Here is a 71,494-nt window from a genome sequence, read left to right on the forward strand (position 1 = left end):
ACATATAAGATGACTGGCTAAGCAGGATGGCATTGCAAAATTCACATATATGATGCCTGGCTAAACAAGATGGCGTTGCATAATTCACATAAACGATGAATAAACTAAACAGATGGCATTCGCACAAAGGATGTCTAAACTAAGCAGATGACATATTTGATGTATAAAGTAAGCAATGCAAGACACCATATGCATGATATAACCAACATCAGCATGCCAAGTTAGAGCGAAGACCTCAGGGGGTAAATAGGAGTTGTCTTCTCCTTCTGAATCCCCCTCAGAACAGATATCTTCCTCTCGATTACAATCCGAAATGCGTGGAGGGGGGCTGCCTTTGCGCCTACCATGGAGCGACGTCTGCATGAAATTTTATTGCCACGCAAGGCTCGTCTCTTTTGCTCTACATGTTCAGTTCCATTGTTTACAATAACTGTCATGCATAGGAATAAAACATAGTGAGATTATGTAAGGAGTGCATGCAGAAATCCAGAGTGATGGTAGCAACCTGTGGATAGACCCAAAACCAATAATAGCAGGCAGATAATGGCTTCAGTTAAAAAATACAGATAATGGCTTCTTTACTGTTTGTTTCCCACCCAACATGAAACTCATAGTAGACACCGGAGATTAACCAGATAGTAGATAGATACTATTGATAGCGGCCCCGATATGTACCCCACAACCATTTAAAAACTCAAGTTTGACCATTAGTTTGGAGCTGACTCAGAGTCTAATCGGTGAACAGGACGATAAAGTAGCATGTAATATTAAGCGATGCATAACGTAAGCAGACACGAAAGAGTGCGACCTCTCTTGCGGACCCGTGTAGTCCTCGAGGTCATCTGCTCGGTTGATGATGGTAATGCAGTTTTCATGGCTGCCAGCGGCGGGGAAGAAGATCTGAGGCGGCGAAAGACAGTCTGGAGGCCGGATCCCTGCTGTGCTGGACCCTTCTGTCGTTGGAGCAGCTGAGCTGGGGTGGACGACGGCGCAGCAGGAGCGGGACAAACCACGCAAGGTTTTCTTTGACAACTATCTGTAAGAGAAGTAATTCTGTAAGGGCTCGTTTGAATTGGAGGATTCCAACAATGCAGGGATAGGAAATAGACAGGAATAGGATAGGAATGCACGTGCAAAACAGAGAATTTAAAAACACAGGATTTCTGCCAATCTGGGTGTTTGATTCACAACAATTGGAAGATCACAGGATGCAAAGAAGCATGGTGAGATTAAGTCAAACCACAAGAAAATGTACGGTTATAATGCTATTATGCTACTATCTCTTAGTCTTGTGCTTCATGAATAGGAATTTGAAAAGGAGGACAAGTGAAAATTAAAATTCCTACGTTTTTTCTTTCAAGGAGACACTAAAGGAACAAATCCGTGTGCTCAGTGGACAATATATATAACATGTAGAGTAAAAAAGAGATGCAACAAGTGTACAACCTCTTTGGCGAAGCCATGTCGATCTCAGCGTGATTGGGTTGGCCGGTGAGGATGCTCCGGCTGACTTTGCTGTCGGAGGAGGGGAAGAAGATCTTAGGCGTCTGGAGATGGAGCCCGAGGTACTGCTCCGCTGTGATGGAGGGTTTCGTCGTTGGAGCAGCTCCGGTGAGTTGTACGACGCCGAGGCTGAAGCAGGACAAGAGAGACAACGAACAACGTTAACCTGAGTGGAATTCTAATAGCATCTCCAATACATGACGTAAAATACATAACCACAAAGTGCTAGATGTAAAATACATCAGCCGCTCATCTCTGAACTTAACTGTCGAAACTGAACTTAACTGTCGAAACTGAACTTAACTGTCGAAACTGAATTTTGCTGTCGAAACTGAACGCACTAGCAAGGTGAGGCTACACGTCGGTCGACTGACTTTTTCATCTCTGTTCAGTCGATTTTGCAGCCGTTGGATACGAAATCAAGGGCCTGCGGTTCATCTTCAACCTCCACCCCCTGAGCCGCCAGCCACCACCGGCCAAACAGTAGCCCCCCGCCGCCCGTGGTCGGCGGTGCGCCGCCCCGCCCGCCCCAAAACACTCCCCACCGCCAGTCCGCCGCCGCCCCGGCCATCCCTCTAGGCCCCCCAGTGCCAAGCTTTTTCTCCGGCGATCCCCACGCCACCGCCCCGCCAACGCCCCGCCACCGCCGGCGACCACCGCCCCCATCCTGAACCCTAAGATAGATAGTGGGGTACCTCTCCGGCGAGCCCCCCTCCCCGCTGCGGCTGGTTCTTCCTTCACCCCGGCGAGCCCCCCCCCCACCCCCTGAAAATCGACTGACCCAAAAGTCGATTCAGTCGACTGAAGTGTAGCTAAATCGGAGCAGCATCGCAAGCAAGAGCAAGAGCGAGAGCAGCAGCGCGAGCAAGAGCAATAGCAAGAGCAGACCAGGCAGGGGACCGAGAGCAAGAGCAGAGCAGCAGCGCGAGCGAGAGCTAAAGCAGCAGCAGCTCCTACTGATGTGGACGTCGCCGCCGAGGGAGCGACGCCGTGGAGGAAGTGGCCGGCGACGCCGCCGTGGATGGAGCCGCGCCGTGTCGGCTCGGGACCGAGCGCCGGCAGCACCGTGAGATCGAATCAAGAAGAAAATGCGGCGATTAGTGTACAACCTCTTTGGTGGCGCCGATTAGGCCGCAGCTTCATCCGAGGAAACGGTGATGATGATGCTCTTCCGGTGGTGCAGGTGAAGACGGCGGTGTGGGAATGGAGGTGGCGCGAAAGACGAGGGGAACGTCGGGGCAGCTCCTTGGAGGTGGAGGACGGGGTGGCTGAACCGGCGGGACGATGAGATCGACGACGGATCCTCATCCGGTACGGTGGATGAGGGACGTCGAGGTGTTGCTGTGGACGACGTCGTCGGGGAAGAGGCTCCGGCTGGGTGGCGGACGGAGCAGGGTGTGGGGTTTCGTCGCGGGTTTTCGCGGCCTCGGTGTACGAATGGGTGGGCGGATGGGATGGCAGTGGGGAACCATGGCTTAGAGACGCGCTTGTCCGAAATGTGGGGTAAGTTACGAAAGTACCCCCACCGATTTGAGGCGGTTCTTTCGGTTCAGGGGTACCACGGGCATTTCGCGTGTCGGGATTTCACAGGAGGTGGGAGTTTTCGCGCGCGTTGTAATTTCGGAATAGCAAGGCGCGGGTTGAGATGGAGGGAGTTGTCGGAGCACAACGAGACAAAGATATATCTTAAATATTTCGGGCTAACAAGGCGCGGGTTGAAATTTCCGGACAAGCCTAACGTGTACTGTACCAAATCAATGCGCACTACAAATGTCATTCAAAACTTTGAATTCATGTTATGTTCAATTAAAATATTTCGCTACGTGTATAATGCATGCAACCTACTACTCAAATGAACGTTTTAGTGCATTCCAAACGTATATACTACCGCTTCAATATGAACTAAATTTGAATTCGTTTCTCTATTTGAATAAGATCTACAGTAATGATTGTTGTGAAGTCAAAGCATTTGAATTCGTTTCTCTGTTTTAATAAGATCTACAATCATCATTATTGTCAAGTTAAACCATCGTTTGTGTATTATCTTCACAGCACACCACATGATTAGTCTCGAGTTACATATGAACTATGTGTACTATATGAACTCGAACTAGATTTTTTGAATCCACTTTATTTTGATTTCAAATCACATTACATTTCTAGCTCTAGCTAGATCTTCATAATCTAAACCATGTCTCATATGTATAATGTGTTTATCACATTATGTATGGTGCCCCGCCCCCTACGCCTACAAGTATTTAGATGTGAGTTGCAAACACCACACATTACCACAAATTCAAATAAAATGTGAGAATGTTCGATATATAGTATTGTTTAGATTGTTCGATATTTAGTTGTAAGCTGCAAACGCCACACATTATCACAAATTCAAATAAAATGTGAGATTGTTTGATGTATAGTATGGTTTAGATTGTTCGGCATTTAGCTGTGAGTTGCAAACGCCATGCATTATCACATTATGGTATAACATGTGCACAGCACGTGTATCACCGCTATATTCATGCATGCAATGTTTAAAACACTATGATCTCCTATTCAAATATATGAATCCGCTTTCATATCAAATTATGATCTTTGTTAGTCTCTTACACCCACACAATCCTCTAACCTTTGTAGCTACCACTAACTTTCTCTCGTGCATGCACACGCCCTCCTCGCCCTCCCCCTCCCTCGGCATTCTATCCACCGGGCACATTCATTTTTTTCTTTAGGTCGTTCTCCCAGAGTCTCCACAACTCCTTTCCGACACACACCGATCGATAAACCTCTCCAGCGATGCCTGCCTACAACATACACACACACCTTCAATCTCCTCCTTTATGTGTCCTTGCCTCGTGTCTCTCATACGGTCAGACACACGTGTAAACTCTCGCCCCTCTTTTCATCGATCTCACAACCGCACACTCCTCCCCCTATCTAGCTAGTAGTTGGGCCTCTCGCACCACCTCCTAGCTCCATTCTCTCTGTCTATCCGTCTCGCTGGGCCTTATTTGCCTCTAACAAATGGACGTACACCGACCGATCTCTCGCTATACATATAGCTAGCTAGGTCCTTATAACTCGTTTTTACCCACACGTCAATCGATCTACCTCATTAGTTGTGTCTCTCCCTTCCTCCGACAAACAACAATTGATCTACCGATCTAGTTAGGTTTGCTTACCAAACACATGGTTCCCCTTCATCATCCATGGATGCGTCCCGACAGATCTATCACGCACAGGCACACACAGAAACACATCCCCACTCTTATTGATAACATTGCAGTTCCACCCTCAGTTTGTCTAGTAGGCCTCTCCCACCATCTTCGAGAAGCAACTCCATCACCCATCCAGCACTCTACCCCTCTCCCTCCCTCTCCCTCCCTCTCTCTCTCTCTCTCTCTCTGTCCCATCATATTTCCCGTCCTTCAGTTATGTATGGATGTCGACCGATCTCCCTCAAGACATAGCTGGGTCTCTCCTTCTCAACACATATACGAGTCGTTCTACCTCTATAGTTAGGCCTCTGCCTACCCCTCCCCCACCCCCTCCCCCCACACACACCGATACATCGAGCGCTCTAGTCATGTCTCCCTGCCACACACAAACTTGACATGTGCCCTCTAACGTTCCGGTAGGCCAGTCGCCCTATATCTTTGACTTGCACACACACACAATTTCGATGGCTCTCTTCATCGATCTCGCACCCACCCACTTGATCCTCTCTTCGACTCTATCGATAGCTATGACCCCTCCCTCTCTTCTCGTGGATTGCCCGACCCTCTATGTATGATATGGATAGGCCTCCATTTCACACACATTGCATGCAAAATTTTGTTTGAGATGTCATCGACACATATTCCCACAAATAATTCACGAAATCAACCCCCACCCCACCCCCACCCCAAAACAAAAAACACTCACGAACGCGGTTTGTATCTCTCACACACACCCACGTAGGTGGGGGACGTGCACGAAGAGAAGAGGTGCATGCACGGCGCACGTACTCCCGTCTCTTTCCCAACCACACCCGCGCGGGTACACGGTGGAGCTCATTTCTGTACGAAAAAGGCAGCCCACGTGGTAATTTGGCACGTGTACTGGTTGTCCACTTGGTGGAGGGAGGATCGTCTACCACGGGTGAACAAACAAATTGCGACTTGACGTGTTATGTTAAAAAAAGAGGCAAACCATGTGGGGCCTACCTTAGAGGCAAGGCTCTATACACTGGAGTACTTTTGATGTGTCCCGTCAACTCGCAGAACGAGGAGAAGCTTGCTTAGTACGCCGTCTCCCCCGCCCACGGGCGCGGTGGCTCGCAGGATGAGGTGAAGCTTGCTCCGCCTTACGCCCGCTCCCTCGCCCATGCGCGCGGTGGCTCGCAGGACGAGGAGAAAAATTTACTACTCCCTCCGTTTACTCCTCGTCCCTACTACCTTGGTTATAGAGATTATATCATATTGTTTGGAATATATATGTCCTTTAGTAGATTTCAATATGAACTACTAGTACATACTCCAAACACTGATGTATATAGACGTATTTTAGAGTGTAGATTCACTCATTTTGCTCCGTATGTAGCACTCTCCCTCGCCCCTCGACCCTCGCCCACGTGGTGGACGTGCAGCAATTCATTCGGTCTCATATAGCCAGAACGATATATACTGCACTACCATTATTGCTCGACTTCCCGAAGAGGCGAAGAGCCAATCGCAAGGTTAATATTTTGGAGATGCCAAGCGCAAGGTTATAGGAGAACGAGTAGTAGGTGCCGCGTCATTTATAAATAAAGTTTTTTTTCTTCAGTGGCACGTACGCAATATGATAGGTTCATATGGAGAGAAAAGGAAACCGCTCCACTATATACATAGTCAGGACGGGCCAGCCTACACGGTTGCTTGCTGGGGTTGCTCTCTTCACACTCTCTCGCACAAAACGACTGTGGCCACATCTCTAACATCCCGGCGGATCACGTCCGCTTGGGGAAGGGGTGGATGCTTAGTGTAGATGCGGTGGCCGTCGCCGACGGCGAAAACCCACTGTCGGCACGTCCCGATCAGGGGTCCCCGCCGTTCTCTCTCACAAAGCCGGTGAGGTTGCCTTCGTCCCTTGCTCACTGCCGCGACGTGGGCAGTTGCCGCCTCCCGCCGCCCTCCTCAAGGTTGAGCTACGTCCCTCAGGTACAACTCCCTTTACAGCCGGCTTGCACCACTGCTCCAGCTGCCCACATCACTCCCTGTGGATATTTCTCTACTTCTTTGCCCCGCACATACCTCTACTGGCTTCTACGTACTGTATTTGTGATGAGTTTATGTCTCATCAACTAGTCCCAGTAATCTTATTCTAATCACGCTTCTTCAATTTCTTTGCCACAGGGATGCTCATCTCGATTTTGGTGAAACTGCACAAAATGATCCGATGGTCAAAAGGTTGCAAACTTCATTTATTAGGAAGCTCGAACGTTGCCAGCAAATTGAAGCCTGGTCAGGGTTCACGGTTCAAGGGCTAGGGACTGCATGGATCGTTTTTTTCTTTAGCTGCCTCTGTTCCAAAATAAGTGTCAACTTTAGTAGTAGTACAACTTTGTACTAAAGTTTGCACAAAGTTGAGACACTTATTTTGGAACGGAGGGAGTACATATTTGCTATGATCTGTCAATCATTGAGATGCAATAGCATGCATGTTAGTCTCCTTTGTATTTGATGAAATGTTGCAACGGGCAACCTTGGACGCAAGATACATGTAACAGAAGCTGGAAGCTTCATAGCATTGTACAAATTTATCTCGCTGATAAATTACAGTACGTACTATACTAGTACTTCCTCCGTTCCTAAATATAAGTCTTTGTAGAGATTTCACCATGAACCACATGCGGATGTATATAGATGCATTTTAAGTGTAGATTCATTCATTTTGTTCCGTATGTAGTGGAATCTCTACAAAGACTTATCTACTAGTAATAGCTAGCCCCCACTACTAGGAATTCTCTATCCTCTCCTTGAGCCACATCATCAAAATTGATGTAGCCGTTAGATGAAGTAAATCAGTCCATAATAGCCGTCTGATCTAGACGTTGAGAGGCTCCGCACTAAGCCACATGCAAGCATGCAGAAATACCGTGGCACATGCATGTGAGTGGGTTTTAAATCACATCAACATGTCTGCATGCAAGCATGCACCGGTAGCATGCATGTAAGTGAGCTTTTAAGTCCCATTAACATGTCAAAAAGAAAAATATAATCCCATTATGCAGTAGGAGTTGGCTGATCTTTTTTCCTTACGTGGGATGATCTAAATGATGATGGGAGTTTATTTAGTTTGGCTACCACATTTGTCATGCGGTTATAGAGTTTTTTTAGTTCTATGAAATCGATAATTTTGCGCAGAGAGATATACCGCTGTTCCGCGGCAACGCGCGGGGACTCATCTAGTAATATTTAGGAACGGAGGGAGTACTATGTAAAGAGTTAGGTGTCGCACGGTGATAGTGTGAGGTGGGCCATGTAATCACTGAGCCTGCGTGTTTTCACTGCTCTTGCACGCCTCCGCTGTAAGAATGGAGAAAATTGTAATCTAGTAGTAGTACCTCCTTTCGCCGAAAGCGTGGGACATCCAGCAGTCCTACCACCTCAGTAATAAAGACCAATGAGCCGTCAAATCACATAGACCCAGCAGTAAGTTGGACGGACGAAGCAACCATCACTCTTGCGCCAGTGAGAGGTCGCGTCCGCTCTGCCCGGGCATGAATGCGGCACCGATTCTTTGGAGCGGCGCTGACCGTTTCGGGCGGGAAGCGCGCGCGGGCGATGGAGGGGCTTTGGGTGGGCCAGGCTGGTCAGGAGCGGGCGTGGCAGCTGTCCGCATGTCCCTACCGGACACGCCCGGAAACGAGAGGATGCACCGACTCTCGCGGCTAAAATCGTACACTACACAACATCTCTCTGTAGGAGTAGGTCGATCTGTCGCTCTCTCTAACACACACATGCTGTTAAACACACACACACACACACACGCACACGCACGCACCTTGGTCCCGTTGCACCTTCTAACGTGACTTATTACACCTAGACGGAGGGAGTAGTAAGTATACGAGATACGGTGGCACACTGACTTAAGTCGAATACAAGTGCCCAAAATTTGTGTGCATGTTATAATAAGGATTCACTTAAAATAGTACGTGAGCGAACAGAGGGATCAATTGGACAGTGTTCCCGAGCAGTAGCGAGATGTGTGAGGTAAGATACACCGCTGGCGCTTTTAATTTTTCTTATTAATTTGTTTGTTTCACCCTCTGACTGGTGGGACCCAACGTACTACGTGGAGAGAGGTAAGGTGACTAAGGCTGCATTATTTCTGCACCACTGTGGATAGTCTTACCACCAAAGCCACATGACACGATTATGATTGAAATCCCAATGACTCCCACACACACAAAAAAACACGGCATGCTTGTCACACGAATGCAGGAATGTATAAAAGGTTATTTCCCTCTCGTTGAACATAACGGGAGGGTTGTGTAGCTGGTTAGCCTGTTCGCTCATCAAACTTGAGGTCTCGGGTTCGATAACTACACTTGAGCATAATTTGTGCCAGGAGGATTCTTTGACTGGTCAAAATGTTTTCTAGGGTTTGCACGCTTCACACTCTCTCTCCAGTATATATATACACGCTGGAGCCTCAGCGCTTGTAGTTGCTCTCTTCACACTCTCTCGCCCTCTCCCGCTGGAGCCTCAGCGCTTGTAGTTGCTCTCTTCACACTCTCTCGCCCTCTCCAGATCTAAACAAGACTTCGTTGGCCTCTCTCTCCCCTCACTGCTGCTCAAAGAGCCGGCAGGATCCGTCCGCCGGGAAGGGAAGGAGGCTTAACGCTGTCGCCGTCGGCGAGGGACTACCGGCGCAGCTGTTCACTTTCCACCCAGCGGCGGCGCGGGAGGGCCTCCGACCCCTTCTTCTTCGCCGCCGTCCCGTCGCCCACCGAACCACGCCCCAAGAACCTTAAGGTATAATTTACTTACTCCACATGCATTGCTCTAGCTGCATGTATACCATGAATCTAGGACGTGGTTCAAAGAGGAAAGGAGTGGGGGAAAGTAGTGGGAAAAGTTGTATATAGCATGAATCTAGGACGTGGTTCAAAGAGGAAATGAAGGGGGAAAGTTGTATAGCATGAATCTAGGACGTGGTTCAAAGAGGAAAGGAATGGGGGAAAGTAGTGGGGAAAGTTGTATCGCATAAATCTAGGACGTGGTTCAAAGAGGAAAGGAAGGGGCGAAAGTACTAGTTCAAAAAGGAAAGGAAGGGACAAGGCTGTAGAGTTTGAGCAGGACTAGATTTGCTGCGCTCACATAGGGAAAGGTGTCTAAAGATAACAAAACTGGGACCAACACAAATATGCTCCTTGGTTGTTTGTTCTTTGTTGCAACAGACTGTGCATGACCACAGTACATCGGTAGATGCACATGGTGCTGGTGCGTCCACTGTCCCGTGCAACTCATTAGCTGTTGTTAATCTAAGGCCCTGTTTGGTTAAAAACTCCCTAGTCCCTACCTGCTTGGTTCCAGGGACTAAACATGGACTAGAGGTTATTAAATGACATGCTAAAAGACCATGTTACCCCTAGTAATGAACTAATAGAGACAAGGTGCGATGCGTGGCAGGGGCAACTGTTGGAAAAAGTCCCAAAAAGACTCCCTCGGGGTCTTCTTTCTTTAGTCCCAAATGCCCACTTTTAGTCCCTAAAAGTCCCTCCTGTTTGGTTTAGATGGGACTGACACGGAGTTTTTTTAGTCCCTACACCAAAATGTCCCTGTAAACAAACACCCTCTAATAATGCCGCTGGAAAATTGATGCAATGCCACAGTTAAAAGCAAATTACATGTTTAACGAATTTTATTGTTAATATAATCTCTATGTTAATATTAATCAATGCCACCGTTTGAGAAATGCTACTGTCTTGCTTTCTTTCCCATTTAGATAAGGTAGATGCTTCTTTTTGTTGGCTTCTGTGTCATCCACCGTTATTGACCACTAATTGTTTCCTTTGCACCTCTGTGTAAACAGGGTTATCTACTTCACCTCGTTGCCATTGTGACCTTTTGTTGCACTGCACAAAACACTTTTGTTTTAAGAGTGTTTTGTGCAGTTCAACCAAAATGTCACACCGACAACGTTGCTTGATTGCTTGATCTTAGTGGAACTGCACAAGAGGAGATCTTACTTCCTATCCGTTAAGGCGAATTTGGTTCAGATCTTCTTCTTGTGAGTTGTTTGAATTCCGCATCATGAGAGGTCAGTACTAGCCTTCTTTCACATGATTCTGCAGTGTGCTTTCATATGTTGTGCTACTTGTACGATAATGTTGCTTGATTTTAGTGAACTGCACAAATGGAGACAAGACTTCCAATCTGTATGTGCACCGTAATATCCCATTGAGGTAAGATAAGGATATTTCACAAGGAGCAGTTGAAGGATGGTTACATTACTCCCCACAAGACCAAACTAACTTCAGCTCAGAAGGACTGACAAATCTCCATTTTTTTGCTGTGATGCGCGAGTACAATGTTGTTCTAGGATTCTTTCTGGTGAGTTCCATTTTTCTAAAAGTGTGCTCTACATGGACCATGTATGTGCCTGTTGAAACTGTCAATTCATAGTACAGTTTGCTTTATACTAATCACTTTTTTGTATTTGTGCAAACAGGGGTGCTCAGCTTGATTTCAATGGGAACTGCACAAAATGTTCATGAATACATCGAATCATTCATTTCCACCACAAGAAAGGAGGTGCCGATAAGTTCAAGGCGTTGCAACATATAAGGGCGAAATCATACAAGCTACGCGCGAATTTGGTTGATTTTGGTGGAACTGCACAAAAAGAACAGCTGGTTTATTTAGCACGAGGTGCCATGTCAATGTCCGAACTGATGGCAAACCCTGCCCATTCCACAATCGTAGGCATTTGATATTTTGGAATGGGACAACCTTGTCAAATTTTGCTCATTGATTTTAGCAAGACATGCGTTTGATATTTTCGAATGGGACGCCCTTTGCTGTCAGCAGCGTCGATCAATTTTTTCTTTATTCTTTAGTTGTGAAGTAAATATTGCCTCTGACATGTGAGTAGCTGAGATGCATAATCATCGATTGTTTTGAATGTTCTCTATGAATTGCCAGGCCTGTGTGTTTGATTGCAATGTACAGAAACGCTAAAAAGCTGCTCAAACTCTTTGTACTCCTTCTGTTCCTTTTTACTTCGCACATTGTGAAAGTGCATACTTTTTTGTATAAGATTGGTCAAAGTAGAGATACTTTGACTGCAGACAAAACTTGTATGCAGACTAGAAAGGACCGGAGGGAGTACATGTGAAACTGCTGCAAACGAGGTGATCACCCTGGGAATAATGCTAGTACGTATTGTTTTGCATGTTCATCCAATGCCAGTGATACAGGAATTCGAACTAATCGAAATAAATTCATTCATACACGGTCGGATTTCATATAAACATGCCGGATTTCATTACATTTCATACATTCTTCAACTAAAAAGGGGTGCGCTGGAGGTATAATTAATTAACCGAAGCTACCCACCTGTGTCCCGCTGAGCCGAACAGAAGCTTCAGTGACTTAACTGCAGGTGCAGTTGCGTAACTGACATGTGGCCTGTTGGGCCCACGTGTCAGTCAGCCAACTGCACCAGCAGTTAAGTAGAAGCAGCGTTCTTCTCCAGCGCAGCTCTCCGACTCCACGTCGCCGCCAAGAAGCTAACCGGCCGTCAATGGTCAACCCGCCTAGCTTGGCTTCAACCGGAGGGTAGCAGCGGTGGCCTTACTTGGACCCGAGCGGCGGCGACCTACCGTGTTCTACTCTTCCTCGTTTTCTGTGTGGCGCGGCCTCGTTGGCAGCGGGGCGGGGCCTCGGCGGAGCCGGCGATGTCCTCTGTCTCGTTGCCGGCGGGCGGCGCCTCAGCGGAGCGGTGGAAATCCTCCCCCACGTTGCCGGCAGGGTGGGGCCTCGGCTGAGCCGGCGATGTCCTCTGCCTCGTTGTTGGCGGGGCGGGGCCTCGGCGGAGCCGGCGGTGTCCTCTGCCTCGTTGTTGGCGCCGCGGGGCCTCGGCGGAGCAGGGCCTCGTCGACGCCAGCGGAGCGGGGACTCGTCGGAGCCGGCATTGTCCTCTGCCTCGTCCTCGGTCTCGCCAAACAGCGCCTCGCCCGCTTCATCGCCCTCTTTGCTAGCCTCTTTGTAGGCGGCCGCAGCCTCCGCCACCCGCATGCGGTACCGCCAGCGCTCGAGGCGGCCCTTGCGGGCGGAGCGGTACGAGTCGAGCAGCGCCTCCTGCTCCGCCCGCTCCGCGGCGATCTGCTCCTCCGCCTGCAGGTGCTCCTGGAGGAGATGGTGGTTGTAGGCGGCGTCGGCCTGCGCCTCCCGGAACTGCTCCTCACGCATCTGCCTCACCCTGTCCATATATTGGGCACGGGCCTCGCCGATGGTCATGGTGCAATGCACCGGCGAGGATGGCGCGGAGGAGGGGGTTGGCGCCGGATCGTCGACTACCATGTTCTCCATTGGGACGTCGTCGTCCTCCGGCTGCCTGCCGGCCAGCCGGTCGGCAGCAATGGCTGCCATCTCCTTGTGGTCCGTCGTCCGCCCGTCCCGAAGAGCGCTGGAGCGCGAGGAAGCCATGGTGGGCAGTAGTGGTGTGGACAGGAGAAAGGGAACGGATGCGGATGACTGCGGCTATGGCCGGCGCAGCAGTTTATATAGCAATGGTGGGCGGGCGGAGGGACGGACGTGTGGCGCCGGAGTAGCCGCCTCGGCAACCGCGTATCATTAATGTGGGCGGCAGATGGACGGACGGACGGCACTTGTGTCGTTTGAAGGCGGAGCAATCGCCTGCACCGGGAAGCGGGGCGGGCGGCGCTGACTGTTTCGGGCGGAAAGCGCGCGCGGGCGAGGAGATGACTTTACTTGGAGAGGATGACAATGGGGACCCACCAGGTCCATAGCCTCACGTACGCAAGTGCCTCCTTATTATATATATATATAACTATAATTTATTTTGCTTCCTCCTGGTTTCCTGACATCACGGTCCCACACCATTGTCAACCTATGTAGTAGTCAATAAACGAGAGAATTGCACAAGAAGCGGCCGACAGCTGGGACCAAGCAGCTCGAGCAGTATTTGTGTTTTTGAGGTGTGAGCACTGCAGAGTTTTTCGATGTTTAGCCCAGATATTAATTTTTCTCCTCTGAACAACAACGAAAACATCGCTGCAGGTATTAACTGGGCGGGCTGTGGCCCGTCTAGCCCAGGCCAGATATCCAGCCCAGATATTAATTTTTTTCAAGCTGAAAATGGCTAGCCCAGCTATACTTTTTTTAGGAATACCCAGGCAAGGTCAAGTTGTTATTCTCCGCCCCGCTGGGCTGCAAATCTTTCCTAGGAGGGATGCATTAGGCTTAACAAGAAAATGGGCTTTAAGAAATAATAAATGGGATGTAATTATAAAAACTGGGCAGTAACTATAAAAAATGCACCAAACACGTGATTACTTTATAAAATATTATTTTTGGATATTGAAAATTTTAATTTCATTAATTGTTGCGAGCGCAATGTTTCGTTGGATTTTTACGTAATATAAATTTATATTGAAATTGTATTTAATCTGACTAGAAATTTCGGGATAAAAATATTTCGGATCCCATCAAAATGTGGGAAATTTTATTGAATTCTGTTTTGAACGGTTGGTTGAAATGGGCTGTACTTTTAACAAACTGTAAATGGGCTGTAGTAAATTCCATTAGAATTCAAAAATGGGCTACACATTCTTACAAATCTCAAATGGGCTATAAGTTCTCTGCCACACACTTCTGGCCTTACTAAGTTGACGCGTCCCCTAAAAAACAGAGTTGACGCGTATGCAAGGCTTTGTCAACTTATAGTCAACACACGGTTCTAGCAGCAGTGGCCGTTGGATGTCCATCCAACGGATGCCGTGCTTCTTCTTCAATCTCGGATATTCTAGCTTCACCCGCCCAAAAAATGATTCCTCCCCCTGACATCTGGGGCGCACCGTTTCGGAAGCTGACCTGTGGGCCTACTAAGCTGATCTGCATGCATTCAAAAAAAAGTTGACGTACCAAGGGCTTTGTCAACTTAGTCAATATAAACGATTCTAGCTGCAGTGACCGTACGATGTCCATCCAACGGCCGTCGTGCTTCTTCAACCTCTGGTCTTCTTGCTCCAGCCGCCCAAAGCAGCGCCGGTCGTGCCGCCTGCTCCTGCCTCCCGTGGCCGGCTGTGCTGCCGCGGAGGCCTCACCGCCCCCTACTACTCCCACCGCTGGCCAGGCCATCCCTCCACTCACCCACACCCCCTGTTATTCTGCGGCGACGGCAGCCTCACACCGCAGCCGAACCAGTGAACGCTCGTACTCCTCTCCGCGTGGGCATCCACTGCCGCGTCTTGCCCGGCTCCGCGTCGTCCCCTTCCTAGGCCTCGCCGTCGTCCACCGCCGTGGTGCTCTCGGCGCGGCGTGGTCAATGTGGTCAACGACCGACTTCCATCGGAAGAGTACTGTACGTGGAGAGGCTGACAGCTGGGTCCACGGCAGCCGCAAGGAAGTGCCTCCTTATTACGCGGAAAATAATTATTCCTCCACCTGACAGCGGGGACCCACCGGACGGGCCACCAGTATTTTGCGAAAAAAATCGTTTCCCCCTGACTGCTGGGACCCACCGGACGGGCCACCGTATTTCGCGAAAAAAACGTTCCCCCCGCTGTCAGCTCGGACCCACCGGAAGTGCCTCCTTATTACGCACAAAAAAATGAATACTCCCCCGGCTAGCTGGGACCCACCTTGGTGGGAGGCTGACTTGTGGGCCTACTAAGTTGACGGGGACGAAGGGCTTTGTCAACTTAGTCAATATGAACGATTCTAGCTCCAGTGACCGTACGATGTCCATCCAACGGCCGTAGTGCTTCTTCAACCTCTGGTCTTCTTGCTCCAGCCGCCCAAAGCAGCGCCGGTCGTGCCGCATGCTCCTGCCTCCCGTGGCCGGCTGTGCTGCCGCAGAGGCCTCACCGCCCCCTACTATTCCCACCGCTGGCCAGGCCCTGCGGCGACGGCAGCCTCACACCGCAGCCGAACCAGTGAACCCTCGTACTCCTCTCCGCGCGGGCTTCCACTGCCGCGTCTTCCCCGGCTCCGCGTCGTCCCCTTCCTAGGCCTCGCCGTCGTCCACCGCCGTGGTGCTCTCCGCGCGGCGTGGTCAACGTGGTCAAGGAACGACTTCCATCGGAAGAGTACTGTACGTGGAGAGGCTGACAGCTGGGTCCACGGCCACAGCCCAGTTTTTTTGTGATTTGCCAAGTAAGTCGCTTTGTCAGGCCTGTTGGGCTGCAAATCTTTCAAGACGAGGAGAGCTTTCATTCGGCTGGCCGAGAAAATGGCCCATCAGTAATGAGAAATGGGCTGTACATTTTTAAAACACATCAAACCGGCAATTAGTTTCAAATATCTTTTTTTTCATTTCAAGATTTTAAATTACATTAATTTTTATGCGTGGAGAATTTGTTGGATTTTATATTGATATACATTTATTTTTAAAATCAGTTTGAATGTGAGTCGAAATTTCGGGATTAAAAACAGTTCGGACCGCACCGAAATATGCAAAATTTCGTATAATTTTTTAACCGTGGCCACAATATGGGCTGTAATGCTAACAAAAAGAATATGGGCTCCAAAAAAACCTTAAGAATTAGCAAATGGGCTGTAAATTATTAGAAATAATGGCAGATGGGCTGTATGCTGTTTTCCACAGATTTGAGGCTTTCCTAAAAAAAGGTTGACGCACAAGCACTGACTGTTGGATGTCCATCCAACGGCCGTCGTGCTTCTTCAATCTCTGCTCTTCCTGCTCCAGCCGCTCAAACAAGCGCCGGCGGGACTGCCTGCTCCCTCCTCCCCGCGGCCGGCTGTGCTGCCGCGCAGGCCTCACCGCCCCACCGTACTCCCATCGCTGGCCTAGCCATCCCTCTACTCACCCACACCTGCTGTTATTCTCCGGCGACGGCAGACGAACCAGTAAACCCTCGTACAGTCGTACTCCCCTCCGCGTGGGAAACAACTGCCGAGTCTTCCCTGCCTCCGTGTCGTCCCCTTCCTAGGCCTCGCCGTCGTCCACCGCCGTGGTGCTCTCGGCGCGGCGTGGTCAATGTGGTCAACGACCGACTTCCATCGGAAGAGTACTGTGCGTGGAGACGCTGACAGCTGGGTCCACGGCCGCAGCAAGGAAGTGCCTCCTTATTACGCGCAAAATAATTATTCCTCCACCTGACAGCGGGGACCCACCGGACGGGCCACCGTATTTCGCGAAAAAACGTTTCCCCCTGACTGCTGGGACCCACCAGCTACACCTTCGCACGCAAGGAAGTGCGTCCGGGCAAAAAAACAAAACGATTCGCCCCCCTGACTGCTGGGACCCACCAGCTACATCTTCGCACGCAAGGAAGTGCCTGACAGTCGGGACCCACCTGGTCGAAGCGTACGTAGCGTTGTCATTCTGGTCGCGAACGTGTACGTACATATATACTGGTGGATGTAGAGGCGCGCACGTGTCGTAGTAGAGGCGCGCACGTAGCATGTACACGTACGTACAGCGGCCAGGGTGCAAGAAAGAAAATACGGCCACGTATGTGTACATACGGGCGGGGTCTCGAACGCCTACTCGCGCATACGTACGGCGAGGGCTCGTTGACATGGCTGGGTCGGAACGGAGAAACAGCGTCGTCGTCGTGTTCATGGGGAGGCAACGGAATGCGTCGTGTTCATGGGGAGGCAACGGAATGCGTCGTGTTCATCGGGAGGCAACGGAACGCGTGGGAGCCAACCGGCTGGGTCGGAACGGAATGCGTGGTCGTGTTCATCGGGAGGGCTTGGACGGAACAGGCGATGGAAACGAGGCCTGGCGTACCGCACAACGGAGGAAACGGACCTCCTACGTTCGGAACGGGGTCCTGTTGATCGGGAGGGGTGTGGCGTACCGCAAAACGGAGGAAACGGACCTCCTACGGTCGAAACGGGGGTCCTGTTGATCGGGAGGGGTGTGGCGTACCGCAAAACGGACGAAACGGACCTCCTACGGTCGAAACGGGGGTCCTGTTGATCGGGAGGGGTGTGGCGTACCGCAAAACGGACGAAACGGACCTCCTACGGTCGAAACGGGGGTCCTGTTCATCGGGAGGGGTGTGGCGTACCGCAAAACGGGACTCCACGGGATACTGTTCATCTCCACCGTCGACCTCCTCCAGCCTCCACGGGCTACCGTCGACCTCCTCCAGCCTCCACGGGCTCCTGTTCATCCAGCCTCCACCGCGCGCTACTCCACCGGCTACTGTTCAACCACCCCTCCACGGGCACCCCTCCACCGTCTACTGTTCATCCAGCCCTCCACACCACGGGGTCCTGTTCAACCACCCCTCCACGGGCACCCCTCCACCGTCTACTGTTCATCCAGCCCTCCACCACACCACGGGGTCCTGTTCATCCAGAGGCAACGCCACCGCTCACTGTTCATCCAACCCCCCCCCCCCGCAACGCTCACTGTTCATCCCAGAGGCAGCATCGATCGGCTTCAGTTAGCAGCAGTAGCGAAGGAATCGCTCGATCGGGTTCAGTTAACAGCCATCGATCGATCGCTCGGGTTCAGTAACGCGTAGCCTGCAGTGCAATCGCTCGGGTTCAGTTAGAGCCCAAAGCCTCACTCGGGTTCAGTTAGAGCCAACGCCTCGCACACACGCGCGTACGTGTACGAGAGAAACGCGCATCGCTCGGCCCCCGACCTCCCACCGTAACCGGGAACTCCCCGAAATTTTCCTCGCCCTCGCTTCTACCACGGTTTTTCTCATGGAAGGCCCAAAGAATATCATGCAGCTGCGTGTCCGGCCCGCCCAGGACGAAAAGCCCATTTTCTGTCATGATTTTTTGTCATAGAAGTAGGAGCCCACCACATCTATGATGATACCGGGTTTTGTCACAATTATCGTCATAGAAGTGTCATATGTATGACAGAAATAATTTTCGTTCGGCCCAAAATGTCACGGATGTGTCTTTTTTTTGTAGTGCGACTTATTACTTCATGTTCTATTTGTTTTGCAAGTTGCAGATTATGTATTTTTTTAAAGTCATTTTTCCGCCTAATTCTGCTAATGGGCTGGAGTTTTTATTCTGGTATTGATGTTATCAAGATATTTGGCTTATTTTTGTTTGGGGCGAAATAAGCTAACGAACCATGTTCATTCCTTATTTGGACAGTGTACTATTGACCCACAGCCGTATAGGCAAAAATGATCTATGGCAAGTGATTTGATGTATGGATTTGGTTCATATCTCTTTCAATTTGATGTTTGGTTTTGCACAGCAAAAAAACTCTTTCAGTTTGTTCATTATAGATGCAAACTATGATTTAAGCTCAGTAAACAACTGAACATATTGATAGTTCATGAGTATTTGTCTGATTGCGCAAGCTAGCTAGCAACCTGCTCAATTGTGCCACAATAATATCATTCATACTATGTAAAACGTCCCGCAACAACGCGCGGGGTATCTCCTAGTTAACACTTATTGCTTGGTTACTTCACCCTTGCACTTGGGGGTTACACAACCACCCTTACGAGAGAGTAAGCACATAACGAATGTTCCAAACACGAAGATCAAACATGCAACATATGGTTCACCTAAATGATCGGTGCCTTCCTCCTCCCTAGTGGCGCGGTTGCGGACGAGCCGCTTGCCCACCGGATTGCTTAGGCCTACGGTGGCGACGGCCAAGGGTTGAGGAGACCGGGGAGGCCAGCGGCATCAGGGGCGCGACACGGTGACGGCTTGGCGGGACCGTTGGCAACAGCCGAGGGTGGAGGAGGCATGGGAGGTCATCGGCATAGGAGGCGCGGTGTGACTACGACTTGACGGCACCGGCAGCGATGACCAAGGTTGGAAGAGGCCTGGGAGGTCAGCGACATAGGGGGCGTGGCGTGGCGTGAGGTGGCGTAGGAGATCGGTGGAGAAGTGCATCGGCGGCAGGCGAAGGGGCGCGTGATACTTCACACGAGAGATGGAGGTTAATTCCCGTCAGGTATGGGAGAAGGTTTACGGGAGGGCTTTCTTCCCTGGATAGAAGGGAGGTTTGGCATATATTATACAAGGTTCCTAAAAAAATCATGTTTATGGGGTCTATTGGAGTAGTCTTTTTTCCCCTCAACTCCCTCTAAACCAGTTTTCATACGGAAAAGGGGATTTATTGGAGATGCTCTTAGTGGTGGTTAATGTTTCACTAAGTACATAATGTGTTCAAGGAAAAAATAGCGCTGTCGAAAAAAGTTTTTTTATTTAGAAAAACGTCTAGACGGAAGGGGCTATCTAGTTTTACTTACCAACCCAAATACTAAATAAGAAAAAAAAGGGGTACATTTTTTTAGAAACAGACTCGTAAGTCCGTTGTTTGCGTAATGGTACCTGGCTCGTTACCGCGCTCCTGGACTTCCCAAGGGCCATCAGGGCGCTGCCGATCGCTTCCATTCTTTTTCGATAATATTAACGCCCACACGTGTGGGCTGAGACCACTTCGCCCGAACACCTTCTTTGCCGTTAGATGCGCTGCATCAATCTTAAAGCAGGGCGCACAGCCACGTCAGCAGTAGCGGTTGTGCGGGCTGTTTGGGTCCTCGCCCGAACGCTGTCCTCTCCTTGCTCGCTCACTCCCACCCTTCTCCCCCCTCCCCCATGGAGCCAGTGAGCAGAAAGAGAGAGGGGATCCCGACGATCGAGAGAGAAGATTCCGGCTCCGTGAGGTGGCCGGCGACCGCGATGGCACAATTCCCCTTCACCCCCACCCCAGCGCCCCACTCCCCCAACACTCCTCACTGTCTTCTCCCCCTTCTCGTCGCCGGATCTGAAGAAGGGCCGCCGGCGTCGACCTGCCGTTGTCGCCGAGGTTGGCGCGGGTGAGGTCGGGTCTCGTTGTCCCCACATCGAGTGCGCAGAGCTCCGCCTCGATTCGGCACCGCGTCGCGGACTAGGAGCCGATGAGAAGGGGATGCTTCTGGCAGAGCAGGCCACGGGCGCCGGCGGCGCCAACCCTTGCGACCAGGCGACGGCAAGGGCGCCAATCCCCTCCAACCAGCCCCCGCATCCAGCACGGGGTCGGCAGTGGTGGGGGTGGCGCAGCGTGCATCGACGACGATGTGGAGATGCGCGCGGTGGATTGCTCGAGGGCGTAGAAGCGCACGGCGTGCCTGACATCTTAACTTCCCCCGCGCACCCGTTCCCATGGCTGGTGGCAGCGGAGCCGAGGAGGGCCACTGCAGAGAGGAGTTCCACCGACAAAAGGATGGCGTCGCGTGTGTGAGGCGGGCCGGCGCAGTGGAGGCGGGCTCTCCACTGATGCTCTCCTCTAGTTCCTGCCATCGTCCTGCTTCCCTGGGCTCCCCCGTGCTCACCAGCACGTCCCCAAGGTGAGCTGCGTCTTACCCCTGCTTCCTTCCCTCAATATCGATATACAGAGGCATTGTGCCTGTTGAATTCGTGGCCGGCGACTGCGGCCGGAGTTGCCAGATTTGGACTGTCAGAGCACTTGTGTTGTTTTTCAGCATCATGTAATTTGTGTTGTGAGCCACATTGTAATTCACTTAGCTAAACCTTCATTATACCTTGCCCTGTTTTAGCAATCAGAAGATTTGTTTGTTTCATAAATGAACAACCTGTGCCAAGGTGCCCAATTATTTAGTGCGATGATCACTGTCAATTGATGATCAGTTTTTTGTTTTCATTTTTCAATATGATGTTTGTGAAAGTTTTTGATATAAATCCTCCCATGTTCAATCCATAGTTGCCATGGTAATTTTCAATATGTATTTTTTCATGTTTTTAGTATTAGATGGGACATAGTAGTTGCCATGGCAATTCAAATCTTCATGGAGAGGATCATACAGTCGTCCGTGCCATTTTGTCATATAAGTGTTATTTTGTTGCCATGTGTTTATGTGTTTTTATTATGCATTTTTGATCTCATGAAGTCCATCACATTCATGTTTTCCGAACATGGCAAATTTCAGCTTTCCTTTGTATTGCTCTCATGGCAGGTTCTTCAAATTTTGTTGTTTTTATATTTGTAATGGCAATTCTATCTTTGTTGACATGGCAAATGTAACTACGCATCCATGGCAGATTCTACACTTTTCATTGCCATGGCAATATATAGTTTTCACTTGCCATGGCAAATTTAGTACCTACATTGCCATGCCAAATTTACTTGTTAAATTCTGGAAAATTCTAAAACACGACAAACTTCTTAAGATCCCGTGCGGGAAGGGGGCTGCGGCGGCTAGGTCATCGAGGCACCGATGCAAGGGGAGGCGATAGCCATGCCACGGACGGCAGAGCATGCGACGACGTCTCCGTCGTGGGGTGGCCCGGCGGGCGGAGGTCACCACCACTATCTCCGGGCTGGCTCTCTCCAGGCGCGGGGGCCTCGAGACGGCAGGGCGCTTCCATATGCGGCGGGTGCTAATGGGACCGGCTGTGGGCGTGCAGGTGTCTGCCGCGAGTTTTGCATCCTCCTCAGCGGCGGCCGCTTCCAGATGCGGCGGGTACTGATGCGCCGCCGTCTAGCGTAGCACGCGCCCAAGCTGGAGCGATTCTTATGCGTCTCTTTTCTACAGCGAGCTCCACCATTGCACATATGGTACGTTTGCCATCTCTCCTATGGCTTTTCTAGTATGCCTCTACCATTTTTGCTTGATGGTTTGTGCAGCTTGTTGAGGAATATGATGATTTTTGCTCTTCATTTTTGAAGAGGCAAGTTAGTTTAGGTGGCACATTTACCCTCATCCCGATGGTATAGTTGCCATGGCAAATTTACCTTTGAGCTAACTAGAGTGTTTGTCATGTGAAAAAAAGTTACAGATTTGCCATGGCTAACTAGAGTGTTGGTCACGGAAAAAAAATAACCGATTTGCCATGACAAAATTTAGAACAATTTTGCCATGGAAAAATGTTTAACAAATTTGCCACGGATAAAAATAGCACAAAGAAATGATGGAAAATAATTCCATGGCAAAAACACATTCAACTTTGCCGTGTTATTTTTATCAAAATGCCAAACCTTTTAGTTTTTAGTTGCCATGGCAACTCAACTTTTTAGTTTTGCCATGATGTGTTGCCACGGAACTAACAAAAGGTTTGTGTTGCCATGCAAATATACGATGTGTTGCCATGTTTTTTCTTTGCGACATGGCAATTTGATTTCTATGAGAGCATTGCAAATGTAGTTTAATATGTTGCCATGTTCACGGCGATTTTTGTGTTGTTTCACATACACGGCAACTTAATACCAAAGAAGATGTCAAGTCTTGGCTAAACGCCATGGCAAGTTTGAACATGCTTTTCGCCATCGCAATTTTTGATCATTTTTTGTATAATTTCACATTCGTGGCAACTTTTTTTACATAAGCATGGCAAATTTGATATAAAAAAACCACAAAAAAATTGAATATGCATTTTGCCATGGCATTCGAATATACATTTTTTCCATGGCAAATTTGACAATTTCTTGTGTTATTTCCATTACACGGCAAATTAATGACACCAAATATGGCAAAATTTGGTAAAATACCATGGCAAATTTGAACATTGCCATGGCAATTTTGATCTTCTTTTCGTGTTGTTTCACATACACGGCAATTTAATTACACAAAGATGGCAAGTTTTGGTAAAATACCATGGCCAGTTTTGAACATGCTTGTGCCATGATTTTTTTATTTTTTATTATTATTTCACAATCATGGCAATTTTAGTAAAATACCATGGCAATTTTGAGCATGCTTTTGCCATGGCAACTATTGATCATTTTTTGTATTTTTTTTCACATTCATGGTAATTTTTTTTTATTAGCATGGCAAATTTGATTACATATTTCACGGCAAATTAGAATACACTTTTTGCCATTGCATTTTTGATCTTTCTTTTCGTGTTGTTTTATATGCACGGCAATTTAATTACACAAAGATGGCAAGTTTTGATAAAATACCACGGAACATGTTTTTGCCTTGGCAATTTTTGATATCTTTTTTTATTATTTCACAATCATGGCAAAGAAATCATATATAAGCATGGCAATTTTGACAAAAATCCCACGGTAAATTTGTATATGCATTTGCCATGGCAATTTTAATCTTTTTTTTGTTGTTTGATTGGCACGGAAAAACATACACAAATTTTTTAATCCATTTTTTTCCGCCCATGATACATATGCAAATTGCCATGAACTTTTCCTTTTCAGTTCATTCTTCTAATATAAAAAAGATCTTTTGACCATGGCAAATTTTGCTTGTAGGTACGACGACATTTTTTCGGTTTGAACCATTGGGATTTTTAGTACTAGTTTGTTTGTCACTCTTATCTGTTACGGCAAATTCATCTTTCCGTTTTATAGGATGGTAAATCTGGGCTTTACTATCACAGCAAAACTGTGTTCTTATTTGTTTATCACGCCATGAAAGTCTATGCATCTTTTAGTCTATGTACTCCCTCCGTCCCGAAATACTTGTCGGGAAAATGCATAAAAATGGATGTATCTAAAACTAAAATACGTCTAGATACATCCATTCCTCCGACAAGTATTTTCGGACGGAGGGAGTATCATGATATATAGAACATTTTTCAACAAAGTTGCCATGGCCCATGGCAAATATAGCCTATGCATCATGGAACTTATACTGTAGGGATGATGATCTATTGAACATTTTAGTTCATGTCATTTTTCGAAACATATTTTCTTTCTGCCATGACAATTTAATATGTTTTGGTAAACCCTGCCATTTTTGTAAAAAATAACATGATGGCAAGTCGTAAATGTAGTGGCAACTTTTCTGAAAATTCAAATGGTTTTTTCTACTTTTAAAGTTGTTGGATGGCATCGTAGGCTTTTTTTGTCACCGAAAAAAATCTGGACTTCTTTTTCTTTAGTAAGATTGTAAGGCCCAATATAGAGAAGGCCTGTAGGGCCGATACGATGGACGTTCGGGGTGGTGGCAGCCATCGCACTACATGAAATCGTGCGGGCGGGGGGAGCGATCGTCCCGAGCGATTTGTTCGGTCCAGCTGCCTTCCTGCCACACGTGTGGGCAGTTTCAGTGTTCGTCCACACAACGTCGTGTGGGTTGCATGCGTGTATGCCACAGCGCCGTGTGGTCGGGTGGTCATTGTGCCACACGTGTGGCACTTATCGGCGTCCTTCTTTTTTTAGGGGACAACATGAATAATGGTAGTACTATTGTTGATAGCTTATCCGGAGAGAGGGGTCCCCATCCAAGTTATGGGAGACATGGATCAAACAACGCAGATGAACACAAAGTATAAAAAATGTCACATCGCAGGCCGATCAAAATAAACAGGGGGCTACTCCTTTATCCCCGTTTCCTGTGAGCCGGATCATTTTAATTCACTTGAAAAATAGTTATTCCCAAGTTGATCGAGCTTTGTATACAAGTTCCAAATTGTGTAACCACCTTCTTTCTTTTTTGTACTATGAAACTAAGAACACGCTCGACAGCGAAATAAACACTCGGTTTAAAATAACCTCCTCTGAACTATAGGAGATCTTCTATATCTGAATAGCTAGCCCTCACTAATCTACTTCTTTCAACACGCAAGCATGTCATCTCATTATTCAACATGTATGGGAAAATGCTCACCTGAACATGCACCCATGCATAAGTAAAAGCTACCTCAACATGCAAATATGCATGAGAATTTTAATTTTATTTATATTTAATAAATATCCATACAACCAAATCTCATTACACAATATCATTTGTATTTTCAGTTTTAGTTATCATATTATTCCAAAAATCTTCATGTCCCATACAACCAAATCTCATTAGAATATATTGCAAAATATTCCGGCGACAACGTATGTGGTTTCATCTAATTAATTATTCCTCCTGAGACTGACCCGTCTCTGTGATTCGTGTGAAGCTCCGCCATTGATAGGTCCTCTCACGTTTTTCTTCGTCGTCGTGAAAAATAAACATTTCTGTAGCTGCCCCGTCGTGTGTCATGGACTCGAAAGTCGTATATGCAAGCAACTCCCCAGCTGCAACTCTACAAGGCAAAACGACATTTATCCAAGGAACCGAGAAAGCTACCTAGACGGCCTGAGCAACGCAGTTGCTTGCTCTGTGGAATAAGCAGCCATGCTGATACTGGAGCTGGGGGCTTGCATCATCCCAATGACGCTCATCTTCGTGCCGGCCCGGCGGCTGGTCCTCCTGGTGGCCAAGCTGCAGGAGCTGGAGGAATGCTTCCGGCGCCCGAGGCCGATGTCCCCGGGGATGCCGCAGATGTCCGCGGAGATGTACGGCCGCATGTCGAGCCTGCACACCATGGCCATCATGGTGTGAAGGTTAGGCCCGGCCGCCTTCGTGCGCGCGCTCTCCGGCCGGGTCGATGGCGATTCCTGCGCTGGAGGCGCGCCAAGGTGGGGACAGGCTTCTTCGCCTTCGTGAGGCTGATTCTCAAATCTCTGCGAGGATGAGCGAAACGGAGCTCCCGGTAATTGTATCTAGATCGTGTATGACCCTGTGAATACCTCTTCTCCTTCTTTATGTTGTCAGATTGTTTCTTCAGAAATCTTGCTGTAACAAAATGGACTTACGAACCACAGTGGTTCAGGCTTTGTGTGCTTTCGCCCTCTTTCTGACATGTGTTTCCAGGCACATAGGCTGCTGCAATCCTGCAGGTAAATGATCTTTACTGAATGATGAAGTGTAATTTTTCCACTAACAGACCATGTAGACCTTGTACGGTAGAGCCATACGCCAGGCCGACGTGTCATTCAGGGAAATGATCGACGAGTTTCACCAGGCAGCTTATAGACCTATATAGTATAGGTCACGGGGAGTGTTTTTTTTAATGTAGTTTTTATTGCTTAGAACATCTTCAACAGGCGCGCAACCGCGCGACGCGCTAAAACCATTTTACTATGCCGAAAAATCAACAATAAATAGTTTGATTTATTATTACAACTCAAACAAATAGTTTATCTTACAATACAACAAATAGTTCAACAATACAACATCAAACATACAACATCACTAGTTTTGTCGGCCATTCCATGCCCACCACTCCTCGATTAGATCCTTTTGAAGAGCATCATGCGTTTTGGCACGTCGAATGGCATGATAGGAGGCAACAAATCAGGCCACCCTCGCAGCCCTCCTCCGCACTCGCACAGGACATCCCAAGAGCTCATACTGAGAATAGTCTAAATCTTGTCCACACTCATTCTCGATGATCGTGTAATGCATGATCACACAAGCGTTCATGATGTACCAAAGGATCTTTTAATCCCAAAATCTAGCCGGTCCTCTCACAATAGCAAATTGGGATGCCAAATCCTGAAAGCTCTCTCCACATCTTTCCTAGCCACCGCCTGAGCATTGTGAAAAATCAAGATTTTTCTTACCTTCCGATCTTTTTAACGGCTTCACAAATGTTTGCCACTTTGGGTAGATGCCATCCGCAAGATAGTAGCATAGTTGTATGTATGACCATTTGCTACAAACTCAACCGGTGTAGTTTCATCATTTGCAATCTTATTCATGAGTGGTGACCGATTAAGAACGTTGATGTCATTCAAAGATCCAGGCATTCCAGAAAAAAGCATGCCAAATCCAAGTCTCCTGATTGGCCACTGCTTCAAGGATTATAGTGGAACCCTTTTCCTGGTCGTGGAATTGTCCATGTCAAGCCTTAGGACACTTCTTCCAACTCCAATGCATGTAATCTATTGAGCCAAGCATACATGGGAACCCGCGAGCTTTGTTCATCTCCAAAAGCCTTGCGGTATCTTCAGCATTGGGAGCTCTCAAATACTCTGAACTAAACACTTGCACAATTGCGACTGCGAAGCGCTTGGCACACATGATGGCTTGACTCTCACCCATGGCCAAATGGTCATCAACTAGATCATCCGGAATACCGTATGCCAACATACGCAAAGCGGCTGTCACCTTTTGAAAGGTGCTATGCCCGAGTTCTCCGGCGGCATTCCTCCTCTGCTGAAAAAACCCGATCATGGCTCGCCAGTTTCTGTGCAATGCGTTTGAACAAGTCGGTGCTCATCGTAAAACGATGCCGAAAGTACAACTCGGGGTATGTGGGATTCTCCACAAAATAGTGCCACATCAATGTGTTGTCGGCATCGATCTTATCCCTCCAAATTTTCTGACGACCGATAACCGAACCACCGTGCTTCGGCTTTTTATTGACGTGCATAGCTAGGATCATTGCGAGGTCATCCTCCTCTTGAATATCAAATTCTCCACCGGAAGAATCATAGGACGAACTCATCTACAAAATTGAATTTAAACTAGTCTATAAAACTACAAACAACATGCACCAAATTCATCTATAAATATAAAGTTGAAGCAATACATACCCTGCAAGCGTTTTGTCAAACAACTTGTGGGCGTCGAGCTGCAATGGGCCGCCGGGCGCTGTTCGTCAGTGGAATGGCGCGCTCGAGGGGCGGCGGCAACGAGAGGAGGTGGAGGAAGGAGCGGCGGCGCGCGGGGATAGGCGAGGGAAGCGCCGGCGGGTCGCCGGAGCAAATGGGGAAGATGCGGGCGGCGGCGCCTGGATCTAGTGGTTGGTCAAGTCGCGTCCGAGTCGTCGTTGTCCAGCGCGCAGGAGCGGGCGCACGAATTAAGCGGCGCGCGATGACGTTTTCCTGCGCGCACTGAACTCATTATACCGCGCGCGCGTTTTTTGCGCGTCTTTTAGATCATCCGTTTTGGCTGCACGCGCAAAAAAAAGAGACATTTTTTCATCACGCCGCTAAGATTGCGCACTTGTTGGAGATGCTTGTGTTAGGTGGTCTCACCGGGAGTGTATTTTACATGAGCTAAGGTCCACGGGATGTTTTTCTTAGCTAATGATTATAGCTTTTTTTGTTGGACCGGATACCTGTGCATACCCACGTGGAGTTTTTGCCCTGTTGCATGCATAGCCAAGACTATAGGCCCAGTTCTTTTGAGCAGATTATGAAGAATCTTGTCCCGAAAATCCCGAGCGAAAAGAATTCGATTGAACTTCCAAAATTTCAACCGGATTCTTCAGAATCCTAGTGCAATTCCTAAATCACAAAATACCTGGTTTCTCCCACAATCTCAAGATTCTGGCAAGTCCCACCAAAGAAAACGTTTCGAAGTATAGTTGTACCCCTATTGTATCACGTATTTACGGTCAAAATGCCACCCCGCGGTCCAGCCCAGGACCCCGAAAACGAGCGGACACACCCGACCGCTTGCTCGTCTCCCAGTTCCCGCACCGCATCGGGGCAGCGGACCTTCAAGCCGCCCCCGCCCCCGGCCAGGCCACCCCCGCCCTCGCCGGCCAGCCTCCCTTGCCCGGTCCGCCCCGCCCGGCAGTTCGCCCCGCCCTGTCAGCTTCGCGACAACGGCTGGGGTTGTCGCGCCGCCGCCGGCCAGGCCAAGCCGTCGCCGCCCCCGCCGGCCAGCTTCCCTCCTCAGCTCCTCCTCGCCCCTCAGTCCGCCCCGGCCCTCAACCCCGTCCCTCAAAGTTCGACGCCGACGCTCACGGTGAGCCCTCCTTTTTGCATCTCTCTGTTTCTTCATGCTTGAATAATGCTTGAATTGATGCTAGCTATTGTTGATAGATAAAATAGGTAGATGGATTGATGCTTGAATTTGTTAGATGGATGGATGGATCGATGCTTATTTTTTGTTGATTCTTGCTGATGTCAATGCTAATGTGATAACGGTGAATGGTAATGGTAGATGGAGAAAGTCAAAGAACCCAAAGCAAATTGGGACAATGCTGCTCATACAATTTTATGAATGCGTGCATAGAGGAGGTTCGAGCAAATAACCGCAACGGTGGTTATTTGTTGGACATAGGACAAGCTAATTTGCATGAAAAGTTCAACGAACGCTCTGGAAGAAACTATTCGACCCGGCAAATGAAAAATAGGTGGGGTGTATGTAGAAGCGAGTACAACACATGGAAGACACTGATCCAGCAAGCATCTGGCTTAGGAAGAGATGAGCATACACACACTATTGCAGCTACAAATGAGTGGTGGGCATTGGAGATAAAGGTATTGTTGTTGTCATGTAATTTCTTAAATAACGAGTCATGTTGCTTAAGTTTTGATATTAACCTGTGGTGCTATATGATTACAGGCACATCCAGAAGCTGCCAAGTTTCGCTATGCTCCACTAGCGGAGGAGGAGAAAATGTCAGAGGTTTTCAATACTACTTGTGTCACAAATGAGCATGCGAGGGTGCCAACTCCCTCGTATCAAGGTGATCCCTCTCGAATCAGTTTGGAGGATGATTCAGGGTGTGATAGTCATGAAGGCCAAGTTACCCCTGTTCAAAATCGAGCCAAGGGTGGGAAGAAGAGGGCGTGTCCTTATTCGCCAAGTCCAAAGATGAATGACAAGTGGGCAAGTGAGAATGCTAAAACCAGGAAGTGATGGGCATTTCTATGCTACATTTCTTTTCATGGAAAAGAAATGTCGTGATGTTTTCTCCACTTTCACGGCTCATGAATCTCTTGCAAGGCTAGGATGGATAAAGAGGATGTGGGAGCTCAAAGTAGAACATCTATGTTTTAATTTCTTTCTACTAGACTATTTACTTGTAATGTTGTGAGCTAAGCTACTTGCTTTGGAGGTGTACTTTTGTGAACTAAGCTATTTGCTTTGGAGATGTACTGTTATCTGAACTGTGTTGTATCTAATATTACACTATGTGCATGTTGTTGTGGCAGATGGATAAATCCAGAAAGAAACAAGAAGGAAAGGAATTTGAGGCGGCCATGGTTGCATTTGCTATGGATGTGGCCTCGTCAAGTGTGACACTGCCGTACGCACCAAGAAATTCCACGAGGTTTTGGAGTGTGTAGACCGCATGGCCGGTGATTACATAAGACCAATTGATCCAACTTTCTCTGAACCACACCCAGTACTTACAAAAACAAAGTTTTGGCCTCATTTTCAACATGCTATTGGAGCCATTGATGGAACACACATTAAGGTGATTGTGCCTAAGGGGTTGGAGCCCCAACACAGGAATAGGAAAGGTTACACAAGTGAAAATGTTATGGCGGTGTGTGATTTTGATATGAGGTTCACGTTCGTTGTTCCCGGATGGCCCGGATCTGTTCATGACACACATGTATGGAGCGATGCCATAGTTCGTTATGATCACTTTCCACAACCCCCCACAGGTAACATCTCACATGTATCCATATTGTTATATACAGGATGGTATGTTGTGATGCAGATATCGATGCGTTGGGGGTTAGGGTGCTCGATAATTTTTGTGCGGATCTTGCACCATCCATTCCTGAGTCAGAGGAAGAGGATGACACTTTTGAGGCTGCAGTAGTTCGATCCACTGAGCCCGGTTGTGAGGACGGGGTGGAGGATCAAAGAAAACCTAAATGCAAATGGAAGCGAAGATCTACCCTGCTTCAGTGGTACGTAGGAGTGCTAGGATCCGTACTACTAAAAAAAATTCATGATGAAATATGAAAGGAATCTTTTGGAATAGCAGAGGTCTGAAAGACTTGGCTAAAAGAAGGTTTCTTCAGATGCGTCTATCGAGCATAGATTGGATTTTATTGCTCTATCGGAAACTGGTAGAGATAATTTTGCGCCCCAGTTTCTTTATACTTTATCGGGAGGTGTCGATTTCGATTGGCACTGCCTGCCTCCGAGAGGAAGATCGGGTGGGATCTTACTTGGAATGAGATGCGATTCGCTGGAAGTCCGAAGTGTAGTGATGGGAGATTTTGCGGTTAAGTTTCGGGTTAGGTCGAAAGCTGATGGGTTTAATTGGGCTCTGGTGGCGGTCTATGGTGCCACGCAGCCCGAGCTCAAACCAGAGTTCTTGGCGGATCTTGTTCGAATTTGCGGCTCTGAGCAACTCCCAATTCTGGTTGGGGTGATTTCAATATCATTAGGAGGAGAGAGGAAAAGAATAATGATAACTTTGATGGCAGGTGGTCGTTTATGTTTACTACCATTATTGAAAGCTTGGATCTGAGAGAGATAGAGCTTTCGGGTAGAAAATTTACTTGGGCTAATGCTTTGCCAAACCCAACGTTTGAGAAGTTGGATCGAGTCCTAGCGAGCGTCGAGTGGGAACAGAAATTCCCTTTGGTAACAGTCCAGGCACTTTGGCGTGGAATTTCTGATCACACGTCTTTATTTGTGGACTCCGGTGAGCCAACCCACATGGGGAACAAAAATTCCTTTTCATTCGAGCTGGCATGGTTTGAACGTGAAGGCTTCTTGGATCTGATAGCCAGGGAATGGGCTAAGGATGGAGGAGGTAGGACTTCGGTTGAGCGCTAGCAGAATAAGATAAGGCATTTGAGAAGTTTCTTGCGGGGGTGGGCTAAGCATCTTAGTGGGATTTATAAGGTCGAAAAGGAAAGGCTCCTTACACTTATTCAGTCTCTAGATTTAAAAGCCGAGTCCACAATTTTGCAAGCCACGGAGCTTCATGCTAAACTGAAGGGGGAGATGAGGTTGAAAGAGCTTCTCCGTGAACACGAATTAAAGTGGGCACTGCGAGCTAAGGTTCGCAAAGTTGTCCAGGGGGACGCGAACACTCAATTCTTTCACTTGATCGCTAATGGCAAGCATAGAAAGAAGAGAATCTTTCAGCTTGAACAAGATGAAGGAACGATTTTAGGACAGGATAACCTAAAATTATACATAACCGAATACTACAAGCAGTTGTTTGGGCCTTCGGAGGATAATTGTGTGTCCCTGGATGAGTCCAGGGTTGAGGATGTGCCTCAACTTACTGCTGATGAGAATGATATTTTGATTGCCCCGTTTTCGAAGAAAGAGGTGTTTGAAGCTATTGCGCAGATGAAAAACAATAAGGCTCCAGGGCCGGATGGATTTCCGGCGGAATTCTATAAAAAGTGTTGGCATATTATTAAGGGGGATTTACTACCAATGTTCCATGATTTATTCTCTAGACAGCTTCAGTTATTTCACTTGAATTTTGGAACAATAACATTGCTTCCTAAGAAAACGGAGGTTGTGAGAATTGAGCAGTTCAGGATGATCTGTCTTCTCAATGTTAGTTTCAAAATTTTCACCAAGGTTGGGACTAATAGGCTCACGCCGATTGCGCATTCTGTGGTGCAGCATTCCCAAACTGCTTTCATGCCGGACAGAAACATCCTAGAAGGGGTTGTGGTCCTTCATGAAATGCTCCACGAAATCCACACGAAAAAACTAGATGGAGTTGTTTTTAAGGTGGATTTCGAGAAAGCGTACGATAAAGTCAAATGGCCTTTCCTTCAACAGGCCTTGCGTATGAAAGGTTTTGATGAAGCCTGGTGTCGCCAGGTAAAATCGTTCATGCAAAAAGGGAGTATTGGAATTAAAGTGAATGACGACATAGGTCATTATTTCCAGACACATAAGGGCCTGAGACAAAGGGATCTGATGTCTCCTATTTTGTTCAACATTGTAGATGATATGTTGGCAATTCTGATAGGAAGGGCTAAGGAGGCTGCTCAGGTGGGTGGCTTGGTGCCTCATCTAGTTGATGGTGGTGTGTCTATCCTACAGTACGCCGATGATACGATCATCTTTATGGAGCATGACTTGGCAAAAGCGAGAAATATGAAGCTGGTGTTATGCTTATTTGAACAATTGACCGGGTTAAAGATTAACTTCCACAAAAGCGAATTGTTCTGTTTTGGAAGAGCCAACGAGGAACAAGAGGCTTATAGGCAATTGTTTGGGTGCGAATTGGGGACTTTACCTTTTACGTATTTAGGTATACCAATTCACCATCGTAAGCTGACAAACAGAGAATGAAAGTGTATCGAGGATCGCTTTAAAAAGAAACTGAGTTGCTGGAAGGGCAAGCTCATGTCATACGGAGGCCAATTAATTCTGATAAATTCGGTTCTCACGAGTATGCCTATGTTTCTCTTGTCGTTCTTCGAAGTCCCAGTTGGAGTTAGGAAAAGACTGGACTTTTATCGATCCCGATTCTTCTGGCAGAGCGATGAACTAAAAAGAAAATACAGACTCGCCAAGTGGGATATTATCTGTCGACCGAAAGACCAAGGGGGTCTTGGCATTGAGAATCTTGAGGTCAAGAACAGATGTCTTCTCAGCAAGTGGCTGTCGAAGTTATCTGTCGAGACTGATGCCACTTGGGCGCAGATCCTCCGTAGTAAGTATCTTCACTCCAAAACTTTGTCCCATGTGACAGCGAGGCCGACTGACTCACCTTTTTGGAAAGGGCTTATGAGAGTCAAATTAGTATTTTTTTTAATAGGACAAAGTTTATTATCGGCAATGGTGCTAGCACACGATTCTCAGAGGATACTTGGCTCGGAGAGACCCCCCTTGCACTTCAATACCCGTCTCTGTATCGTATTTTTCAACGACGTGATGCTTTCGTTGCAACGGTACTTCAATCCATTCCCCTTAATATTCAGTTCAGGAGGACGCTAGCCGGTAATCGTTGGGAAGAATGGCTTCATCTAGTGAGTAGACTGATGGAAGTTCAGCTGTTTCAACAGCCCGATAAATTACGCTGGAACCTTACTAGGTCTGGAGAGTTTACAGTTAAATCAATGTATCTTGATGTTATCAATTCAAGCTATATTCCTAGTTCCAAATATGTTTGGACTGTCAAAGTTCCTTTGAAAATTAAAGTGTTTATGTGGTTTCTACATAAATAAGTCATCTTAACTAAGGACAATTTGGCAAAGCGTAACGGGACAGGACCTACTAGGTGTAGTTTCTGTGATCGGGATGAATCTATCAAACACCTTTTTCTTGATTGCCCGTTGGCCGAAGTTCTATGGCGGACGGTCCATATTGCATTTAATATTACTCCTCCGAGTTCTGTCAGCACGTTATTTGGAACGTGGTTTAACGGGATAGAGTCTGAAACAGCGAGACACATTCATGTAGGCGTATGTGCTTTATTGTGGCAGTCTGGAACTGCAGAAATGATTTGGTTTTTAACAGAACAACAAATATGCATTTTTTGCAGGTTATCTTCCGAGCCACTGCGTTGATCCGTATGTGGTCGCTACTCACTCCGACGGAGGCCAGGGAGCGTTTGGTTATTGGATCTATCCGGTGGGAGATGGTAGCACGGGATATCTTCAACCTGTTTGGATGGCGGTCATGTAATAGGATAGGCAATTAGTTTACCTATCTTTCTTATGCCAGCCGGTTGTGGCTTTTTTGGCTAGTTTGTTATTGGCCTTTTGGCTCTTTGTGAGCTTTCCTTCACTTTCGTTGAGACTTTAAGACCTTGTTGAACCTATTTGCTTATTTATAAAGTTGGCCGTATGTATCGTTCTGATGCAGAGGCTGGGGAGCCCCCCCTTTTCAAAAAAATCTAATTTCTTTTGTTGATGTCGTACTGTAGATAAATATTATCTTGTCAACTACGGATATCCAAACAGGGTTGGATATCTATCTCCATACAAAGGGCAACAATACCATGTACCAGATTTCCAACAACACCAACCAGTTGGGAGATATGACACATTCAACCATCGACATTCTTCTTTGCGAAATATAATCGAAAGAACATTTGGTGTTCTTAAGATGAAATGGCGAATTCTTGGAGTTGGAGGTTGATAACCCACAAGTATAGGGGATCAATTGTAGCCTCTTTCGATAAGTAAGAGTGTCGAACCCAACGAGGAGCTAAAGGTAGAACAAATATTCCCTCAAGTTCTATCGACCACCGATACAACTCTACACACGCTTGACGTTCACTTTACCTAGAGCAAGAATAAAACTAGAAGTACTTTGTAGGTGTTTTTGGATAGGTTTGCAAGAATATAAAGAGCACGTAAATAAAAATTAGGGGCTGTTTAGATAAAAACACAATAAAGTAAATATAGCGAGTGTGGAAAAGTGGTGGTAGGAGTTGTGAAATTGTCCCTAAGCAATTGACTACTTTACTAGACCGATAGCAAGTATTATGTGAGAGAGGCCACTGCTAGCATGTCATCCCTGACTTGGAATTCTATGCACTTATGATTGGAACTATTAGCAAGCATCCGCAACTACTAACGTTCATTAAGGTAAAACCCAACCATAGCCTTAAGATATATTGGTCCCCCTTCAATCCCATATGCATCAATTTCTACGCAAGGTTGAAGCTTCTGTCACTCTTGCCCTCCAATACATAGTCCTATCAACATACAACTAACCTTATGGTGTGATCCACGCGCGCGCTCATATGATGGGCACCAAAGGACAGCAACATAACCACAAGCAAATTAAATCAATCATAGCAATTCATCAACCACCGATAGGACAACGAAAATCTACTCAGACATCATAGGATAGCAACACATCATTGGATAATAATATGAAGCATAAAGCACCATGTTCAAGTAGAGGGTACAGCGGGTTGCGGGAGAGTGGACCGCTGTACATAGAGGGAGGAAGGTGATGGAGATGTTGGTGAAGATGATGGAGGTGTTGGTGTAGATCGCGGTGATGATGATGGCCCCCGGTGGCACTCTGGCGCCACCGGAAGCGAGGGGGAGAGAGCCCCCCTCCTTCTTCTTCTTCCTTGACCTTCTCCCTAGGAGGGAGAAGGGTTTCCCCTCTGGTCCATGGTCTCCATGGCGTGGGAGGGGCGAGAGCCCCTCCGAGATTGGATCTGTCTCTCTGTCTCTCTCTGTTTCTGCATTCTCTCTGCTGCCCTTTCACCGTTTCTTTTATATCCGGAGATCCGTAACTCCGATTGGGTTGAATCTTTCACCAAGATTTTTCTCATAAAATTAGCTTTCTTGCGGCAAAAGAAGAGCGTCAACCGCCTTACGAGGTGCCCACGAGGGTCCAGGGCGCGCCTGCCCCCTGCCTCGTGGCCCCCTCGGGCACCGTCTCACGTTGATTTTACTTCCCAAAAATCATAATATTCCAAAATAATTCTCCGTCCTTTTTTATCCCGTTTGGACTCCGTTTGATATTGGGTTTCTTCGAAACATAAACATGCAACAAACAGGAACTGGCACTGGGCACTGGATCAATATGTTAGTCCCCAAAAATAGTATAAAAAGTTGCCAAAAGTATATGAAAGTTGTAGAATATTGGCATGGAACAATCAAAAATTATAGATACGACGGAGACGTATCAGAGGCATACCTCGGTACAAACCGGAGACCCAAAAGAGCGATTAACTAATGTATTCATTCAGAATCCTCCTTCCAAATGGATTTGTACGTGCCTAGCAGTTTGTATCATGCTAGTCATTTGTGTTGCCACGTTGTACATACCTAGTCATCTTTCCAGTAAAAGAAAGCAATATGGGGCAACCTATGCTAACATATTGGAATTTGAAGAACAAATTTCAAATTCCAAGAGAACATTTGAATTCAAAGGGTTTTATCAATTTAAGATTTTTTTTCAAAGGGTGACAATTTTACCGTTTTCAAAAAACATTTAAACCTATGGATAGTTTAACAATTCCGTGGACATATTTTTGAATGCGTACGTTGAACAATTCCTTCTACGTGAACATTATATCTTAAATTTAGAGAACCATTTTTGAATCCTAGAACAACTTTTGAATGAAGATCAATTGTTGAATCCAGGAACCAATTTCACATTTGGTGTTTTTTGTCAAAAAATTACAATTTTTTAATGTACTGAATAATATTTTCAATTTATGGAAGCTTTTAAAATTAGATGAACTAATTATGAATTCGGTGAACAAGATTTGAATGTACATTTTTTTAATCTACAAAATCTTATTGAATCAATGAAGAACTTTCAAATTCAGTGTTTTTTTTTGAATTTATGAACAACTTTTGACTTTCAAGAACAGTTTTTTGAATATAGGAATAATTTTCAATCACCGAATAAATTTCAAGAACAGTTTCTGAATGTATGAACTTTTTTGAATGCTTTGAACAATGTTTGAATTTCTGAACATTTTTTTTGTAATTATAAACAATTTTTTTATCTATAAAACAATATTTGAAACACTTGAATACTTTCTTGAATCTAAGGACAATTTTTAAATCAGTAAAAAAATCAAATTCGATGAACAATTTTCGAAATAATAATAAAAATTGTATCTATGAACATACTTCGAGTTCCAAGAAATGTTTATAAATTATGAAATATTTCCAAATTTCAAGAACATTTTCTTAGTCCATGAAAGATTTTCAATCAATGAACAAATATGAAGAATTTTTAAGATAATGAACAAGATTTTGTATGGATGGACATTTTTTGTATGCTTTGAACAATTTTTTATCTCCAAACTCTTTTTCAATTCAAGAACATTTTTTGGACATTTATTTTAATTATAAAAAAAATATTGCCAAGAACAATTTTCAATTGCTTTAACATTTTTTGAAACTACGGACCATGTTTGAATCAATGAACAAAAATAATTTTGAGTTGTGCAAATTCCTGTTTGTTTTTATTTTTCTATTCCATGTAGTATAGAATTGGAAGAGACATTTTGGAAATATTGTTCCTTAATTAGTTTCTACATTTTTTCTAAAACTCTTTCTTGCTTTGTGCGTAAGAGCACTGGATGAAAGAGCAAAGCATAACCCGAAACATGAACGAAACAAAACAAGAAACGAGGGCTAGCGACGAACAAAAAATAGGAATGAAGAAACAGGCCCATGAAGCCCGCTAGTAGGATGCTTTGTTCGAAAGACGACAAATTAACACGAAGAGCATCACATAGAATCTCTTGAGTGTGTCTACTTGTCGCATGTTGTGAAACGATGTAATATGGCTAGCCCAATAAAGACCTAAGCTACACAGCCTACTCACCGCAGCAAGTGTCTCATAGTCAGGCAATCAAGGAGAGTTATACTCATGCATAATATATATCTTACTTCAAAAAAGATTATGTCCTTCGCTCATCCATCATCCAACCTACTTACATTTCTCCCCCCTCTCGTCTTCCACCTCGATTTTTTCCTCGTATCTCTGGGGTTTTCCATCGGTTTTTCACGAAAACCCATCAGTAGCCTCACCTTTTATTCAGACTAGATGACCCGGTGCGCCAAATGGCGTAGAGACCCATTTGAAACCATGTCCGCATTGAAAATATTTGCCTTTTTTTAGTAACTTTATGTTTGATCAAGGATAGAGACCATGTCAAACTAGAAGTGTTTTGAACGTGTATTTGAACAATGTGCCATTTGGCTCTATGTTTACCCAAGTAAGGTGCAAGGTCCAAATTCAAGCATCAAGGGTAATGATTCTAAACCTTTTATAACAGAAATCTTTGCATTTGTTAGTAACTTCGAGTTTTAGCAAGCACTGTGTGTAATAATTCTAAACCTTTCATATGAAAAATTAAGGAATACCCATGGCACAAAAAGTGAGAGCAAGTGGAGTATTCAAACAATGCATATGAGATTGATTTAGAACTAACTTAATAGATATTTATGTTCCATTACATGGTACTTGGTAGCTTAAAAGAAGATATTCAGATCACTTGATAATGTCATACATTGGCTTTATAAAAGTAAGCTATATTAGCAAAGGCCAGAGATGCATTGTCTTTCTCGCAGCAAGGACCAAGACGCGAGAAGGTGGTGGTATTAGGTAGAGTCATCGCTACTTGTCCGAGCAGTATCGAACATAATTTCGTCGTCTAAGCAGGCATGCTTATGGTCAGTGGCGGCGCCAGGATTCAGCCACACCCCCGGCCGGCCTAGGAAGCCTTCCAGCACTGCAGTGCTCTCTACAGTATACAAAGGGAATCAGCCTTATACCCCAGGCATCCACTCGGGCTGCCTGGGGCCTGTCTCCGCCGCAGCCTACAATCGCACATAGTGGTTTAAGCCATCATCCATGTCTCCAACATAACCCTCAATGCAGCTTGAATCTGAGTCTGGATCATATGCCTTTCTTCTGCAATGAGACATGCCACGCTAGTCACGCTTTGAAGCGCAACCACAACATCATGAATTTCCAGAAGAGTCTATTTGATATCACAGATAGTGATTAAAGCAGTAGGGTCCAATGTAGCTCGATTATGGATTTTGTTTGATGTAACACGCACTTCGTCTGATAGTGTGACGCTTCCCTAGTCATCCGTTTAATCTCAACAGGACAACATCACATTTTATCTGCTAACCAAAGTACAACAGGTAAAACAAAGTACAACAGGCAAAGCTTGAATCTAACTATCATAAAAAAATACACAAACCTATCTAGCATAAATAATTTGGCTCGGTGTATCCATGTTAACAACTGATTAATGGAATATATTGGGTTGGGGTACCAAGGCTAATTAGTTACATGATTCCTAATCAGGAAGCCTACTCAATAATGTCAATCTACAAAGCATTCACAATACGAAAAAGCGAATAAAATGCAGCTTCCATAGGAAAATGCGCAGAATAATTAGCATCAATCAAGGGAAGCCAAACCAAGCAGAGAACATCACAAACAGAACAGAGCCATATAAGTAAGTGTGAATGGAGGAAGTAAAAGCAAAGAGAGAGGAACACCTCGGCTAGATTCGAGGAAGTCATGTTCCACTCCTAGGCTCCTAGCGCACCTGTAGCCAATCCCTCGTCCGTGAGATGAAGCAACATAGATTGGGTTTAGAAAGCAATAGAATCACACTAACATATAGTATAGGAAGATGTGTTACCTTCCTAACAAAAATATCGATGCTTGTCGATTTAGTTCCTAATCACCATTGATGTAGTTTGTCCTGGCTACTGCGGCGTGCACTGCCATTTAGAAGAAATATAAACTATTCATGTGTAGAAAGATCATTGCTGCAACATGGAACAACATGTTCTATAAGAGAGGCTTAGTTCAGCAAAATCAACACGATTACATGACAAACTATCAAACATTGCACTATATATCAAGAATATACAAGCAAGGCAAAATCAATCTAGCAAATTCAACAAGGGTTGACTGATGATGTCTAAGTCCTTTTGGTTCACTACAATCTTTCTGAACTCATTCGTTTTTGAGAAATTGGTTCCGAACCTGCATCGAGGGGTGGAAGGAACGAGGAGGAGGGGGTCTCTTTTTTACCGCTCCTGGTCTAGGGTTTTCACTCCGAGCGTTTTGGTCGCGGACTGGGCTGACCAACCCTTCGCTGCCTCGTGGGCCAAGGATCATATGGGTCGAGTAACAGGCACTTGATAAAAAAACATTGTGGTAACTAAACTTTACATCAAACAGTAAAATCCAACGGTGAAAAATCATCCAACCTCTAATCAGATGGCCAATATGTGTGCGCACGGGAGAGGCCCCAGAATGGCGGGTAGCCTAGCTCCTTTTATAGTAGAGATTTTCTTACAGGTTAACAGAAGTAGTGTGCCAACCTTAAAAAATAAATACAGAGGCCAGCCATGCTTTCTGTAACACAAACACAAAGATATTCTCTTTCCAGCATGGCACCTATAAATGATGAAAAGAAATAAGAAGGAGAATGGTCGCATGTCAAATAGAAATAAAATACAGAGGCCATGCATGCTGTAAGCTAATAGCTAAGCGAATGCCATATATAAATGAAATCGACGTCGAGGGGAAACAGAGCAGCCAAAGATGAATTCCGATGGTGCACAAAAGCTTAATGAAGAAGTATCTATGTAGATTGATTAGAAACAAGGGAAGGAACTCTCAAGTGGTGAACATTATGTAGTCGGGTAATTCAATTATTCAGCTGCGTCAATCGCCCTCGCGCCGTGATTATTTAGTGGACCTTTCTCATTTTCTTATGTACATGTATAATCAGTAATAGTACAGTTGTGCATCCTATGTGCCAATAATCTGCTCAGCAACCCAGACATACAAACCGGCATGCAAAGACAAGAAGAATGGCACCTACCGGTAGATATGATGGTGTGTTGCAAATTAGAAAGGAAAAAAGAACGATGTGGGACAAAAGGGCAGGAACATACCTCAATCAAATGGATCCATCTCAAGCAATGGAGCAACATGAATGCAACTAACCCTCACGTCTCTCCTGCAACAGTAACAAAACTTTAGAGAAGCGAAGCAAACACAAAATAAAGACAACTTTTATTTGCTCAATGGGATATATTGAAAACAAAACATTTTACACAAGTGTACAAAGAAGCAAGTGCAACAACCACTTAACAAATTATAGAGCTAGTTGCAAATACAAAACTAACAACATGTGCACATGAAAGCGACATATGCATGTCAACTCTAGATATTTGAATGAACCTAAGCAAAATATTACATGACCTTCTTTGTGAAATTTGTACTCTACTGTGCTTCGGCTATGGCATTACCTGTTTCTGGCAAAAGAACAATCGGAACTCAGCCTGCAGCTTAACACTGAGGAATAATATTTGAAAATAAGATCAATAATTTGTATGTATGTACAATGCAATATGTAGCTGCAGTAAGAGCATAAGCACACAAAATATTCAATTTGTGGTAAGTATAGCAACCTGGTAGCAGATAGGTCATTCAAATTCTCGGATATATCGCTACAATACTTAATCCCAAGAACAATATATCAGGTAGATTTTCATCTTTGAACCTACAACAAATCCAGAAATTATGGAACATTGTTTACAGAAGAAGATATATGTAAGACATGAAGAATCTAATCTTCTAACTATGACTACTCTCTTGCACACCAAAAAAACGTGTTCTTATCTGTCCTTTTCTAATAGTTTTCAAACAGAGATCAAAATACTGATGTTGAAACCAACAGGGAGGAACCTGATGGTTTTAGTGAGTCTGTTCTTGTCCTTTTTCAAACAGAGATCAAAATACTAATCCCGAAACCAACAGGGAGGAACCTTTGGGGTGACGGATAATTTTCGTATCGCGTTAGTTCAATCTACAAAATCTAAACCAAAAATGAACATATGTTTGGAGTAGCATACCTCTAACTGTATATGCATAGTTGTATATGTATAGTTGTTACGATTAAGTCAGGTGGTGAGAAAGTAACTCAAACGCATATAAGGAAATTGAACCAAAATGCATGGTCTCTGACTCTGATGAACAATAGTACGAGTAGCATTTCTTCAGGTTCAGCCATTGAGCAAAAGTTTTACACCTGAACAATTCTGTTGTTTCTACACCATAAATAAAATTTTAAAGTAATTACTGAACTATAAACCTTTGATGGTATCCATTTCTAATTAACCTCGATAACGACCTGAACACCTATTAAAATCTTCACAGACTGAATTCCTTTCTAGAGAAGATCAAGAGGGATGTATCATGGCTCAAATATTAACAAAATGGGTGAAACCCAAGAGAGTATCAGTGCAAACAATCAGACCGGCTGAGTGAGTGACAGGATATCGTCATCAACCAAAATTATTTCGACGATACACAACAAACCATACCATATGCTTCTAGTGAGGAAAGGGAGCAAACCAATTTTCGCATGTTTATCGAAAATTTAGACATGTGGAAAATGAGCTTTTTTGGACTCGGAAAGGAGCAAGAACACTAAATGTGCGTAGCCCCTAAAATCAGTTATCTACTTTTACAGAATAGTACCAAAGACCCAAGTTTATGAGCAAATATTTCTTTCTTTAGTGCAGAAACAATACTTGCAAAAGAGCGCAAACATTGGGATAGATCAATTCTGCTACAATGCGCATTGCCTAATACAAAATGAATAAAAGAGCGCAAACACTTGCATTACAGACATAATGAAGGAAATTATGCAAAATGTTATGCATATGAAGAAAAGGCATTGTGACACAAATAATACAAATAACTGAAATAGATACAAAAACTGCGGCACTTATCAATAAATAAATGGGCTTAGAAGGGAGCGGTAAGGCCTTTTTGCTTTGAAGAGACCATGTAGATGTAAATATGAGCACTCTCATAAATATAAGATAATATAAGATAAGAGTTCAAGTCCAGGAAGCAGAGTAAATCACTAAGGACATGTACCTTCGATCGGGATAGTACCAAATTTAACCTTGCCATCACAGGTAGCACATGTAATATCTGGTATAAAAAAATACAAAGAGAGGAATACCTGGCTCAGGCAAAACTCTATTCATCGATTAATGTTGCCATGTGTTATACTGCCCCTATACATTTCCAGCAAGGTTATAACTTTTATTGGACTCAGTAGCTTTATCCATTGGAAGAAATCGATCATCTGACGGCTGAAAGAAGCCGGGACAGCGCAAATGAGAGCTCACGGATCAGATATTTCATAATCTTGCCTTGAGCGCACACAATCTTATGGAGCCTGTAATTGCTTTCTTTATATCAGATACTTGCACGATATCCCTTAGTGCAGACGATTCTATGCTATTTATGATCTGCAATAAGAAATAAGTTCATAAGCAGATGTAGAATATCAGTTGTACCATAAAGATATGATACAGTAATACAACACAAGCAGATTCAGAATTAAAGAACTACTTTCATAATTAAGGAGTCACTCCAGAGGCCTTTGTTGGATCTCAGGCACCCTCACTGGTTAGAGCATGTGCAAAAACCACAGAAAAACTCTGGTAATTGGCTGCAGATATAATCTGGTAAGCCATGCACCACACAGTTACCCGGTAGACCATCTTCAGGTAGTGTGTAGACTGCCTCATATAACAGATCGGACCAAAGTATAGCTCAAATTTCAAAAAGAAAATAAGGGATATACTGAGGGGACAAGGTGTGAGCTCGCCTGGCGAGGAACAACATGGCACATCTTTATACAGTATCTTTGGTACAACAACACAACTCGACACTTGGTTGCAAAATCCGAGGAACATGTAGCTGTTGGCCGGTGCCTCCATTGTTGTAGGAATCCAACCCCACCCAAACCTAGATGCCTGAAAAAATTGAATCAGGAGGACATGAATTAGAAGGAGGAGCTCGGCAAGGAACTGCAACCAAAAGGGAGGAGGAGGAAGGAAACCTAGTTGTCCCATCAACCAACGCACCTCCATCTCCTCCTTCCTCTCTCTTTCTCCCTCCTCCCCTTCCTTCTCTCTCTCCCTCTCACCCTCTCTCTCCTACAGGGACTCCTCGCAGCTCCCGATCCAGGAGCGGATCGAGCCGCCGCCAACCGCCAGATCTCACCCGACTCGCCGGCGTGTGACCCTGTCCCATCAGCCGATGCACCTCCATCCTCTTTCCTCTCTCTTTCTCCCTCCTCTCCTTTCTTCTCTCTCTCTCCCTCTCATCTCTCTCTCCTGCAATGATTGACCCATGGCGCTGCATCGAATCAAACGCCGCCGCCGCCACTGCCCTTCGCCTGTAGGTCGCCACCACCGGGACGGACGCGAGAGAGGAGCCTTGAAGGAGAAAGGGCGCGAAGAAAGAGACGAGCGGCGGTGGCGACCACGCACTGTTGTAGAGGAGGAGAGGAAGAGGCGGTGTAGGTGATGGAGAGAATGGGAAGAGGGGCGCGGGGCTCGAGGGGCGAGCGATTGGTGGCTCGAAGGGGCGGCCGATTGGTCTAGGGTTTCACCGTGAGAGCTGGTCTTTTCGCACGCAGGATAAGGGCGAGACACGCTGTAAAACTGGACCCATGAGAAAAGAAGGCCGGCCTGTAATCCAACGGCACATGAAAGCATGACGTGTAGATGAATGGGTGGTTGGATTTTTAACAGCGGGGTAGAAGTGCGCCAGCGAGGCAGATCGAACGAAGCAAAACCACCTCGCGATGCAAAGCCTCCAGAATGGCGGGTACTCTACCAGAATTTATATGTTCAATACGAAATGAAATTTTGTGCTCTATAGTAAACCAAAAATGCCTACCAAATCAGGGTAAAGAAAGTAAATCTTATATATTTAGATAATTACACTAATATGGACAGATAAATCATAGGCTAATCTGTTCTAATGTGTATCCTTCCGTTGCAACACATAGATAATTATCTAGTAGAATGAAAAATCTCACAGTTCCGAACAAATCTTGCAAATTATGATCTGTTTATACCACAATATTTATTGCACTTAGATATTCATTACCTAACACCACTTACATATGGAACAAAACACATAATTTAACATTCATGTATTTATAAACAAATATGTTCATGCATATCAAAATAAATGTTCATGTACTTCTATAAAAATCATGTACTTTCATACAAACTTCCCATGTATGAAAATAAGCATTGACCTATTCTAAAAAATGTTCACGTCCGTCAAAATAAATGCTCGTGTTTAAAAAATAAAATGTCCACATGTTCAATAAAAGTGTTCATGTAGCTCATAAAAACCATTCTTCATGTATTTTACCTATCAGATAAAAGAACTCCTAATCAATAATTACAAATATATTCATCATGTGTTTAAAAATGTTCATTGTGTATCAAACAGTGTCATCATGTATACCAAAATAATTATAAAAAACGGTAAGGGAGAAGGGAAAATAAAAACCAAAAAAAGGAAAGAAAAAAAGACAAAAAAATAGGAAAAAGAAAAAGAACATAGGAAAAAAATAAAAGGGAAAACGTGAAAAACATGGATAAAGGAAAAAATAAAACCAGAAGATAAAACAAAGGGGGGGGGGGCTAACCTCCTGCACGGAAAATACCACATCACCAAGAAAAACTAAATCAACTGTCGTAAGAACTGAACCACACAGAAAAGTTTCAGGAGTGCTACTAAGCGGGCGATGTTTGCATAGTAGGCGACATATAGTTTACACGGAGATAGAAGATATATATGGGTCAATAGGAAAGAGCATAAAAATGAAACTACTCAAAACTAAGAGAAAAGAGGAGATGAAGAATGATTTTTGAATTGAATAAATCCTGGAAATAATAAATCCAAAAGACAGTCAGGCTCGCGAAAAAGTATGAAAACTGTTTAGAACATTTTGAATCCAATAATTATATTAAAGATAAAACCCAAATAAGAATATATGAGATCTTTAACTCCCCTCTAGCTTATTTACATTAAACCAGAAATGTTGATTCATTTTTGAAAATAATAAGTTCTAATGGACTTTAAGCTTCTTTGTTTTAGAAGAAGTTGAGCATGCGAAAATCAGGATGTTATAAGGGATCATTTTTTTGGAAATAAATAAGTGGAGACTGTGTTGTGGGAGATGAAACCCTCGACTAAAGGGCGCTAGAAAGGGCCAAAAGGTGGGGCCCACGGCCTAGCTGGCGTACGCCCAACTAGTTGCACGACCACAAGGAGGCCTCCTTTAGGTGTCCTTTTATGTGGCTTCCGGATCCTTCAAAAAATCGTCACATGATTTTCTTGGTTTTTTTACATATTTAAGAAAATACTCGAGAAAATTCACAACACCTAAACTACATAAATCCAAGAAAATCTAGAGGGAAGTCCCAGGAAAGACCATGAACACATGAAAAGCGGCACCCAGTGGGAGGGGGGCATACCAACGCACCTATCCGCGGGTTCACAGCTAAGGTGCGAACCCCATCTAGGTTTTCTCGGTATACTCTTTGGCCGCAACCCTCGTTTTTATAAATACTTTCACCACAAATTTTATAGAATATTTGCCAACACCAAAGAGGGATATTTTTTAAACATCGAAAAATCAGAGAGCAGACTGGTTTTTTAACACCCCGTCCGAGGGGGAAATCCACCGTGGCAGGTGTGAGTAGTCCACTACCTAGACTATGGACGCCTAGTAGTAGCTATGTAGCCACCTCTTTCAATTGTGCATTACTTTCTAGATTGTATGAGGGGTCAAACATGATTAGAATGCTATATGTATCTTTTGTGGTGCATCTTTTGTTATGGTTTGAGAAATTCCATACGATGTTGTTATCTTGGTTTAAAGATTGATTTATAGATGCACACCGAATCTTCCTTCTGTGAGTCTACTCTATTTTGTTATCATTTTTCTTTGTTTTTGTTTTTCGTTAGTCTCGTTTCTATTGTTCTTGATTATTTTTTGGATTTCAAGGTGCATTATATTGTTGCATGAAGGATTAAAAGAAAACTCACCAATGCATGTAAAAGTTCCTACTCACTTAGTGGTCACACATGTATGCATTGTAGTTAATGCAAATTAATGTCAGTAAAAGCAACATTTTAAGAAAACAAGCACACTAATTGAGTACTTTTGCAAACTACGTAATTTATTCCACCACTACATAATTTATTCCATAACTCATCATGTACCTTGGTTGGGGAGTTGAATCGGGTCCTTAAACGTGAAGGGAGTATATGTCATCATGTTCTATGCAATGATTTGTTTTTTGTACAAATTTAATAGATAGGCTATATGCGATTTTGTTCATCTTACGTGGGGTATTGGCAATTAAATTAAACATGTGTTGATCTATCGGATTTACGAACCTACTGACTATATAAATTAGCGAACCCATGTGTAACATGCATGATTGTGAGGGTTGATTAATTCACATACCTATGCTTTTTTATGTGCCATCCAGTTAATGAAGGAAGCTACTAGGGAGCTTATGAACCTGAGTCCGATTTCCAACATAAGAAAACCTGGAAAACTATACTTTCTTGTTTTTTATTTTCAATTATCATATTTTCAAATATAAAAAATGCTTTACGTATCACTATCCTCTCCTAGCTTGTGGCAACTATAAAAACTAGCATGCTTGTCAACCACACTAGAATTGTTTGGTACACAAGTTTGTTTGTTTTTATTTTTTGATTTGAGTCTTGGTCATGGGAGAAGATTTATTGCCACTACCTCCTCCTGATTCGATAAACCTTAGGTAATCTACTTAAGGGGAAAACGTAGTTGTCCTAGAAACCTCCATTATTGGTGTCTAACAAAGGTCTACGAGAAGTAAGGTTGTGTGATAGACATCAACCGCCTATATGAAGTGAAATGCAATTATTTTTATGATTATCTAGATGAATGCATGTCTTGATTAAATCGCACGCCTATGCTAATTGTTTTGTAACATTATGTTCTTGAGATATGCTACTAGTGAAAATATGAACCCCGGTTATATAAGAAAAACACTCCATACATATTTAATTATTGTTTCAAAACATTGTTTTATTTGTTTTGGAAATGCAAAAATACTTTATATATTATTGTCTACTAATTCGTTATTTATAACTATGCAGCCTACTCTCAATGACAACCACACTAAGTAGTTGGGGAGAGGGTGGCGTAATTTTTTTTATTTAAGTGATATTCAAGGGACAAGATTCATTGTGATTTCCTCTCGCAGATTGGTAACCTCAAGGCATCTATTTAAGGGAAAATAATTGCTAGCTAAAAAATCATGTACTTGGACAGTTGGTACCAACAATAGGACTTGTAAATAATAACACCACAAATAGAATTTTGCTTTCAACATTTATTAGTTGGTTAGTCCCCAAAATGATAAGAATCCATTAGATAACATGGAAAATAACAATACATAATTAAATTTGAAATAAATAGATACATTTTTTATATATCTGCATCCCAAGATTAATCCATATTCGCCATGGAGTGCGTAGGATGAGAAAAGATAAAGAGTTTTGAAGTATAATGGAGTTTAACCCTTATAGAGAGTACCATGTACATCTTCTTATCTTTGGATCACTAAAAATTCTTGAGTTAAAATAATTGAAATGCATAGTAATTTTCCACAAGTTTTTTTATTATGATCATCATGATAAAGTATACTAGTCTTCATAGCTTCCTCGGTATCAAGGCATTCGGGGCCGGCACATTCAAGCACACGCCTCTACGGGTCCATGGATGATCTTCTTTGCCAGGCCCAACTTATTTTGTGCAGTGCTTAGCGCAGTTCAATGGAAAGAGCACTCCTATGCAATCCACTAGTTGCTAATCCGACCCTTCCATCCAGCTAGATTTTTTCAAAATTTTATCATCGACTAGGTCCCACATGGAAGAGAGTAAAATTTTAAATAATAATCTCATAGAAGACAAATCAACAAGGATTTGATCCCACATCATGTGGATCATGTAACTAGTAGAATTACCATTGCATCTTGTGCAAGGAATGCTATTTTATCGATTGCAATTTCTATGTGGGGGAATGAAATATATAGCTCATAAGTAGGAGACACATCTTTACATTGTAAAATATTGTAACTAGAAGAGTATCTCACAAGCCCACACATGGAATAGCGTGCCTTTTATGAGAAGCACATATTTACATTGTGAATTCTTACTCTAGTCTTCATAACCTAGACTATGCATGTATCATCATAATTTTGCTCGTCATGGGTTTAACCTGTTTCAGTATCCATAGTGTTGGCTTGGACATTTTTGGCAAGGGGTCTCAACTTGAGTTTAATTGGAAGTCCAAGAACGGGCGTCGGCTTTGGATCCCTCTTGTAGGTTTCCTTTTCACAGGTTATTTTCCACCTGAACTGCCTTACTAGATAGTGCATGGCCACCATAGTTTCTACCCTTGCGAACACATTACCAGGGCACATTCTTGGACCCCCTCCAAATGGCATGTAGCAGTACGGAGGTGCGGATTTCTCAAACCGAGAAGGATTGAATTTGTTAGGCTCATGAAAGAATTGTGAATCCATATGTGTGACACTTTGCGCTGTGAAGACCTGCATGTTCTTATGTTACTTGTCTGTGATAGAGTTCTCGGGACGTATTAAATAAATCATTTATTATGGAATCGTACATGTACTTACTTTCCAGCCTTTTGGGATATGGTAACCCTGGTATTCAATATCTTTGGTAGTTGTTCGGAAGCTCCCAAAAACTGGAGGAATTGTTCTTAGTGTCTCCATTGCCACTTTCCACATATATTTCATCTTTGCAACATGATCCCAAGTTAGAGCATCTTCTGGGTTTTTATTCTGTGCAATCTCATCTTGCTCTGCAGAAGATCAAAAGGCATAAAGATTACATTAATTTCCATGGTGTAGAAGAAATTACCATCGTTTGAATCAAATATGGAAGCAAAGCAGCATAATAATATACAGACCTCTAGTAACTTTGTCAAGGATATCTGGCTCACTAGAGAGGTACCGGATCATGAAGGTGATAAGAGCAGAAGTCGTCTCGTGTGCCCCAACGATGAGGCCCATCGCGTTGTCCACAATGTCTTCCAAAGTGAGGGAGTGGGCACCTTGAGAACGAAGAATGAGCATGTAGCTGATGAAGTCATTATCGGAAGTGGCATTTGCTTCCTGCAACAGTGACTCTTCCCTCTTGTGGGCAATATTTGTGATAGCCTTTCGTATCTTGGCACTTGCAGCCATACCTTTGTTGAACCGGGTGAATGGTATATTCACCGGAAATGATAATATAGCCTTCCCAAGAGTAACAAAATCAGTGCACAGTCCTTTTTTGATGGTAGCTGACTCTTGGCCCAAGACAACCGAACATATGATAGCAAGCGAAAGTCTCCTCACCGTTGGCAGGACCTGTAAAATCATCAACTACTCATTTCAAATTCGCTCTTTAGCTTTTCTTAAATCCATTACGACATTTCTAGAATGCTGTATTTTAACTTTTACAAAAATCTTGTCGCATTTATTTGTTAAAAATTTTCTTGTGAATATCAAAATTATAGAAGTGTATTGCATCACCTTGTGAGATATAAAATTATTTTATGGTGCCCCTCGATATAGTATCATATTGACCCTCTAGCCTTTTACACAAGTAGAAAAATCCCTTCGTCATCTCTTAAGGAGCTAGTATGCTTCATCTATAAATTACCAAATATATCGTCATGCAATTTGAAACAATATAAATTGATAAATGCACGAATAAATACTCCTAATTTATGGGTATTTTCATCATTTTCGTTGTTGCTGGAATACACGACCAGTTATCGAGTGCTTGCTTTTACTCTTCTCAGTTCTTGTCCATAATAAATGGTTACCGGCCAGGGTTTAGATTACTTTTTTTTGTCTACTTTCCAATGCCATTGCTACTTCCCTGGCATTTCTACTTCCAGAAAAATATCTACTCCAGAGAAGAATAAATAACCTAAGGAGAAAAATACATCCCTTCCTCTTTGTAATGCCAGAGAAGATTATTTTTTTGGAAGCTCAGAGAAGAATACTCTATTAGTGAACAGTGTGCAACAAAAACAGTGTATTCTACGATAATGTAGACTGAGCCACCTATATGAGTATATGACATTGTCTCCTAAATACAGTATGTGTTACATTGTTATTTAGGGGGGTTCGAATCAGCTCGGGAAAATGGACCAAATAAGGTGAGCAAAATATGTACTGTACTACCTTCGTCCGGGTTTATTAGGCCCTTTTGTATTTTGGGTCTAAGTTTGACCATGTATTTAACTAAAAATATATAAAGCATATGCTACCCAAAGTATATTGTTGGATTTGTATTTGAAAGAGGTTTTCTATGGTATAGTTTTCGTGACATATAGTTTATATTTTGTTAGTTAAATTCATGGTCAAACTTTGTCTCAAAATGAAAGGGGCCTTAATAAACCCGGACGGAGGGAGTACTTCATATAGGTTTCTTCTTGTTAGTACCACTTCCGTTGAGGAGTATATTTTTGAGGATATGAACCTATAATTTCTGTATGTGAATGAAAGATATACTCGAGCAGTAAGCTTTTGTCCATACCGTTACAGAGTCACGACCGACCCAGTTTAGCTCGATGTGGCTCCTGACCTCATGGTCTATCTTGCAGACGTATCTCCTCACCATTTCTGGCTTCAAGTAACCCTGCAGGGCGCTGCGGACCAGCTTCAGTTCGCTGCCCGTGAGTGCCAGTACCGACCGCCCAACGAGGGCTCTCAGCGCGCGTGTCTGCGTCAAGATGAGTCTGTCGTTGCCGAATATGAAGTGGTTCGCCGCCGGCCCGGCCAGTAGCACCGTCGGCGATCCAAACAACGACATGGTAGAGACCGGGCCGTATTTCTTGATCCGGTCTCTGAACCATTGGTCGTCGGTGTTGCTGCGACAGGCGCGGAGGAGAGAGAAAGTACTGCCGATAGCCGGCACGCCGAGATTACCAGGAGGCAGCTTATAGGCTGAGTAGTAGAGCCTGTAGAAGTTTTTGTAAAGGAGTTGGACAACTGCAGCTACAAGCAACGCAAGTACTGCCCCGAGGAGAATGGAGTAAGCCATAGGAAATTATGGTGAAGCTTTGAGGTTTGGTTGTTGTGTACTCGAAGTTGATATATATGGAAAGGGAACAGATGTCACTCAAGGCTCTATCTGCTTGAAGGGAAGCTGCATAATTAACACGATTTGCACGATGGTAAAAGGAATTCCGTTAGTAACAGACTAATTTTCTTGATCATGTCCTTTTCTTGGTCACAATCTGCTTTAGTTTTACTTTATTTTGAAAGGAATGCGGCAGGGAAGATCCCGAGGTCCCTACAACGATATTTTGAAAAATAAAAGAACTAGGTGATAGCCCAAGCATTGCTACAGGAATTGCTTGTAATATATTTTATTGAGATTTGGTTGTATGGAACATGAATATTTAAGTTACTAACATGAGAATTAAAATGGAAAATACATATGCTTTATTGCATTTGATACTGTATAGTTGTGAGATACTTATGAAATCAAATAGAAAACATTTTTTCATGCAAGATTGCATGTCGTGGTGATCTTTGCTCCATGCATGATTGCATGTTGAGGTGGACCTTTTTGTGAAATAGCTATCATTCGAACTTGCCATGTCCAGTTGTATGATGAACTACTATGTGTTTATTTGTCAACGTTGTGCTGATCTACATTGCATTGGCTTGTATGAATTTGAGGATTTGGATATGAGGTGGTGATTGTGGGGGCACACAAATAGGGGTCGAGCTTCTCCTATCCACGGACACGACCGCAGATATGTCAGGGATCAAAATAGTCCAATCAAGTTGAAGATGCTCTTACAACCTCAAATTTCAGTTGTTTTTTCGTTGATTCGATCTTATGTATCCTTCATGCATCTCCCAACCAGTATTCATGTCAGCTTTTGCTGATATGACTGACCACAAAACTGATGCTATCTCCCGCAAAACACTAGTATGGAGTCTGGGTACATGGGTCAGTTCTTCTATTGTTAGCAAAATCCATACTTATGTTCAAGTTGAAGAAACTTCATCCATGTGGGCATATGGTGGAAAATTCAATGAAAGTGCCTCTATAAAAGTAAGGTACTTAACCTTATAAACTTTGATAAACAAATATAAATATTTTGATTCATTGGATTGTAAAAACGCAGAAAGGAATAGCATAGGATCAGAATGACATGCCTATTCGAACCCTAGAAAAGCACGCATAATTTTTTCATAGTTTGTTGAAACTTAGAAATGGGTTCCTTAGTTCAGAGAGGCGGAGACAGGCCAACATGCCGCAGCTGTTTTCTTTAGATCAGTGGTTTTAATGGCTGCTAGCTGCCCCCGCCACTTGCTAACCATACTGTGTCGCAAATCCCCGTGATTGTCTCCTGTACCAACATGTACAGAATTAAGCTCGAGCACTAAGATCGTCTACCTGCAGCTAGTACTGCTATCTATACTGTGCCGCAGACGTCATGATTGACTCCCGTACCAACATGGACGGTGCAGAATTAAGCTCGAGCATTACTTCTAAGAAAAGCTTGAGCATTACTTGCATGTCGTCGATCGAGCAACCACTCCTCGCTATTCCATGATAGCTCTATTGCTTCTACAGCTTTGACACCGACAAGATATTCTCAAGCCAATCCGCTCTATGCTCGTATTTTCCTATCCATCCGGCCGGCTGTAGCTGTTGGTCGGATGCTTTCGCGGGATGAAAGCATGGTAAAACTTTGACGATTTTTTGTGTCCAGTAGTTTGCACGCCAAACATGCGGACTCAGGTACAGAAAGATGCAAGAAACACAACATGATGGTCCCGTCGATAGCATCACTATTTCACCTTCTCGTGTTCCACATGAAAATTTGGCCGCTTCTTCTTTCCAGCTAACGGAATCTAAATTAAGACTTCGGGACATGTGCATTATTGGACTGGTCTAGTTAGAGCGCGTCCCTATTGATTGTCACTTAGGTAGATAGATTTATAGAATTATATTCCTTTTATGTATAAAAAAAGGACAGGCAACACACATCGATCACTCTTCTTACGAGGTTCTTATAATTGGAGCCTTGTCAGCTTCGAATCCTTCTTCAGATCTGATCGTTCTGTGGTACTGAAACATTAGTCGCCCCTCTGATATTTTGGTTACACTGCACAAAACATTATTTTGGAAGAGAGCAGAGATTCGGTGCCCAGGCTCATATGCACCCACGATGAAGAAAAAAATCAAAACAAATACTAGAAAAATTCCAAAAAAATCAATTTTTTGCATGGTAGATAGTTTGATGCAGGAGGTGGGGTCCAAATATCAGATCATTTGGACATCTGAGTAGCTCTCAGCAAAAAAAGATAAATTTGGGGTTTGTAAAAAAGTTTACTGTTCATTTATTATTCTGACCCAATTTGTTTTTTTTTCTAAAAGCTACTCATATGTCCAAATGATCAGAAATTTAGAGCGCACCTCATGCACAAAATTATCTAGCATAAAAAAATTGGATTTTTTATTTTTTATGAATTTTTTCTTGACTATGTGCACATGAGTCTGGGCTCAGAAATGAATATTCGATTTTGGAAGGATATTTGTAGCATAAATAAATATATTTTTTGTATGAACTAATCCAACAACTTTGGTTACATCCACACTTAGCGTATGGCAAAAGCTTCGTGAAGAGACATCAGATCTTTAACCAAATCTTTTTGTGTACTGCCACCCAAACCGGCTGTCCGTTTAAAGGAAGAATTTAACAATGCAATGTAGATTCAAATTCAACAGATCATTTATTAGCCAATTCCAAAATTGCAAACAATGGCCACATATGACCATGTTAGAAACGAGATCCACGGCAAACATCAGGGAACCATTAATGTTATGTCTGCACCTCAATGCCTTTGTTGACGAAACAAAAACATGTGGTGACAGAATAACACCAATTAGGATTGAGTGGTGTTTCTCGTGGACGTAGTTGGGAATCTAACTATATTTAGCACAGATGCAAACTGCGGTTTATCACGTAGATAAGTTGTAACTTATGCATACCATGGTTAGCTATTTCTGTATTTTCTTAAAAGAAAAGAAAAAAAAAATCCGAACCATGATACTCAAATCGCCATGATTTATCTGGCTTATAAATCTTCAACTTGCTATTGTAGCGTCAGTAAACGACAGAGATTGTGATATGTCGGCGAGATTGGTCCTGCTGGACGGCGGTGTTCAGTTGTCGGCGTGCGAGGCTCTAGAGCTTGGCGTCTCAGGTGCTAGTGGGGAATATCAGGTTGGGAGGCGGCGTGCCTCAGGGGGTTCGCTCTTGGCCGGATCCGGAGGGCTAGATTGGGTCAGTGCAGGCCTACTACCTCGGCTGCGCGACATGTGACGGTGGTGCCTCGGCGTTGCGTTGTGGGAAGGTAGCCCGGGACGTGGTGTTGCCTGCCGTCGGTGATCCCCATCCTTGGCGAGATTTTACTGTGGAGGTTGGATCCAGGTGCGATCTAGGTCTTGGGCTAGGTATTCCTCTAATCGTGGGCCGACATTGGTGATGTTCGATCCTGACCAATGTTGTGTTGCAACACGACGGTCCCGTGCTAGCGTTGTCCATGCCAAGGTGCCTTTTCCGACGGCCTGGTGTCTTGTTGTTAGTGCAGAGTCGGTCTTGGATGCCCGGCGACAGCCCCGGTAGGTGAGGCTGAGCGGTTAGCTCTACGGTGAGCAGCGTTGCAATGGTGGTGGCATCTCTCCTTGGTTGTGTGGATGGTGAGGAGTGGGGTGGAGGGTGATCCCAGTGTTGTCGGTGCTTTTGTGGTGGCGACTCTGTGGTCTTGTTATGGAGTCTTGTTCCAGCAGCAGTGGTCCTTCCCTTGGGTTGGGTTTGTGACCTTGGTACCTCTTGTGACTCCGAGTGAAAGCTCCGCGGTACGGCGCTGTCGGCAATGCTTGTGGGTGTTGAGTCTCTCTTGAAGGTGTCGTCATGGTTCCCCTCCTCGTGCCAGGGCTCCGGATGAAAACCCCAGTCCTTCTTTGCAGCCTACCCAGTGGCAGAACGCTGCATTGTTATCCTCTTGGGGTAATGTGGAGCTCAGGTAACATCAGGTTGCAATATGCCGGCATCTTCGGGCATGGATCCTGAAGTGAAGTTTCTTCAATTCTGGCATGGGGCGATCTTGTTGGTCTCCTACCTTTAAAACATAATAATTTTTAGCGTTCTCAGTCCTCACTATCCGCATGCAGGTCGGCGCTCCACGATTCGAATCTAGAGGGCGTGGCGGCACTCTCAGGTGGTTGCTTGGTTGTGCGCGGCGCGTAACAGTTTAGTGGTTTCTCAAGGAGGCGCATTTGTCATTCCTAGTCTATGGTCTGGGGTACTTATTGTTGGGTGTGACTTCTCGTGTTTTCTTGCTTGGCTTTGAGTTTGTGGCTTCTTCGCTCCTCTCTCTGATGTCGATTTTATTTTAACTTGCTTTGTAAAAGAATTTTCTCATCACCTTGTATCGGTTTGGACATTTTAGCTTTATTTATAAAGTAAGGCAAAAAATTGTTCCGACAATACGTTGCTTATCAAGTTTTGAAGGAGGAAGGGGAATAATTTAGGTATGTGTGAAGATGACGCGAGAGTGAACAAAGAATGAGATAAAGTAACGGACTAATCTAGACCTCAAATAACAGATTGTGTACAATACGTAGATGGTCTGCCAGCTTTAGCCACATGAATTAAGAAAATAAATTAATCCTCGGCACTTACGGCTAAAGCTAGGCACACCATTAATGTGGGAAAAGGTTTAAGTACCATCGCTGGTTTATAATAATAGCATCTTATCTTCTTCTTTTTTAACGAGGAACAATAGCATCTTATCATTTAGCAAAACAGTAGCGACACTGCATATTATTATTTACTTATTTTGCGGGTGGACACTGCATATGGTTGCATGTAATTTTTTTTCTTACATACTACCTCCATTCCTTTATGTAAGATGTATTTGCTTTTTTCAAAAGTCAAACGAGTGCATGTTTTACTGACTTTTAGAAAAATATATCAATATCCACAATATGAAATTTATATCATTCGATCCATCATGAAAACTAGTTTCATATTTTATCTATTAGGTATCACAGGTTTTATTATTTTATTCTATAATTTTGATAAAAATGTAAATAATTAACTTGCACGAAAATCAATACATCTTATATTCTGAAACAAAGGGAGTATATGGTACCAAAGTGACGCCATAGTCCATCTCCATACTGTTGTTCGATGGCTTTATAATTAACGATGGCTATCGCCACGACACTACTTTTTACTGCACATACATAATTACCATTCCTTTCCTAGAAAATGGAAATATATCGTCATCAACTAATGAGATTTTTTTACATGATAATACATGTCTCTTTCATATCATAAAAATTAAATTGCAAGTCACATAAAGACCGACAAAACTGAAAAGATAGCAGAATGTCGCTCAGCTTGACACCAACGCCTGTCACCTGCCTCCGGTACCACCGCAGCAGCTACCAAAGAAAAAAATGTCGGGTCACCTCCTCACTCAAGCTTGACGCGGCTCCATCGCTAATATGCAACTTTACGGACCCCCAAGGTGGCTCACCAAAGATGAAGCCGTTACCGTTGAACGAATCAAACCTGGGCAACACCCCGGACACGCCATCGGACTCCAGATCTGGCACCCCACCACGACTAAGATGCCGAAGGAGAAAACCATACATACCGTCCATTAACCACGAACTCAGCACACGTACCATCTTTCAGATGTCGTTGATGCAGACCACAATCTGCATCCACTAGTAGAAAAAGGGCCTATTGTCCCGGTTGGTAAGGGCCTTTTGTCCCGGTTTTTGAACCGGGACTAAAGGGTCGTTACTAATGCCCTAACCCTTTAGTCCCGGTTCTTACACGAACCGGGACAGATGGGCCTCCACGTGGCTGGTGCGGCGAGCCCAGGCAGGAGGGCCTTTGGTCCCGGTTGGTGGCACTAACCGGGACCAATAGGCATCCACGCGTCAGCATTTCAGGGGCTGGGGTTTTTGTTTTTTTTAAAGGGGGGGGGGGTTTGGGGGTTTTGGGGGGTTAATTTAGGTGTTTCATATATTGTGTTAGCTAGCTAATTAATAGAGAGAAGTGTCCTCTCTTATCTCCGTGCTTGGTCGACGCTACGTACTATATACGTATGAAGAGGACTAGACACGCTAGCTAGTAATCAAATGAAGGAAACAGAAGATCGTCATGAACATATGCATACAGAGAGAAGTGATATCGACCACCTCTCCTTCTCCGAGAGATTGGCCGAACAACAATTTCTCGTATATCTATCCGACACTACCGGCTACATATATACAATAATTATCTCTTACAATATAATCTCCTAATTAAATTGTAAGAACACAGGGTCCACATAGTATTCTCTGTTTTCAGCGATCACGTGGTCAAGGAAGAATGCCGCCAATTCCTCTTGAATTGCTCGCATACGATCTAGTGCTAGGAGTTCATCTCGCTTCCGAAAGATCTAATTTGAAGAAGGGGGTCAATACATATATATATGAATAAATGAAACTCAACACAAATGATGGTAATAAAATAAAATTGTGAATATTATTGCTTACGCACTTCATATTGTTCGTCAGAGTAGCCCCGCCCACAGGTCGTGTAGCGGATGGACTCGCAAACGTAGTATCCACAGTAATTATTCCCGGGTTCCTGCCACAACCACTTTACAAGAAATAGAGGTCAATCAAACTGATAAGCAAGCATGCTAAATGGTATTGATGAAACTAGCGCTTGAATCACTAGGAGATGCGCGGAACATGCTACTATAGTACTTACTTTCGGGTGTTTAAATTGCAGCTTCTTGGCAGTCCCGGAGCTTTTTTGGTGAATTTTCTCCAAACCCTGCCAGACAAAGAAAACAATTACTTGATATCAGGAAATGAACAAAGTTGCTGATATGGTGGATAATGATCGATTTAACTTACTTCTCGAGCATTTGAGTCATGTCCGCATAGTCCTGGGGATCTTTTCGTCTCGAGTCTAAGACGGTTACTACTCCCTGCTCAAGCTTAATCTCTAGGAGAATATAGTGAAAGCTGCGCACGCATGCATAAGTCATCAATTACATTACTATAATCTGGACTAATAAGGGAAACCGAATATGCACAAGACAGTAACACTCACTTGAAGTTGTAAGGAAAGAGTATTATATCTTTGTTTTCATTTATTACCAACGATCGTAGCAAGTTGGCCTCGGTATTTTCGGCATGATATTTAACCTCAGTTGCATCTATGAGATTTGTGTTAATGAACCCAATCTCACCGATTTGTCTTTTCTTCAATTCGGCGATCTTCAATCTGCATAATATAGTGAGGATAATTATAAATACATGCAATGAAAGAGCTGACCTATATAGAGAGACTTAATGACAGAAGTAGTACTACTTACAGACAGTAGCAAGTGATCGTTGATTTATCGAGGGCCTTTTGATTGAAAAACTGGAAGAACTCCTCAAATGAAACATTCAACAGTTCAATTCCAACGAGGTCATGCTCCGGTTTAACTCTTAGCGTCAAAGTATTCCTCCCCCCAGACTCTCTGCAGGTTTTCATGTACCAATCATGTAATCTTTGCATCATCATTGTTTGAGATCTTTCATCTTTGACGAGAGGCTTCCCGTAATGGTATTTGTGTTCTTCCACCTCCAAGATATCATAATGTACATCGTCGGGCAGGTAATCTCCAAGATTGCTATAACCGGGCACCATCCTTGGATCATTAGCGACGATGTCGCTAGACACCTTGAGCGGGGGGCACGATTGGTTCGCTTGTTCGCCGAGCTGGGCAATTTTTTTCCCAGCTCGTCGTTCTTTTAACCTTTGATCACTGACACTACTTCCCGACCGCTCCGCTTCGGCAAATGTCTTTGCAATAATGCGCTCATAGTTTCCTTTCGGCGGAGACTTTGGTGGTTTTGTCAGGGCAGCCAGAGTGCGCTTCGCTTTCACCGGATCTACCTTCTCCTCCGGAGGTGGATGTTTATTTGCTTTCACCCCTTCAAAGAAGTTCGTCACTTCGGCTCGCACGATCTTCCTGGTTTCCTCCTCGGTCCTCTCGTATGGTAACTTCTCTGGAGTCTTCAGAGAAGGACCGAATCTGTATTGCCTCCCGCCTCTGGCTGTACTGCTAGACGCCGGCAGAGCAGACGGAGCGGCTGCGACTGTCTTCTTTCCTTGCTTACGAGGCGGAGGAGAAGGACTATGACGCACCAGAGCAGCCGGAGCGGCGGCGGGTCTCTTCCGCCCTTGCTGACGAGGCGGAGAAGGAGGAGGCTGGCTGCTCTGGCACGCCGGCGCAGGCGGAGAAGGAGGCGGAGTGCCGCCACGCGCCGGAGAAGGAGGCTGAGTGCCCTGATCACTCGCCGGAGGAGGAGGAGGCGGAGTGCCGCCACACACCGGAGAAGGAGGCTGAGTGCCTTGATCACTCGCCGGAGGAGGAGGCGGAGTGCCCTTACTCGCCGGAGGCGTCCAGTTCGGAAGGTTGATGAGCTCCTTCCGCCATAGGCATGGAGTCTTCAGAGCAGAACCCAGCCGAGTCTCCCCTTCACCGGTAGGGTGGTCAATCCTGAGGTCCTCAAATCCCTCCGTTATTTCATCCACCATCACCCTAGCATATCCTTCTGGAATCGGCCGGCAGTGGTAGGTTGCGCCGGGTTCAGGAGGTAAAACAGAGCCAACAGCCGCCTTGACTTTGAAGTTCTGTCATTGCGTCATAAGGTGGCAATGTTGAGACTCCGTGATAGCATCCACGGGGTAGCTAGCAGGAGCCTTCAAGACATGCTCCTGCTGAAGCAGCTCGGTGGAAGCCACGCTGCTTCTCCGCTGAGATGGCGGGGTAGCTTCAGGGGTAGTTTCGGCATGTCGATTGCCGTCTCGTTCCTCTAGCGCTTGAACCCTTTCGTGCAGCTTCTGAATTTGGGTCTGCTCCACTTTTTTCCTCCTCTCCTGGCTTTTGTAACCGCCTGCGTCCGGAAAACCAGCCTTCCACGGAACGGAGCCTGGCGTGCCTCGTGTCCATCCAGGGTGCTCAGGATTCCCGAGGGCCATTGTGAGCTCGTCGTTCTCTCTGTCTGGAACGAACGTCCCTTGCTGCGCTGCATCGATATAGTGCTGAAGCCTCTTGACTGGTATTCTCAAAAGCTCGTCCGTCCAAACGCACCTCCCTGATACAGGGTCCAATTTTCCGCCAGCCCCGAAGAACCAAGTCCGGCAACGGTCTGGCCAGTTCATTGTCTCTGGTTCGATCCCTTTATCAAGCAGATCATTCTCAGCCTTGGCCCACTTAGGCCGGGCTTTGAGGTAGCCACCTGACCCCGTGCGATGGTGAAGCTTCTTCTTCGCAGCATTCTTCTTGTTTGTCGCTGACATCTTCTTACTCTTTTCCGATGTCTTGTGAGCCACAAATGCGGGCCAGTGATCTCTGATCTTCTCATACCGGCTGATGAATTCTGGTGTCTCTTCTTTGTCGACAAACGTTTTCAGCTCATTCTTCCACCTCCTGAATAGGTCTGCCATCTTCTTAAGAGCATGAGACTTGATTAATTGCTCTTTAACTAGCTTATCCGGATCCTCCTCTGGCGGTAGGATGAAATTTGCCTTCAGCTCAGTCCAAAGATCATCTTTCTGCATATCATTGACATAAGACACCTCAGGGTCTTCCTTGTTAGGCTTTTACCATTGGTGGATGCTGATCGGGATCTTGTCCCTAACAAGAACCCCGCACTGAGCCGCAAATGCTTCCTTTGTCCGGATGGGTTCAATCGGTTGGCCGTCGCGCGCGATTGCTGTGATCTCAAACCTTTCATCCGAGCGCAACTTTCTCTTCGGGCCTCGTCTCTTTACCGAAGTTGTGCTCGATCCGGAGGGCTAGAAAAAAGAAGAAAGACGAGAGTTAATTAATATGTGTACATACCAAAACAATGAATGCATCAATTAGCTAGTCAGCACAGGCTTAACTAATATATTTATCTGGCCGGACTCTGTTCGGTCCCCGGAGCCGTCACCACGGGCTCCTTCTTGCACCAGCATTGGGTCACCGGAGCCATCATAATCATGTCTTTCCTCCTCCACTCTTCAATCACCGTAGCCTGCTTCTTCACCCTGTTCTTTCAGACCATCATTGTTGTTAAGATACGACAAGATATCACCTCCGGCTAAGATTATGTCCCCCAACACCTCTTCTGCTTCCTCGTCTCGTCTGTGCTTCATTGTTTCTGCAAATATTACAACATGGCAATTATTACACAAACATGACAGCAGGTGGATATATTAGTGCAAACGTAGACCTAGCTTATTCCGGGTTTGGGTGGCCTCGGCAACGCTTCAAGGGTAGGGGCGCGGCGGGAGGGGGTAGGAGACCGACATCGTTTTTTCCTAGGGTTTGGGTGTCCTCGAGAGTTTTGGTCGAGCGAGAGGGCCGGGGGGGGGGGTGCTCCCGTGGTATAAGTTATCACAGTCGAGAGGGGGTATATATATCGACCGCCCATCATGTCGAAATTATTTTGGAATGGAGTTCCCGATAAAAATTAAGAAGAGGAAGTTGAAGATCAAAAAAGTGGAGAAGAAGAAAAAAAGGAGAAGTCTATTTTTTCTTCTTCTCCTCTATTCCTTCTTCTTCTCCTCTTATTTTTCTTCTTAATCCTCTTCTTAGTTCATTCCTTCTTCCTTTCTTCCTAGCTAGATATATAAAACTTTTCTAAAAAATGTTATCGGGGAGGGGGTATCGACCTCCCCTCATGTTGAAATTATCGGGGAGGGGGTATATCGACCCCACCCCCCTCATCATGCATATATAGCTACCACATACATATATACATTGAAAAAAATTACATATATACAACAAAAACATTAATACACATATGAACAAAAAAATACATATACGAACAAAAACATGTTGTGAACAAAAAAATTAATGTAATAAATCTAATAAGAAATTAATCTAATAAAAAACATGCTCTGAACTTACATATAACCACATACATACAAATATACATTTTATATATATGAACAAAAAACTAATCTAATACAAAATAAAAACAGAGCCGGACCGGCGCGGCGGCTCACAGCGGGGGCGTCTGGCGATGGCGACGACGGGGGGTGCTCGATCGGTGCGACGTGGACTCGGTGGAAACACTTTATGAAAATGCGGTGGTGGCCGGCGGTTTTCTTTTCTTTCTTCATGTTTTCCTTTGTTTTTTCTTATATGTTTGTTTTCGTTTTCACTCTACATTTTCGTACATATGAAAAAAATAAAGTTTCTATACAAAAGTGCACAATTTTTATGAACAAATTACAACATCTAAATTAACTACACATCTAAATAAATATTACTACACATCTGAAATTTTCCTAATCTTAAAACTAAACTAAACATAAACTAAAATAATCTAAAAAACATGTAAAAACATCTAAGTGCACCGCGCAGGGGCGGAGGGGCACGACGGAGGGGCCGGCGCCGGCGCCGGCGGGGCGGGGCGCAGGGGCGCGGGATAGGGGAGGGGCGCGGGAGCAGGCTCGTGCTCACAGGGGGCGGCGAGGCACGGTGGAGCAGGGGCGACGGCGACGGCAGAGGGCGGCGACGGCGACTCGGAGGAGCAGGGGCGTCGGGGCAGAGGGCGAAAGCGGCGGCGACGTTGAGCAGCCTGACGGCGTCGGTGGCGGCGGCGACGGCGACGTCGAGCAGCCTGACGACATCGGTGGCGGCGGCGGCAACGTGAAGCAGGGGCGTCGGGCGGCGACGGCGAGGAGGAGCAGGGGCGTCGGGGGGTGAAGAAGTGATGGATTTGGTCAAAACTGCTAAGTGTTTGCTTATATACAAAGAGCATTGGTACCGGTTGGTGGCACCAACCGGGACCAATGCTACCTTTAGTCCCGGTTGGTGGCACCAACCGGCACTAAAGGGGGGCATTGGTCCCGGTTGGTGCCACTAACCGGGACCAAAGGCACCCTTTAGTCCCGGTTGGTGCCACCAACCGGGACGGAAAGCCTTGCACAACGGCGTGATGGTGGGAGTTTAGTCCCACCTCGCTAGCTGAGAGAGAGCCGCACCTGTTTATAAGGTGCGGTGCGCCTGAGCTGTCGAGCTCCTCTCTAAAGCAGGCTTACGGGCCTAACCTCTCTGTACATGCGTGTGGGCCTACTGGGCCTTCTGTGGGCCTGAATCCTGGCCCATGGATGGGTTTCTAGTCGTATTCAGGCCGTGGTGGCCTAGTAGGTGGCATAAATTTTATTTTTTGCCTGTTTTTTGTTTTCTTTTTTGCTTTATTTATTTTGTTTTGTTTCTACTTACAACAAAAAACTTATTTATATTATTTTATTTTGTTTCTAATTACTTATTTATTTTACTTTATGATAATTATTTTTGCTATTAAAGTTTCTAACAAAAAAAGTTCTTTATGAAAATTATTTTTGCTTTCAATGATTTTGAACAGAAAATACTTTGATAATTTTAGTTGCATCAATTTTATATAATTTTAGTTTCAATAATACTAGAGGTTGCTTATAATGTTTTGAACAGAAAATACTTTGATAATTTTAGTTTCATAAATTTTATTTATGTTATTAAAGTTTATTTTATTTTGTTTCTACTTATATATTTTATTAAAGTTTATATTATTTTGTTTCTAATTACTTATTTATTTTATCTGTTATTTTTCATGCACCATTTTTCATGCATTTACTGATTATTTTCAGACTTTTTGTGTGTTCAAAATGCACCATTCAAAGCCACATCATTAATTTTCAACCCTTTCTGACTTCATTTGTTATTTTTCATGCATTTATTGATTATTTTGAGCTATAAGACCCTGAAATTGAAAAGCATTTCAAATGAACTCTGAAAAGGTTGAAAGTTGGCATGTTATCATCATTTCATCCACATAGCATGTGCAAGAAAGTTGAGAGGTTACGGCAAAAACTGGATGCACTTCGTGTACAAAACGGACAATGGTATCATACTCGTCTGTTACAAAGTTGGCATGGTATCATCATAATAGTTGCGGGAGAAAGTATTCACTTTTTCTTCGCTTGTGTCATTTGCTTATTGCGCCGTAACCATGGATAATCTTCATCGTTTATCAGGATGCTTGGGTCAGCCTTGACTTTGAAGGGAGGAATTTCATGAAACTTTTCATAATCTTCAGACATGTCTGTCTTGCCCTCCACTCCCACAATGTCCCTTTTTCCTGAAAGAACTATGTGGCGCTTTGGCTCACCGTATGATGTATTCGCTTCCTTATCTTTTCTTTTTCTCGGTCTGGTAGACATGTCCTTCACATAGATAACCTGTGCCACATCATTGGCTAGGACGAATGGTTCGTTAGTGTACCCAAGATTGTTTAGATCCACTGTTGTCATTCCGTACTGTGGGTCTACCTGTACCCCACCTCCTGACAGATTGACCCATTTGCACTTAAACAAAGGGACCTTAAAATCATGTCCGTAGTCAAGTTCCCATATGTCCATTATGTAAACATAATATGTGTCCTTTCCCCTCTCGGTTGCTGCATCAAAGCGGACACCGCTGTTTTGGTTGGTGCTCTTTTGATCTTGGGCGATCGTGTAAAATGTATTCCCATTTATCTCGTATCATTTGTAAGTCAATACAGTCGAAGATGGTCCCCTAGACAACGAGTACAACTCATCACAAACAGTGGTGTCACCTCTGAGACGTGTTTCCAACCAACTGCTGAAAGTCCTGATGTGTTCACATGTAATCCAGTCGTCACACTGCTTCGGGTGTTTGGAGCGCAGACTATTCTTGTGTTCATCGACATACGGGGTCACCAAGGTAGAGTTCTGTAGAACCGTGTAGTGTGCTTGAGACCAAGAATGCCCGTCCCTGCATATTATTGAGTCCGCTCCTAGCGTGCCTTTTCCAGTCAGTCTCCCCTCATACCGCGATTTAGGGAGACCTATCTTCTTAATGCCAGGAATGAAGTCAACACAAAACCCAATGACATCCTCTGTTTGATGGCCCATGGAGATGCTTCCTTCTGGCCTAGCGCGGTTACGGACATATTTCTTTAGGACTCCCATGAACCTCTCAAAGGGGAACATATTGTGTAGAAATACGGGCCCCAGAATGACAATCTCGTCGACTAGATGAACTAGAACGTGCGTCATGATATTGAAGAAGGATGGTGGGAACACCAGCTCGAAACTGACAACACATTGCGCCACATCACTCCTTAGCCTTGGTATGATTTCTGGATCGATCACCTTCTGAGAGATTGCATTGAGGAATGCACATAGCTTCACAATGGCTAATCGGACGTTTTCCGGTAGAAGCCCCCTCAATGCAACCGGAAGCAGTTGCGTCATAATCACGTGGCAGTCATGAGACTTTAGGTTCTGGAACTTTTTCTCTGGCATATTTATTATTCCCTTTATATTCGACGAGAAGCCACTCGGGACCTTCATACTGAGCAGGCATTCAAAGAAGATTTCTTTCTCTTCTTTCGTAAGAGCGTAGCTGGCAGGACCTTCATACTGCTTCGGAGGCATGCCGTCTTTTTCGTGCAAACGTTGCAGGTCCTCCCGTGCCTCAGGTGTATCTTTTGTCTTCCCATACACGCCCAAGAAGCCTAGCAGGTTCACGCAAAGGTTCTTCGTCACGTGCATCACGTCGATTGAAGAGCGGACCTCTAGGTCTTTCCAGTAGGGTAGGCCCCAAAATATAGATTTCTTCTTCCACATGAGTTCGTGTCCCTCAGCGTCATTCGGAACAGCTAGTCCGCCGGGACCCTTTCCAAAGATTACGTGTAAATCATTGACCATAGCAAGTACTGTTGGAAATATGCCCTAGAGGCAATAATAAAATGGTTATTATTTTATTTCCTTGTTCATGATAATTGTCTATTGTTCATGCTATAATTGTATTAACTGGAAACCGTAATACATGTGTGAATACATAGACCACAACATGTCCCTAGTAAGCCTCTAGTTGACTAGCTCGTTGATCAATAGATGGTTATGGTTTCCTGACCATGGACATTGGATGTCATTGATAACGGGATCACATCATTAGGAGAATGATGTGATGGACAAGGCCCAATCCTAAGCATAGCACAAGATCGTGTAGTTCGTTTGCTAAGAGCTTTTCTAATGTCAAGTATCATTTCCTTAGACCATGAGATTGTGCAACTCCCGGATACCGTAGGAATGCTTTGGGTGTACCAAACGTCACAACGTAACTGGGTGGCTATAAAGGTGCATTACAGGTATCTCCGAAAGTGTCTGTTGGGTTGGCACGAATCGAGACTGGGATTTGTCACTCCGTATGACGGAGAGGTATCTCTGGGCCCACTCGGTAATGCATCATCATAATGAGCTCAATGTGACTAAGGAGTTAGTCACGGGATCATGCATTATGGTACGAGTAAAGTGACTTGCCGGTAACGAGATTGAACAAGGTATTGGGATACCGACGATCGAATCTCGGGCAAGTAACATACCGATAGACAAAGGGAATTGTATACGGGATTGATTGAATCTTCGACATCGTGGTTCATCCGATGAGATCATCGAGGAGCATGTGGGAGCCAACATGGGTATCCAGATCCCGCTGTTGGTTATTGACCGGAGAGTCGTCTCGGTCATGTCTGCGTGTCTCCCGAACCCGTAGGGTCTACACACTTAAGGTTCGGTGACGCTAGGGTTATAGAGATATTAGTATGCGGTAACCCGAAAGTTGTTCGGAGTCCCGGATGAGATCCCGGACGTCACGAGGAGTTCCGGAATGGTCCGGAGGTAAAGATTTATATATGGGAAGTCTTATTTTGGTCGCCGGAAAAGTTTCGTGCATTATCGGTATTGTACCGGGAGTGCCGAAAGGGGTCCGGGGGTCCACCAGAGGGGTCCACCTGCCCCGGGGGGGCACATGGGCTGTAGGGGTGTGCGCCTTGGCCTATATGGGCCAAGGGCACCAGCCCCAAGAGGCCCATGCGCCAAGAGATAAGGGAAAGGGAGAGTCCTAAAGGGGGAAGGCACCTCCTAGGTGCCTTGGGGAGGATGGACTCCTCCCTGGCCACACCCTTCCTTGGAGGAAGGGCCAAGGCTGCGCCCCCCTCTCCCTTGGCCCTATATATAGTGGGGGGAGGGAGGGCAGCCATAACCCAAGCCCTGGCACCTCCCTCTCCCTCCCGTGACACATCTCCCTCCTCCCGCAGCGCTTGGCGAAGCCCTGTTGGAATCCCGCTACTTCCACCACCACGCCGTCGTGCTGCTGGATCTCCATCAACCTCTCCTCCCCCCTTGCTGGATCAAGAAGGAGGAGACGTTGCTGCTCCGTACGTGTGTTGAACGCGGAGGTGCCGTCTGTTCGGCGCTAGGATCATCGGTGATTTGGATCACGACGAGTACGACTCCATCAACCCCGTTCTCTTGAACGCTTTCGCTCGCGATCTACAAGGGTATGTAGATGCACTCCTCTCTCTCGTTGCTAGCATCTCCTAGATTGATCTTGGTGTCACGTAGGAAAATTTTGAATTATTGCTACGTTCCCCAACAAGTACGTGATCACCGGTATGCATGGCGGGCTTCTTCCGGTGATCTGCCTCGCCTTTGAAATGCTTGCCTTTCTTTCGACATTGATGGTTGGTCGGAAGAAATTGACGATGGCCCAGGTACACATTCTTCCTGCATTTGTTTTGGAAAATTGTTTTGGAAAAGTTTACAAAGACAACACTTCATACCTTAAGCATCACAGCTTGAGCAGGTGGAATGGTATGGAATAGGTCACTAGCGACATAGTTAACTATACCATCACTTGGGACTTTCTCGATCACCCTCGGAAGGTCCAACACATTGCACTTGATATGCGGGAAGGCCTTGAAAATAGCCCTAGCCGTCGTTCCATCACCACCAAAACAGTCGGTGAGTGACTGCACCCCCTTGAATAAGTCATGGCATTCCCGTAATATGGTGCCGATCCCCAAATGGTCATGGGCAGCCAAAGCTTCATGGAACACCTTGTCTGACTCTGGGTCGAGGAGCGCCATACTCTCCTCGAAGAGTGTGGCACCATGCACATCTTCAAATGGTGATGGCGGTGGTGCAATGTCCTTCTTGAACCAGTCAGCTAGCCCCAAGGTCACCTCTATGTAATGTCTTGAGGTCGTGGCAAGCACAATGGCCTTCTGGCTGGCCTCACCATCAATGAATACACCATCCACCAGGAGGTATGATAGCGGGACGAGGGAGTAGATCCCCTCCTCAGGGGACGCTAAGGCGCCTGATGTGGGCAACAACCGCAAGACACGGCCAAGGTATGGCGTCTTAGATGGTGGGAGGGACAGTGCAGTGACAAGATCAGGCAACTTGTGCCGCCGAGTCGGTGAATCGCAGTAGGGATACCGAGCTGGACGGCGCACCTGAGTGCTATGGCTGTGAGGTGGCACAGGCTATGGCGCCATAGGCCAGCCTGCGCCTGAATCAGCTGGGCGTCCGTAGGGACTGCCATAGTCGGGGCTTGAGCTGCCATTGCGTTGTATATCTCTGAAGGCGGTGTTGTGTATTTGTTAACTGCTTGAGCCAGAGCACCAATATATATATATGTACACCATGCATTTATTATTTTTAGGTAGTACATCTCTACTAGCAATCAACTGCATTGAAAACACGTGGTGTGCCCATTTTGACGCTATCGATGGGGTCATATGTCTTGTTGTTTTAATTAGGAGATCTATCCATAAGTCCCCATTTGGAAATCTTGCTCAAACCCTTGAAGGACCGTATCCAAGATGTCCCATCTTGCATTTACTGTGATTATTTCTAAGGGGATCCTTCAAAATAAAAATCTGAGGTACCATTCAAATTGGAATTGTTTTGTTATTTGAGTTAAATTTATTTTGAAATATAGCTTTCTTTATAAAACTGAAAAATAAAATAAAATGTTGGTACGTATATAACCCTTAATTATGTATCATATAATATGAGTATTCTTGTTGTTTAGTTGGCTTTGTAGTTTTAAATTCTCAAATTGAAATTAAGGACCAATTTGAACTCATATAATAGAAGAATATGGAAACAGTAACCCATCCCTTATTGGTAACCCGTTTGTCCCACTACCGCCAAAACATATGGCATAGTTTTAAATAGTGCGCTATTTCAATGCTACACGGTCGCTATAGCGTTTGGACGGACCTCGCACTACACGCGTCATGTATAATTTAGCGTTAATTTAGCACGCTATAGCGTTAATTCAGCGCCAAGCCTAGGTTGTCGTAGCCCATTATTTAAACCAATGACATATGGTGAGAAATTATGTTAGTCTGGTTACACTGGTAGAAAAAAGGCCTTTAGTCCCGGTTCGCAAAGGCCTTTAGTCCCGGCTGTGCAACCGAGACTAAATATGCGCGACTAAAGACCCCCCCTTTAGTCGCGCCTCTTACGAACCGCGACTAAAGGCTTTAGTCCCGGTTCTCGTGGCTAACCTGGACTAAAGGCCTCCTCCGCAGGTTTAAACCTGGTTTTTTTGCGAATTTTTTTTATCCTCTAATCTCTAATCACCCCTCATCATTCCAAATCATCTAACTTCCCGGACGGTCACCCATCCTCTCACTACTCCAGCCTGAGCACGCTTAACTTCCGGGTTCTATTCTCCCTCGTTTCCAAGTATGCACTTGTTGTTTTCCTGACAATAGTAGGATGTCAATTCTATTAACCCTCAGGAATTTAGCTTGAGCATGAAGTGACACATTTCACTGTTTGAGTTTGAAACTATTGTTTTAAAAAACAATAATTATTTAGTAACACTAATATTTCTGGAATAATTAGTTTGACCATTGTTTGACCACTGTTTGACCAGATTTGACCAAAATTTAAAAAAATCTGAAATAATTATTTAGTAACACTAATATTCTAGAATAATTAGTTTGACCATTGTTTGACCACAGTTTGACCACAATTTGAATTTTTTTGAATT

General features: G+C 44.9%; 3 protein-coding genes and 1 long non-coding RNA gene across 22 annotated transcripts; 1 reads left to right on the top strand and 3 right to left on the bottom strand.

Annotated features, from left to right (window-relative positions):
• The first annotated feature begins 20,216 nt into the window (after window positions 1-20,216).
• On the top strand, window positions 20,217-26,235 carry LOC123098623 (uncharacterized). 3 transcript variants are annotated; one of them, XR_006447905.1, is made up of 3 exons: window positions 20,227-21,013; window positions 22,092-22,242; window positions 23,893-26,235. XR_006447905.1 is itself a non-coding variant. In XM_044520661.1 (2 exons), the coding sequence occupies exons 1-2, from the start codon at window positions 20,829-20,831 to the stop codon at window positions 22,066-22,068; spliced, it is 399 nt and encodes a 132-aa protein (XP_044376596.1). In that variant the 5' UTR covers window positions 20,226-20,828; the 3' UTR covers window positions 22,069-22,084. The 3 variants fall into 3 exon arrangements, 1 of the variants encoding a protein (XP_044376596.1); XR_006447904.1 differs by having other exon boundaries at window positions 20,217-21,013; window positions 22,092-26,235; XM_044520661.1 differs by lacking the exons at window positions 22,092-22,242; window positions 23,893-26,235 and adding an exon at window positions 21,855-22,084 and having other exon boundaries at window positions 20,226-21,013.
• Window positions 26,236-38,979: 12,744 nt separating this feature from the next.
• On the bottom strand, window positions 38,980-45,095 carry LOC123098625 (uncharacterized). 17 transcript variants are annotated; one of them, XR_006447915.1, is made up of 8 exons: window positions 44,490-45,095; window positions 43,997-44,403; window positions 43,602-43,893; window positions 41,518-42,128; window positions 40,598-41,014; window positions 40,248-40,329; window positions 40,102-40,151; window positions 38,980-39,717 (listed from the first exon to the last, which is right to left on the bottom strand). It is a non-coding gene; the product is annotated as an uncharacterized lncRNA (long non-coding RNA). The 17 variants fall into 17 exon arrangements; XR_006447920.1 differs by having other exon boundaries at window positions 41,518-41,880; window positions 42,037-43,893; window positions 44,490-45,092; XR_006447919.1 differs by having other exon boundaries at window positions 41,518-41,920; window positions 42,037-43,893; window positions 44,490-45,092.
• Window positions 45,096-49,474: 4,379 nt separating this feature from the next.
• LOC123100321 (cytochrome P450 716A1) lies at window positions 49,475-52,618 on the bottom strand. Its single transcript, XM_044522264.1, has 4 exons — window positions 52,077-52,618; window positions 50,455-50,896; window positions 50,159-50,346; window positions 49,475-50,071 (listed from the first exon to the last, which is right to left on the bottom strand). Exons 1-4 carry the CDS (start codon window positions 52,581-52,583, stop codon window positions 49,733-49,735), a joined length of 1,476 nt encoding a protein of 491 aa, XP_044378199.1. The 5' UTR covers window positions 52,584-52,618; the 3' UTR covers window positions 49,475-49,732.
• A 16,469-nt stretch (window positions 52,619-69,087) lies between these two features.
• Window positions 69,088-70,051, bottom strand: LOC123100322 (flavonoid O-methyltransferase-like protein Os11g0303600). Its single transcript, XM_044522265.1, has 3 exons — window positions 69,925-70,051; window positions 69,264-69,802; window positions 69,088-69,207 (listed from the first exon to the last, which is right to left on the bottom strand). Exons 1-3 carry the CDS (start codon window positions 70,049-70,051, stop codon window positions 69,088-69,090), a joined length of 786 nt encoding a protein of 261 aa, XP_044378200.1.
• Window positions 70,052-71,494: the final 1,443 nt, after the last annotated feature.

Source organism: Triticum aestivum, chromosome 4D (assembly GCF_018294505.1).
Source record: "Triticum aestivum cultivar Chinese Spring chromosome 4D, IWGSC CS RefSeq v2.1, whole genome shotgun sequence".
NCBI classification, from domain to species: domain Eukaryota; kingdom Viridiplantae; phylum Streptophyta; class Magnoliopsida; order Poales; family Poaceae; genus Triticum; species Triticum aestivum.

What these genes read in the sequence shown, in the direction of transcription:
- LOC123098623 (XM_044520661.1), top strand. Translation starts at nt 20,829, where the DNA reads ATGGCTGGTGGCAGCGGAGCCGAGGAGGGCCACTGCAGAGAGGAGTTC. An exon ending in CTCACCAGCACGTCCCCAAG is followed by an intron (nt 21,014 to 21,854) that starts GTGAGCTGCGTC and finishes AAACTTCTTAAG; the next exon opens with ATCCCGTGCGGGAAGGGGGC.
- LOC123100321 (XM_044522264.1), bottom strand. Translation starts at nt 52,583, where the DNA reads ATGGCTTACTCCATTCTCCTCGGGGCAGTACTTGCGTTGCTTGTAGCT. An exon ending in TCGGTCGTGACTCTGTAACG is followed by an intron (nt 50,897 to 52,076) that starts GTATGGACAAAA and finishes ATGATTTTACAG; the next exon opens with GTCCTGCCAACGGTGAGGAG. An exon ending in ATATCCCAAAAGGCTGGAAA is followed by an intron (nt 50,072 to 50,158) that starts GTAAGTACATGT and finishes AAGAACATGCAG; the next exon opens with GTCTTCACAGCGCAAAGTGT.
- LOC123100322 (XM_044522265.1), bottom strand. Translation starts at nt 70,051, where the DNA reads ATGGCAGCTCAAGCCCCGACTATGGCAGTCCCTACGGACGCCCAGCTG. An exon ending in CAGGTGCGCCGTCCAGCTCG is followed by an intron (nt 69,803 to 69,924) that starts GTATCCCTACTG and finishes TGCCCACATCAG; the next exon opens with GCGCCTTAGCGTCCCCTGAG. An exon ending in CTCAAGCTGTGATGCTTAAG is followed by an intron (nt 69,208 to 69,263) that starts GTATGAAGTGTT and finishes AAACAAATGCAG; the next exon opens with GAAGAATGTGTACCTGGGCC.